The sequence below is a fragment of the Gymnogyps californianus genome, chromosome 4 (assembly GCF_018139145.2).
Source record: "Gymnogyps californianus isolate 813 chromosome 4, ASM1813914v2, whole genome shotgun sequence".
In the NCBI taxonomy this organism is placed as follows: domain Eukaryota; kingdom Metazoa; phylum Chordata; class Aves; order Accipitriformes; family Cathartidae; genus Gymnogyps; species Gymnogyps californianus.
Window position 1 is genome coordinate 73,860,746 of NC_059474.1, and position 72,089 is coordinate 73,932,834.

Consider the following 72,089-nt stretch of genomic DNA (forward strand, 5'->3'; position numbering starts at 1 on the left):
TAGATAAGCAATATTTATTCACACTCATATATAAATTTTAGATAAACTGAAATAAACGTCCCATGTCAATTACAGATACTGCACTTCTTTCTTTTTTAAGATGAATTTTGGCAAATCATGCAGTATGAGAACACAAAATCATGCATATAGAGAAACTAGTAGCAGAAAATACCTGTAGCATAATTAATTTCAGCCCATTTCATAAAAGCCAGAAAGTAAAGATAAAGTAAGTTCATTTATTCTTATGACTACAATGTTACTGCTGGCATCAGACTATCAGACAATCAGAAAGTCAGATCCTGATAATATACCCAAAAAACCCATGGCATACTAATAATGGGTAGTAGTAAACAGATTTTTACACTCTATGACTTTCACAGTTATTTATTGTTTTTGCTTGACAATAATTCCTTGATTTGGGCAAGCATAAGACTAGAATACAACCAAGAAACATAAGGAGCAAGTACCCAGACTTTGGCTCAGGTTTAGGATACTGTGGTAGATAATGATGGTTCAAATGTCATGAAAGACTAGAATAATTAATTATACCACCAGAAAACAGACTCGTGAATTTACCATCTGGAAGCGTTATTACATTGCATGTCTAAATTATTCCCCTATGCTTAGCACAAATCTTCAAAGAGTGGCAATTTAATTACACAGAGGGTAAAAATTAAATTCCACAAACAATTGGAATGCCTCCTCTCCAGTACTGTATTGAAGAATCTTAGTAAGAAGATGGTATTTGATGAGACTATTTCTTATGCCATGAAGACGAAAGCAAGCGATTGCCCCTAAGCAGGTTCTACTATGCTGCTTACCTGTAAAAGGGAAAGCCTCTGATACGTTTCTCAATCAGTGTATATCTAGTTTTGCACGCTGTTAACAATCAGCCTGTGCCAGGTGTAACTGTACACATCTTCAGCTGCCACAGCTAAAGATGATGACTTAATAAGTCTTTCCAAAGCTACAAATTATGACTGTGCAGCCAGGCCATTAGCAAGAATACATTACTACATACGTGTACTGACTCTAAGTTTATACTGGAGCTTGACATTAGTCAGGTTATAGGCCTTTTCTTCAGAGTTTTATAAAGGAGTTTCTGGAGTTTATTCTTTCAACTTCTAAAACAAATACCCCTGAACACAAGAGGCAAGCTTATGTACAGTTGCCAGAGATAATATCTGAGTGTGTAATACACATCTGATATTGCAAGTCTCCAGCCTTCCTTTAGGGGTCAGAGAGAAGGCAGACTGTGTGGCAACAAATTGTCTTCACAGGCGGGAAAAAAGAATGGAGGAAAACAAATAATACACACACACACACTTAGCATTAGGGAATATCTACTTCAAATTTTACGTTTACTACAGGAACTTCCCACACTTCCTCAAGAGAAAGCTGCAGGTACAGCTGTACCTGTGAATGTGAACAGAGAGCACCAACGCAGACCTTGGGGCAGGCAGCTCCCTTTATGCCTGGAATAAGGATCTCCGCAAATGCTTGGAGATGCTGGCTAGACATCAGTTTCCCAATGCTCCTAATATATTCATGACCTGTTTGTGTAAATGAAGGTTAAAATCTACTGAGTGAATTAATATTTCTACCATAGTACTTCTGAAAGTGCAATGATGCTGAGTGAGGTTGGAGGGGGTAAGGAAGAAGTACATGGCAAAAACTGCTGCTTCACAATTTTCACGCCCGCCCTACAGAAGACTTACGAAAGTCAGTCTACTCTCCACAGTACAAAATGGATGAATGGGCACCTCAAAAATAAAAGCCAGCTCAGACTACTGCCAAACTTCAAAACAGCTCCGAACTTGCTTGGTGTTTGGGGTGCTGCTGTTCCCGTTTCGGGTTGTTTTTTTTTTTTTTGGCTTGTTTTTTTGCTTTTCAACATGTTTGTGTCTTTGCACTTTCTGTGAGAAGTCAAAAGGAGAAGCAGAAATAACACAATAATGTGAGAAAGGTCAGTCTGTTGACAGTTCCAACCTGATTTTCAGATCAGAGAAGCCAGGGAGGGATAAGCATTGGGTAAGTACCGGAGTGTGTGGATGTTTCAGACCTTTTCAGGTTTGCTTATCAGAATCTGCAAAATGGAAGAAACCAAAGACTAAAACTATTATAAAAACGTGAACATTCACATGCACGCACGTGTTACTCCTGTAGAGGGACTGTGATTTGGGTCTTGTTTTCACATATGAGTCTCATTTCACAGGTGATGACTTAAGCAACAAACAAAAAACCACCACCACAAAATCTTGGTCCCAAATGGCATTCTCCAACACGCGGCATTCTTCAGACATGAATTTGTCTCATTAGGATGGAGTTACAGGTGGCACCTGAAGCCCATCCTGTCTTTTCTCTTTAATAGAGGGTACATTTGTTTACTAGAGAACAATGGGGAAACTTTACTTGGTTTAATTGTACTCTTGCTTGCAAATATACTTGACTGTATCCCTGTATTATTTATTGTTTCTAAAGATTCTGAAGAACTAATTAAGTGCTATAAATCACTCAGGAGTAAGGAGGGAATTTCACCTGTAACATAAAATTTGAAATATTTTAGACTTAAAGTTAGGTTTTGCAGGTCTACATCTTCTTTTATGCATATTATTAGTCACTTCTGAATAAGCGTAAAGTGAGGAATATTTTAGTCAATGAAAACGTATTGCACTACTTGACCTGAAAATCAACCCATCAGTTAACTTAAATACATAATAAATAATTTAATTGTATGAGCCACAAACATTTGTTTTGCTGAAAACTTTTCAGATTTCATGTAACCAAGCTGAGTGTCAAGTGACCATGCTCCAGAAGTAAAGGTATTGCCTTCATAAAAGTGGGATTTTTAGCTTGATTCCCTAAATAATTCCAGTCCGAGGAGTTATTTAGAAAACCATCTACAATAAAAAAGTGTTGAGTGAAGAAACCTACACTGAAAAACCAGTGTATGGGAGAGTGCAGGAGAGCAGTGTGTATGGAGACAGATAATTGTTAGCCTCCCTACACTTTACTGAACAGATTTTACTAACCTAAAAATGTCCGATTTAATTCATGGTGCACAAAAGCAGAACAAAACAAGAAAGACCCTGTTTCACAGACGTGATTTTGTATATTTGCACCTTGTAATGGCTCCCCCGCAACTGCCCCTTGGAGTTTGTTTTGTTTGTTTACGTTTGCTGGTTGTTTTTTAGAAAGAGCAGTAAAAGACATAATCACAGCAGCGACACTAACCAATGCTATTAACTGTGCTTTTGTACACTGTTGCTGTAGCTCTGACACTCAGTCTTACTAACTACATAGTAGAATTTAAGCTGGATCATTTAAATAATGATAAAGCTGTCAAGACTCTGATGTGATTTTCTTCTTGAGCAATTCACCTTCTATTACAGGTTTTATTGTACTTTATAGTGGGCATCTGTAAATCTGTGGATCAGCTTAGCTCCCTAATTTACACCCATTGCACGTACTACATGGTTTTAACTGACTTACTTTAGAAGGATTCACAGTAGTTGCTAGGAAACCTTTCTGTGTTCTTTTCACTTCTTATATAGCATTAGCTTTTCAATTGATAAGGCTGTACCTTTAGGTACAGAGGGATTTAAGCAGAATCAAACAATGACGGTAGGACTGCAGCATAGATAAGCAAAAAAAAAAAGGGGGGGGCCCGTGCAAATCCTTGTTCTTTGTACAGGTAATACAGAGGATTAGAGAAAAAGAAAGGACATAGCACATTTTCCATGAATATTTTTAAAATATATTCTGCATCATATTAAGAAAAGCAGCAAAACAAGACTTCTTACTATAGCTTAAAGTTTATAAATTTGTAAATGATTGTAGCAGAGAAGCCATTTCATTGTGCTACTTCTGTTACATGGCATGTCTTCCCAGGGATAATTTCCAATGGCAATATTGTAAAGCATTTTTCTGTATGAGGGAAGGATAACTCCCATACAGCTTTAAGGAAGTAAATGTTCTCGCCAAAAGTATCTCTATTGCAAACGCATTCCCACCAAGATCACGCAGTTGAGTCATACTTTTTTCCTGCTGAAACATAGTCTGATTGATGTCCTCAGGTTAGCAGACACACAGCCTACCTGAGAGCAACATAGAGCCATGTAGAGAGTGGGGAGAGAAAAGAAAACTTTACCCTTATCTACTGTAAACTACATTGTCTTACTGCTTCTCGTCTCTACTGGGATAAAATAGTCTCATCTTGCATTAGGAAGCAACCTTTTCCCAACCAATTCAAGTATACAAATGTGTACCTGATGCACAGCAGTAATTATATTACTTTCAGAAGAAGATTTTCTACTATGCCATTTTTCTCGTCCCCAAAGAATCCAGTCTCTTTTCAAAAGTTTCAGATCTTATTTGAGCAGGCAAACTGTGAAGAGCCCACCGACGCTCCTCCATCTGCAAATCTTCCTGTTCCCGCCGCAGCCAGGTGCTTCACTGTCCTCAAAGCCCGATGGTGGCTGTTCAGCCAAGATTGTAGTACACTCTTGGCATTGCAACTCATTACTTGAACAGCACCACAGCTATCTTTTAATAGGCCTTAGAGTAAATTTATGGATAGTGGAAGATAATTTTTTTCCTTTACAATTGAAAGAGGAAAGATAATTAGAATTGTCTTTTCTATGTCTTTTTAAGCTGGGACAGCTATAAAACTGTAAGTGTAGGTGGTCCTGCAGGTATTTGCTTTTTTCAAAGTTCCTGAAAGCCAAACCCAACAAAATTTTTTTTCTTGTTTTTTTTCTATACTGTCCTGCAGAGATTAGAGCGTCTCATAACATGACAGGCTCACTTCAGAAAAGAATCTAACTCATTTCTTCCAATAGCCTTACTCAAATCTCTTGGGTTAACAAATCTGGGTTTGCATTAGCACTGTCTTGGGTAGAGTGAGATTTTTTTAAACACCTACTTTCTACCAGTCAATAGGAAAAAAGGAGAGAAAAGTATTCCCCGGCATCTTGCTTTCAAACCAGCCAAATCAGACAACATAAAAGCATGTGAATGTACAGAAATAAGAAGGCTATCATACCTTCATTCCTAATATAGCCTGGCAAAATAAATATTTCAAATAATATGACAAAACCACAAATAATAATTCATGAGTCAGTTTAAAGTTCATGAAGTTTAAAGGCAAACAGACCACCGAAAGCAATAGTGACTGGCTACACTCTGTAGATCATTAACTTCAACCAGTAACCCTTGTGCCAAATCCGTATCAACCCTTCTTGGAAGGTGTGTTTGTCTAAGGCAAATCATCTCAGATGGATTTGAAAACATCCTGAGATAAAAGTGAATCTGCCACCTCCAGTCATAAAGAATACCTTTTCCATTAAAAACATTTGTCAAATTCTAATCGTAGGTTGTTTGGTTTAATCTTTTAGCACTTCTCTTATTACCCCTTTTTCCACTACTGTTAAAGAGCCTTTAGTACTCAATATTGTCTTAGCATCAAAACATTCATTTATATACTGCAACTAAGTCATCTCTCAATCTTTTTGATAAGTTAAACAGATTGACTTGTTTAAATCTTTTATTGAAAGGCACTTAATCCAGTCTTTCCTTTTTTTGTAACTATTTTCTACGGTCTTTTAACAACCTTTACAATAGGGACAATAGTCTTCTGCGCAAAATGGTAATACCAGTCTCTCGGTGATGCATGCAAGGTAAAGCCCCCCCTCATTCCCAAGAAAAACTCCCCAATTATGCATCAGTCTTGCATAAGCTCCTTTAGCCACAAGATCAGACAGAAACCTTCATATTGTTATTGTGAAAGGAAGGCTAAGTTTTAAAAGAACTTGTAGAAGTAGAGTTGTGTAAGACATCTTTCGTTATTGTACAGCCAAGTATTCAAAAGCTTCGATCAGTGTTACACTGGCTACTACTTCTCTTTGAGGTGTATCTTTCTCCTTGATGACATCCGTTGAAACAGTAGAAGCAACTGAAGAGATACCAAAGTAACAAAAGAACCTCCAAACCAACCAAACAACAACAATACAACCCCCCGATCTTAAAAAACAAAAGAGCAACTCTCCATGCAGGATATGCTCTTATTAACTCTCTTAAGGGTCATTCTGAAAGTGGCAGAAGAAACATTACAGCACACAGGCTGAACTTCTCCCGTATCATCACAACTGACTTGGCATTGTATGCTTTCTGTTATTCTTCTGTGTACTTCCTAAAATGCCATATGAATTAAGTTACACACCATAGATTTATGTTTCTAACAATAAAAGAAAAAGGAGGAGGAAGAGGAGGAGCAGGGACTTAAACATATTTCAAAAAGACTCAAAATAACTCTTCACTTGAAAAGGAATTCTTAACACCAACAGATGGAAATTTAGAAAAGAAAAATCCCAAGAATAACTACTAAAAGATACTTTCATCTTTTGGTTAAATAATTTGGATCACATTGACCTGAAGAGATCATAATGAAATATATAGATGAATCTACATTTGAAATACTGCAGAGAGCCAGTAAAAAAACACTAACGTAAAGCAAAACAGAAAATTCAAATTATAACAAAAGGAGTTTTGCATTGGGAAGTACAAGCTAATATCCCTACACAAAAATTAGACTGTTTCTCTTTCTAAAACACACAAAAATCATATTAGCTAAAAGTATACAGAAAAGGCTGCTTTCACTCAGAACTGTGTTTGCAAAGGCACTCTGAGAAAACATACAGAACTAGACTAGATTAGCTCTCATCTACTTGATTCCCATCTTCCTTAGAAGGAGATATACGAGGCTATGAACTACCGTACTCTTCCAAGAGGAAATGCCTGAGGAATGTTGCTGCACATCTCAAACCAGCAACGATAGACAAAGTACTAAGATTTTGTATGGAACTAGCTTATATTATGCAGGTCAATACAAGAAAAATCCAGCATCCTTTCTATACAACTGACTTTGTTATTTGGTCTACTAGTCAAGTGTAAGTTAGGGCTAAAATATGAGTGATGAAGAACGAGTCTTCTATTTAACTTTTGCTTACCAAAACTAAATCATGCATTCCATACTAGGTTATTTTTTTAAAAGAATGTTGTGTAGAAAAGAATAGCTTAATTCAGTTTTAAAATTGCACTCGAGGAGAATATGATTACTAGACTATTCTCGGTTCCAAGTTCTCTACTTCACCTAGCACAGTGTTACACACCAAACAATGAAAACAATACATAAATTGTACACTTACGTATGATGGCAGCTCTCACTTTGAGATGCAACTAAAAGCTCTCATTCAGCCAGTCACACTATTTCTATCAATACGAACACATATTAGTGCATTAACTCTGCATGATATATATCTGACATGCCCAGAGATTAGCAATCCCTCCATCATTACAACCTATTTACTAGCTGAGTTCACTAACTCATCAGCAGGATCAGTTTGCTTCCAAATACCTGTCTGGTCTCCTAGAAGCACAAATTATGATTTTTTTTTAATTATGATTAATTCTGATTTTTTAAATGACAGATAATTGGGGAAGATCATAACTTTGTGTATCGTAACTCTTAATTTTTCCTGTTGTAGTTTTTAAATATCTAGCAGTTAGTCAGCAGATATCTCATCTTTCACAACTTCTGTTGCACCACCAAAGAATTAATAGACCTGGCTTCTTTTGTATACTGCTAGAGTCTTGACAGGTAATACTGCTTTCCCCACAGTTCAAGTCTGTCAGATATTAAGAAGTATCCTCACCCTTTAGAGAAATGTTAGTTGCGCACAACAACAACAACAAAAAATAGAGAGAAAGGCTTCCTTAACAACTAGAGGTTAAGAGCACATAGAAACAGATTGTTGGCGTATGTAGATTATGCTTACGCCGCAAAGGCAGTGGTCCTCGTATGTCTCAGTTCCCTCCATTGCTGTCTCACCAATGCTGCTACACTTTACTGCCCATTTGTCAGCTCGTAAGTATCTCCACCTCCAGTCACCTCCCAAGTATGATACGACTCCTTGTATTTAACTACGGTTCCAAATCAAGACCAGACGAAGTCCTTCTCGTCTTGAGAGGGCTGAGAGAATCAGACACATACACTGAAAAAAGAGATACAATTCTCATATCCTAACTCCTGTTTATGATCAAATTGCCCTTCAGCTTGTGAGTATTTCTTAACAGTCCCTTCAACATAGCAATATTCTCATTGTCAAGTGATACTAATGACCTCATGAGTTTTTTCTTCATCTTCCAACTACTGTTCCCTCATCCATCATACTTTCATGCTGTCTGTGTAACTATACCCGAGCTGAAGGTTTTCTCATCCTCAATAGAGTAACAAGTCAAAAGACAGTTTCTATGCTGTTTGGGTTTTTGTAACTAAAAGAGGATTCCAAAACTAAACCTAAATGCTCTTCCTTGTCTTCTGTCCTCCTCCTTTTCTCCTCTCCTCCCTTCAATGATCAGCATGCTCGAGTGCTTCTTTCCAAAAAGCCCTTATAGCCTGTCTTCCACTCTTCAACACCGGGAGGGCTGGCAAACCACATCCTCTGAAGCGAGTCAGAAGGAATCAACCAGCACTGTTCTATAAATTAAAAACCTGTATGGCTTTTACTTTTATAACAGCTGCAAAGATACAGTTGTAAAGGTGCCGCTGGCTCTTTCCTCTTTTGACTGCTGAGCAAGTCAGCGTACCTGTGGAAGTGCTTGTGTACTCAGAAAGGTAGCTTCTAAATACACGTGGGATTTTTGAGGGGAAAAAAAAATCCTACAAAATCTGTTGATGCACTTCCCCAAATAGTATCGCTGTCATGAATCTCAAACATTATAACAGAATGTAGTGACATATATGGTAAGCATTTGAAAACTGATGATTAAACAAGTTTGTTTTCCTATGCCAAATGTAGACTTCAGAAGGAAACAGCTTACATGGGTAATAATGTTTGTTTTGGATCGATATGCAGTAGATTGCTCAGTGCTGATTATTTTGAACAAATGCACAGCTCTACCTCATGTAATAAAAATCTGGCTGCCCTTTGTTACTCATGAAACTTATAAAGGTTAAACCTTTAGCCTGAAGGAAAAAAACATCCTTTTCATCCAATGAAAATTAATAGGACTGAGCATCCCTCCCCTTGCAGGCAGCTCTAATTTTTCAGCTAAGAGGCATAGAGGTTTAAGAAGAATTGATGATGGAAAGTTTTTGTCACCACCATAAACACATTTTAAAAGCGGCTAGTAGTAGGCTCACACTGAGAATTGTACGTCTGAGGCGATGCCAGTGGTACTTAGCACAGCTGCTCATGGCTGTGTGCCTAATTGAATGTTGTTTGTCTCAAGATTTTCCAGTGGACCATTTCAAGTGGCAGCACACAGCTGATACACCATATAACCCGCATTAACACCTCACCTGCAAAATACATAATTACATTCAAATCTGCTGATCAGATGCAAAATACAAACCCATGCCAGTGGTTGCATTTCAGAAGTACCCATGCCCATCCACACTGAAGAAAACGAGTGGATTGTTATCTAGAAGTAGTGCCGCATCCTGTCTCTCCAAAAAAGATTATTGGTAGCATGTGTAGGAATTAAAATTTCATATGATCATTTTTTGATGATAGCTCTTTAAGGCTAGGTAAATCTAATTCCGTTTGTTTCCCACACATTTATTTTGCATCTTAACTCTTATGTAAAGGTTTGTAAAACATATTTCTGTGATGCTAAAAAAGGAAATCTTCTGATAACTTCTTATATAGAGAGAATGAGCTGTCAAATTGCGTGACTGATAAAATTAGAGGATGTTAATCTAATATCTCTTAATATAACTGCTACTCTCATGTCAATCTTTTTTACTGGAGTATGTTTGTTGCAGATTTTTTTTTTTTTTAATAACTAGTGTTCACTTTGCAGTGAAGTTTATGTTTGTATTAAACTAATTTACATCCATTTGAAAATGCTGAATCCAAGCCATTTCCTTTTTCCACTGGGAATGCAGTCAAGCACAGTTGCTGCCAAGTAACTATTTGGAAAATATGTTTTTATTATTGTTGTGTCTTCAGATGATTACACGCGGTGGCTGATCTGGGAGGTCATCACAGTCATTGTGAATGCGGTGGACTAAGCTTTGTTCTACCAGAGCAGGTAAGAGCTAAAAAACTCCAAACAGAATCTAAGTCTTGAATTTAGGAATAATTTCTTAAGACTTACCTAAAATAATATATTTATGTAGCATAATCAATTAAATTCACATCCACAATGAGACATGAAACATGGTTTGGGTTTTTTTACCTTAGAAAATACAAGTAGATAGTCTAGCAATATGTAGTCTTGCTAAATTCCATGTGTTTTGAGGTTATCTTCACTAAAATAATGAATTCTTACATAAAAAAAAATAATTATCATTGTTTCAGATATGCTACCCCAAAAAAGAAACAACCTTGGAAACCCATGTTATATTAAAATGATACCTAGTGGACAAAACCAATCTCTTGAAAGAGATTTATGACAAAGGAAAAGCTTAGGGAAGCAGGCTTATAATGAAGGTGAGAACTTAAGTCTGTCCCTTTGTGTCTTCAGACTTTGTGCACTTTGTGAAGAAGGGTCCCTCTGAGGAAAGTGGTGATCTGAATATCTAATGAAAGTCTGTATGCGTTCTATAAAATGGTAAGAATGATGCTTGCATAGACAATCATAAAGCTGATGTTTCCCAATTTTACAGGCTACACAATCTATTTCTAATCTAGTCTTCACATAGAATCCTGAGCATGAGATTCTTGCTAGAGAGAAAGGTAGAAATAGGTTTTGTTACCTATATACATCCCATAATGAATCAGCTGAAGCGTTTGAAACTTTTTCCTTCAGTTACTGTAAAACCAGCTGCTGCTACTGGGATTCCCTGGCTAGCAGTACTCAGGGAACACACTGCTGCTGGCAAGACCTCAAAGGAGTTGGGGGAAGAAGCTTCTACTACCCTGCTTCTCCATCAGTGTCATCCCTGAGCTGAGGCTACAGGCTTTGGAGCTGGCCCTGTGTCCTGCAGGTGGGATGCTGCTAAAGGCCATCAAAGCAGTTTTGAGACAGGCGAGATTTGGAAATAAAAGCCAGCTCATTCCTCTGCTTTTTCTCTTGCACACTTCCTACCCCAAAGCTGTAATAACTTCTTGGCGTCCCCACTACAACGAGTATGCTGCCATCAGTACTTTCTCTGAGGTATGTTCTTTACTCCATGGGCATGGGCTTATTCACTCCCTTTTTAATTTTTACAACATTAATGGATCTCTTAGAGGTTTTCCACATTTAAATTTCTTACTTTGTCAAACTAATTAGTGTTGTTTTAATCACTTTCATATCTCAGAGCATCCAAATCGTGATAGGTGCTTAAGAGAGAAGAATAAAGGAACGGCTCCTTCCCTGAAGAGCTTGAAGTCATTCTCATTGAAATAGTTCAAGAAAGCAGCTACTCTTAAAACAGACTTTACAAACTATACTTTAGGAACTTGTAAATGACATATATTGAATTGTTAACCCTTACCTTGCACCCATCATGATTTTTAGATCAAATCTTTCTTTGATAAACTGATCAACAATTCCTTTTTAATAAATTCTCTTCTTGAGAGTGTCTCTTACCTTAATCAAATAATTGATGTGTTTTAAGGGGCACAGCTCTTTTACACAATTTGTATATTTTCACGAAGTATTGTATCACAAGGAAAAAGAGATTGACTTAGAGCAACTCTGGCAAACTACCAAGAGAAACAACTGCTCCAAGGAACTGACTTTACAAACAACAGCCTTTTGTATAGACACCAGATTTCACCAAAATTAAAGTGCAGTGAGGCAATATGATACACACTGATAGTGTGCGGTGTTAAAGCCTTAGAGAACAAATGATTGGGGGTTACTGTAATAAGATGCAATTAGAGGGGCATTTTAAATTTCTTATTACTAGAAGTGAATTTTAAGAGAGAATCTGACCAAGAATTATGACTCAGACCTGTGAGAGAGAACTGTATTTAATCTCCTTATGAATGAATTTGAAATCTTGATTTATTCTCTGTCACCCAAATTCTGTTAACAAAGTAAATAAACTAGATATTTTTAAAAATCTCATCTATTATTCTCAACTCTCATATGTCTTTTTAATTTTAAAATTAAATATTCTGGATATTAAGTTGCAAAATACTGTCTTTAAAAACTCATTTCAATGTATTAATAAGATAAGCTACTGATTACACTAGTCCAGGTGTTCAGAACTGCTTAGACATCTCTATGGAGCACGGCACTGTGCCATATCATCATATTCTATCTTTTGTCTGGCTCATTTTGTCAGCAGAACATTTCCATAATGTACAAAAAAAAAAAGCTTCTCTGTTTCACTTTATTTCATTCATTGCTGTTCTTATCCACACCAGAATTACAGTTTTTATTTGAAGGTGTTACGTGGGAGGTGATGAAGAGCCCAGTGACCCTTCTTTATTCCCTTTCTTCCCACTTGTGGTAACAGGTCATATTGGGGTTTAGCTAGAAGAAGAATTTGAGTGGCCTGGCTTTAACAGAATAATTACGGTGCCATAGCTACGCTGATATAACTCCCCCATGTGGATACTCTGTTCCAAGGATAAAAAATATTTTCTTCTAGAATAATTACTCTGCTTTTTAATTCTATCTGAACAAAGTTACTTTCTCTCCGAAGGGAGGGATCACATGGGAAGCATATCAAGATATCTACGAAGTTTCATTTCTTCTTGCAGTCCAACCCTCTCAGGGGATCCTGAGATGCTGGAACGGCAGCAACTCCGACTCACCAAGTCTCCTCTGTACTTCAGTCAAGGGAAGAGCGTGATTTGCCATCTAGTCTACTCAAAGAGCCCTCTCCGCAGAGAAGAAGGGGACTGCAAATGGGATATCATGAGATATCTAACAATACCAGGTAAGTAGCTAATATATAGGTTAATATCAGCCTGAACTGAAAGGATGAATTTTCACTTGGTTAAATGTTTAGACTAAAACTAAAATGTTCATTTCTTAGGGTTTTTTTCTGATGGACAGTTAAAAATTATGCTTGTCTTTGACAAAAATAGCTTGATAGGAAAAGCCTAGGCAGTCCCAATTACAGACTTAACTAAACTGAATAACATTTAGTTTAGGCACAGAAGTAAGGTTACTAGCATCATAGAAACTATTCACTTTTTAACATATATGAATGCTTTTCAAGTTCTTTTCCACAACGGATCTAAGAGGCTGCATACAGACACAGATAGAAGATCTGTCTGTACAAGTTTCCCAGTGTAGAATGTTTTCTAGACTTGCAGACAATTTCCATGCTTTCACTTCATGTATCAAAAAGACTTCATGCATTAACAATGCCAAAATAGGTTATTTAATATAAGTGAAAAGAAATAGGTATGATGTTCTATTATTTACTCCAGCCCTTCTTTTCTCTCTTAGAAAGAGTGAAGCTCCTCAGTGGTGTTAGATAAAAAAATCAGACTCTAGCTGATCTAGAAATAGAATAAAAGGTTTTCTATTGCTGCCATGATACATAGTGTGGATTATCTAGAGCCGCCTGATCACAAGTAGCTTCAAGAACACATTTCGCATCATCAGCATGGAAAGAAATTCTCATTGTTACTAGCAGAACCCCTGCCACAGCCTGAATACAAACAGTTAAGTTCACAGCATCTGAACTTTCAAAATCACCAAGACAGAACTATTTTTAGCTATAAAGCTATTGTGTAGCATTTGATTTTTCTTAAGAGTGCGATTTTGAAAAAGAAAGTGCCTTGGTTACTGCTTTGCAGCTTTACACTTCAGTTAGTAAAGTGTCACAGGTTTTAAAGACCATCTGAACTTCCCCTTGAAAAGTATGAAAATACTCCTGGATGGCTTCTAAACAATAGACTTAAGGGCAGACACTTCGCTTGTGTAAATCAGTATCACTCCATTTAAGATAATGGAACTATGCCAAGATACCAACTTTCATCTGACATGGTCTATTTTTTGCTTCCAACTATTCTTTCATGAAGTTAGAGAACAAAAGAGTTTCAGAAGAGATCTTTCTGGGTACAGACTGACCTCCTTGAGCCTGACCGATATCATAAAATGGAACTTCGGTTGATGAACCAAACCCTGCATCACATTTCCTCCACCACCAACAACCTGAAATAATGATCTACATGCGCTTACTGTTGCCAGCACTTTTTAAACGTTTCCCCTTGTGCCTCAACAGTTGAAAACCCAGGAAGTTAAATTAGCTTGCAAATTTCACTGAATCAACACCTGCTCATTCAAAACACATTTTAACTACAGGAAGGAATTCTTCACTCTCATTTGGAGCAGCAAAAACCGAAACATAGAAATCATGGCCAAACAATTTCAAGGCTCTGCAGGAATACAGAATTAAGCCATAGCATGTCCCTGCTGCTCCATCCTGTTTTCTACTAGTTCCAGTACACACGCAGACCTAGGCTAGAAGTATGTTTATCATTTGCCATGCTTCTGTTGAAAGATAGTCAAATATAGCCACACATCTTCTCTCAGGTGATGTGAAACTAATTGAGAAATGGGAATTAAAATCACAGTATCATTAATAGTTTCTGCTTTCCTTTGTTTTCTTATATGCCTATACATTGATACACATAATAATGTGATATACTGAATGCAAAACAGTGGGATATATAACATCCAAAACAACTAAGTTTCTTCTGATGCTATGAATTCTATCAAAACTGGTTTTAACCTGGCCTTGCAATCATAAAAAGATATAATTTTATATATTATATATCATATATGTTACAGCAGTATTAAAATTATTCCAGAGAGTTTAAGAATATTTCATTTTTATTTTATATTTATGTACCTGAAAATTTGTTGCTACTGAAATTGATAAGAAAATTTTTGAAGACATTTCAAGTGTACTTAACTTTTATTGTTAGTTTATTGCATCTTTGTAAAGGAAGGAAGGAATGTATGCAGTGTAATGTTAATGAATGTATTCCTTTGTTCAGAAGATCCAAAATTGAGATTGAAATCTTGGTGACTTAGGAACTCATGAAAAAAATGGAGAAATTCAGATCTACAAACCTGTTGTGAAGCTAGTGCTGTGGCTCTCTACATGTACTCAGCTGGGGTTGTTATATGAGAACGGCAGCTGATAAGCCACAAGACCATGGCTGGAATCAAGGAGAGAAGGAATTGGCACTATCGTCTCCTACGTACCTAGGAAGTGCCATAGCAAATGGGACTGTGGCAGGTTTAATATGAACCTCTCCCTCATGAACATGTTTTTTTAACTACGAACATTTAAAGAGGAGAAAAACTGAGTTCCCAACTAAAATGTCCAGGAAGCAGATTTCCTGTTTGCCAGACAGCCCTAGCTGACAAAGACTTCCTATTCAAGATGATACTTGAGCAGCTACATTTGAAATGCCAGAGTAAACCCCTGGAAAGAGGCCAAGTATGCAAAAAAATAGGTACAAGAGTTTTAAGTGTATTGCATATTCAGTTGTCATGCAGCGCTATTATACATCATGTGTGTTCTCATTCCTAACTTAGGAAATTGTATGGTATTCCTTTAAACCCACACTTAGATGTGGGCAGTGGTGCCCCGACATACGTGCGTTTGTTCTTTCACTGTTGAGTCTCATTATCACAGATTCCAGGAACACCTCCACCACCGGACCCTGATCCTCATAACAACCAACACGTACCTAACTGGATTCACAGAAGCACCTTATCTTGAAAACGGTCCCTTGATTTTCAAGTGATTCACTGTTGTGAACATTGCTATTAGTCTTTATCAGTGCATTACCATCTCTCAACTGGCAGCAGAGAGGTGACCCTCCCTAGAAATAAATGACAGGAAAGAATGAAACACTTGCACACAGAGAAACAGAAAAATAAAGAGAGGACATAAAAGGATAAAGGGATCTTAACTGAAGTTAACTTTTAGTTATTGATAATAAATATCTCAAGCTACTTTACTGAAGTTGTATCAAGGGAGTGACACATTCATAATTATGCTGCAAACATATTCTATGTATATGCATAGCTTATGCAATATTTTTTACTGGAAATTTCCCTGCTTCTTTAATTTTGTGCCAGCTCTTTATGGAGCCCTGTACTAACTATTGTCAAGGGAACTGTTTGTATTTAGTTCCCTGTAGAAGGGGGTGAGGATTACACTAAGACTTTAAGAAGAGGAGAGATAACAAAGAAAAAAGGCAATAAAGAATAGACATGGGAAAAAATAGAACATCCATAATCTTGTAGTTCTCAACCTTTTAAATCAGTCAAAGAAGGATGAGCAGTAATTTAATCTATTCTAAGACCGACAAGAAGTGAATTTTGGAAGGCTGCACCTTCCAAAGGAGTGAACAGCAACTGCTGGTCAAATATCATAACAGTAGTAGAAATAACGAGGGGGGAGCAGGTACCTTTACTTTTTCAGGCCACAACTGCAGCACAGAGTCACATTGTCCCATATTGCTAATTGCAGCATTACACAAGTATACCACAAACACTGAACCTCTCCATCATGAGTATCAGAAATAATGTTTATGCCAGTAACTAATGTTTAACCCCCCACAATGAAACATACTGCTTATGCCTGATAGGTTTTTGAAGACATGAAAACCTCAAAACACTTAAAAAACCCAAGTAATCCGTTGCCTAAGTCAAGAGCAGAGAACAGTGCAAATCTCTTCCTAGTCAGAGAGGCTGATCAGATGATCCCATGAAGGATCCCGTTGCCCGCAGAATGGATGGAAACACCTGGCCAGTGATGCATGCTGACTCAGATGATTCAGGGAGAGCACTTCACCTGCATGGGTTTCTTGGACAATAAAAGCTCGCTGGGTTTACTGTGCCTGCACAACACATTTAGTAAAGAGTTGCAGTGCCTCTGCCGCCAGTTTTCAGTCCCATAGTGCAACAACTTCCATTGAAACACAAGAAATTTGAAAGCTGTGGGAGACAAAAGATGTGCAGTGTAGGGATGCCAACCAGTGCCGGGGTGAGAGGGGTCTCCTGGAGACTCTTGGGACAAATGCAGAGGATCCAAGCTGGCATTAGACCTGCAGTGCTTGAGACAAAAGACTAAATCCTGAACAACAGTTCCAGTCATGGAAGTAGAAGAGGGAAGATGGAGTTAGACAGAGAAAAGTGACATGATGGAGTGACAGCTTGCCCTGGAAAGAGGGAAGAGAGTGTCAAAATTGACTTAGGAGTTGTAAGCCTGAATGACAGGGAAGATGCCGAAACCACTGACGGACATGTAAGAGGAGATGTCAGGAAAAAAGAGAGGTGCACCTGTGAAGAAGAGGTAGATCTAAGGCAGCATATTGAATGCAGCTAAAACAGAACAAGGGCAAGGGAAAGGTCAGACTGTATTAAGACCTAAGGCGAGAAGGCCTTCTCCAGGGACCAAGGAATCATGGGAGAGAAACAGAAATAGACTCAGAAGTAGGAGCAAAATTTTGATATCTATTCAGAGAAGTAAAGTGCTAAAAGCAGAAGTTGTATTTTTCTGTCCTGAATTGTTAAATCTATTATAGATAACTATTTGGTAAAGAATGTAGTTTTGTAATGTACTGAATTCTTGTCAAAATTATTCTTGGGACAGCCAGATATCATGTAACCCACATTGAAGTCCTATACAGAAATGTGCTTGACGCATCATAACGTATTAACACTGAGAAGCTGTCTAGGCGGCAATCTAGGGACATTGACCTTGGATGGCTTAGCTGATGTTCCAGAGGCATGGGTAGGTGAATCTGAGTTTGACCTTGGGAGGTCTAAACCCTACTATGGCGGACATCTGGAACAAAAAAGACAGGTGCTGAATCTGTATTATATTTTGAAAAGTGACTGAAATACAGATGGTAATAATGGAATTCTAGTAGCATGGGGTTCAGTGCCCATATCTCTCATTGCAAATACAAACCTTGGGGATAGAGAATTGCTCAGCTGTGGACTTAATGCTAGACAAACAATAGAAAAGGAGGAGGAATCCCAGGAAACATGAATCACAGCAGGGTTGAGATCACACCGGGGGAAGAAGCAGTTAATGAAAATTGTTGTTCCAATATAGGTACCTTTCAGTTGAAAATAAATTCCTTCCTAACTTGTATTCATTGCTTGCCTGCCATGTGTTTAGTTTTACTTTTTGCTTTGTTCTTTCTCGAGTGTTAAAAGGAAAAATAAGAGTACCTGAAGTCCAGTGAACATAAACTGTGATATGTATGCAAGTTTGAGGCCTTAATTTCAAAGACTAGCTACGTAGAAGACAGATACGGGTTATCTGGAAAAGTGTTAAAGGAGTAAGGTAAGTAGATGTTGTATATAGGAATAAAGGGAGGCTCATCAAAACCTATCTTAAAATTCAATAGGAAGTTTCTCCCTACTATCACTGAATGACTACTCCAGAATCTTGGACTGCTAGAAACCTCCTTTGAATCTCCACCCTAGAGTTCCTTAAGGCCTTTAAGATCTAAATTTCCTTTATAAAGTCTAACACAGATTAAACATTAACAGCTCTCACTCAATCCCTACAGTTGCTAACCTCCATGATGTGGCTGTCTTTGCCTGTTAGCCTATCTTTCCCTTTCAGATATTACTCTTACAGTCTCTTTTAAGTTATTATTTATCTATGAAGCCTGAGGGTCATCCTAATAGCTTTTCTGCTTACATAGAAATAATTTCTAGATATGCAAGCAATCAGTATTTTCAGTTTACTTCACCAACTGGTTTCCTAAATATATATTTTTTTTTTTTTGCATGTCTTTAAAGTGAACCAATGGATTCATTTCTTAACCTCCCATTTAACTGAATTCTTAATCAGGCCATCAAAGTTGTTTGACAGTTCTTTGTGTTTTGCATTTTTAACGACTGATCTTCTACAACATGCTCATTACTTTCACAAACTTTATCAGTAAGGAAACCTATGCAAAAGTATGTCTGGGTCCCACCATTACTTGTAGTATTTTTCTTCCCATCAACATCTGGAAATTACATAATAACATAACTCCTGGGAACATTTATTCTTGTAGTAACATCATAGAGACTTTATATATCCAAGTCTGATACTTGCCATATGGTGGCTGGAAAGGTGAAATGAGATTTTTTTTTTTTTTATAAGGATGACAAGAGACCACAATATATCTGAAGGGAAAAAAGGAAGAGAGGAAGAAAAGAGAAGGCAAGAGCAAAGCAAGGAAGATGTCAGAACAGTTGCTGAGAAAAACAGGCAGAGAAATCAGAGAGAAAGAAACCAAACAAACATGATAAAAAAACCACACTGAGCAAGATTTCTACCTGGTCTCTGTTTCAGGGCTGGAAGGGAGGTGGTTTCTCCTGTAATTCTCTGTAGTTCAAAGGCTGTCAGAATCGATATACAGGGAAAGAGAAGATACCTCAGATGGTACAATACTTAGACAAAGTATTCTACAAAGTCTTGGCCCATTTTACAAACACATACTAAGGCACTGTCTTTAGGCAACCCTAAAAGTCAGGCTTACTCTGTAGTGCTGGCCCAAGAAGATGACAGTCCTGTAGGTTGGAAGAACACAGCTCTGCCTGAGTGGCCACTACTAGATATCCCATCTGCTCTTGAGGAGACTGCAGATAATCTAGACCTAGAGGGTTTAGGCACCACTTGCTACGAGGAAAGCAAAGATTTCTAGGCAGTGTGTGACTACTAAATACAGGGACACTTGCATCCTACCAGCCATATGGATACGTGGATCCAGACTGTGATGAGCTTTGGCTTTAGCCCATTACCTGGCTTAGCCATCAGTATAAACATAATCTTAGAGTGGAAGGTAAGAAAATCAAATGAGAGAAGATCTTATGTAGATAAATTAGAGGTTGTAAAAGTATGACAAAAGATGGAGCTCAATAGACAGGGCGATGCAAGACAAAATAAGCTGATTATTAAAGAAGAGAAATTTGCAGCTAGTAGACCATGAAGAAAAGAAGGGTCAGTTAAGTCCCACATCAAGAAGAGACAATGACCAAGACTGTAAGTGAGGGAACTGATCCAGAACTACAAATAAAAATGGTCATGTCAATGAAAAGGAGCAAGATGAGGCAAGGTGCAAAGCTAAGTAACAAAAAGTGAAGGGAAATGGCGAAGAAGAGAGAGCTCAAAGAGTCAAAGTCATTGAAGAAAAAAGAAAGAAAAAGACAGCTGAAACTACAATAGGACCCTGAAACGTAAGAGAGCCATCATTAGTTATCAGTGTGTGAGAAGGGATAGAAAAAGAAATGAAAATGATGTCTGACCTACTATGAAAAATAGAGACAGTATTAATTTTAAAAGAAAGGAATTATCTGGCTGTAGATATCCAGTGTACTAATAGGACTGGTACCATTCATCTTATATACCCATTACTATGACTAGTATCTAAACACAGGTACTATTGTATCTGTTTAGTACATATTACCAGGCAACTAATTTAACCATATATTTTAGGGTGAATATTCTAGGAGAATCTCAGATTCTCTAGAAGAAAAACCAAATTGAGTTCACAATACTCTGGTTTATATATCTGTTCCTAGAGACACCATTTAATCAGATTTGTCTCAAATATTAATTTCTATACAAATGAGTTTCATAAAAATACAGTTAATTGAAATATACTTGAGATAGATATGGATGATTCCTCCTTCTCCATCAGAAGGTAAAGTAATTCCAGTTTTAGAAAAGATTTTAAAAAAATCTACTCCAAATATTGGCATGTGAAAGTAAAATAGACTATAATTGACTATTTCCATTTTTAAATGAGAAAATTAGTGGTAGTTATAGCAAAAATAGCAGCATAACATTTTTCTTTACTTTTTCAGTTTAAATAATGTAATTTGTTAGTTCCAACACAGTCTAAGTAAAAGATACTTACATTAAAAGTATGAGGCTAAATTGCTAGTATAGACAGATACAAGTCCCACAAAGTCATGTAAAAACATCTTTGCATACTCACTACGGTGGAACTAGCCGATCATTTCAACTGGATGGCGCCTCTTTAAATCAAAACACTGTGCACAGAGCACAGATGGATGTTCAGTCACTGGAACTTCTCACCACAGCTGGGAAAGCTAGATTTTTTACTACATTCTTTCATTATTTTTATTAGCCCTTTCTTCTCCTAAGCTGGATTGAAAGACCTACACCTATCTCTGTATGTGAATAAAACATAGGACAAATTAAGAAAGCTCAGTTGTGAGACTGACCCTCTCTCTCCCAAGCCTGGTAGTTCAGACCGCACACTTGTGTTTCTACTGTGCTACCACCAGACAATAAGATGGGTGAAAGTGTGAATCTGAGTGTCACTGAACACTATGAAATGACTAGCCTTCACAGGTTTTCATTTCTTACTTCTAAAGCACAGAACATCCATTACATGATATAGACCAAGCTTCAAGTCAAATTAAAATTTATATATATTTTACCCTTTGTCTTTGCACAGAACTCTTCATGTCACCTACTCTGTACATGTACGACTCATTCTTATGACCTGCAAAATATATGCATAACATGTATATTGCTATGACTCATATCACAGTAGTCTAAGAGCTACACAGGTACTTAAAAAAATAATTAATTTTGACTAAGAGGTAATATATATTTCAGAGTATCCATGGCAGACTTGTATGCAGAATTCAGGTGCAAAACTGTACTCCCTTTGCTCCAGGTCTTGTCATAGAGATGTATTTTATCTGCCTATTCTGTGGTGCAGCAGAATGAGAATTCTTCATGTGGCTTTAACAGCCCCAAGGAGTTACAAACACAGCCATGGTCAGAATGAGGTCAGGTTATTCCACATCCCTTTTCTCTGGTACAGCAGCAGCAGGAAAAACATATGGTATAACAGACATTAAGTCATATTGCTCGTTCTAAACTTAGTCTTCTATTTCTGCCACATGTGGAAAATTCCATGTGTAATAAATTCAAGAGCCCTTGCATTACCCCACATTTCTGAAAATTCTTCCACTTGTTCAGGCAGCTGAATCAGGAGGGACACAGACTAAAGCCTGTGCACTCTGACACAAAAGCACCCAAAGACTTGTATTTTTCTTCAGGCTGCAAAGAAATGAATTTACTCACTACAGCATTCCAGAGAAGAGAACTATAATCAGATGTGAAATGTCCCCAGTTTTTTATTGACACCATTGATCACATACCCATAATAAGCTAAGATGACCGCGTTTGGGCTCCTTTTCTCTTTGCACATTATGAACTAACCCTGAAGTCATCCTGAAGATCACACTTGGTGCCAACAGAGACAGGAAGCGTTCAAAGGCAGGCTGAGGTGTAGTCGGTATTTCTACGTCGTCCCCTGCACAGCCCTCCCGAGCACTGCCAGGCACAGCCAGGTAACCTCACCACAAGCTGTGGACTTTTGTTCACAAGCTATACGGAGGGGAAGCAGGCAGCTGGTAGATTTTTCAGTATGCAGAGATCCTTTGGACATACATGAAGAGACACAGCTTGGAAGTAAATTATGGCAGACACTATACGGATTAGTAAGAGATCGGGTGCGAGAATCTTCTCCAGCATTCAAGTACTGAACTTAGAGGGAATGCTTCAACTTGGACTAAAAACTGCTTATAGAGAGCTAGGATCACAAGCCCATTTATCATTATACTGGCAAGTGCTCCCTCTGCATTCAAAAGGAATGGGGGAGTCTCACCAGAAAATGTGCTGTGCCTTCTGCAATGTCCTCTGGGACAGCACGGCCCTTCACTCTTACTCAGAAAAATGCCTTAAAACCCTTTCACATTATATACGCTTCACTGGGAGTGTTACATAGTCATTCAGGAGGAAAGAAAAAAAAAGGATAATTAAAAGGATATTCATATATCGCTTTAAAAAATGTTTATATGTATGCATACATCTTCAGAGTATTTTTATTGGAAATATCATTAATAAAATCAAGACCTACTGATGTAACTCCACCCTAAGGTGAAATTGTCATTGACTTCAATGGGATATTTGCCTGAGTAAGGCCAAAGGAATTAGATTCAACACAATTAAAGCTATAAAATATTCCCTCACCAAAATAAGACTGTAAAAAAGCTGCTACCGCTACCATAACACTGTATTATTCCAAGTGTGTGCTACTGGACTGTTATTATGCCTGCATATAGTTGCAGGGAAACAGTGCTCTACGTTCCCTTCTACCAAAGCAGATCTCTGCAGGTAATTTTAATGGGGCTGTTAATAACCTGGCAACCGTCCCAGCCAGATGTAGCACATTTAAACATTGTCCTTACAGCTTTGTCAGAACTGTTGACATTGCATGTCAGTAATGGAAAATTGCCGCTGCACCAACCAACCATCTTCATTATATGGAATCACATTGTTAATCTACAGCCAAATGCAACTTGAGGCGGAAAGAGGGTTTAGATTGCACCCATCTGTATACTATCACTCCAGGTGGCAGGTCGTTCTTCAGGATTAGAGATTGAATCAGTCTTTCCATCATCAATAAGCCCTCCTCCACAACGAGTGCCTGTCAATCCAATATTTTACTTTCAGCACCGTGAGGACCGCACAGCATGGTAATGAAATTTCTCTGTAAGTAGACCACGGGGATCTATACCAGAGAGATACATCTCTTTAAAAAGCTCAGGGAAATCAGACAGCGTGCTGCACAATCTGGACAGTAACTCTGTTTCAAGCACCACCCTAACTGTTTTATCTGTTTAGGGACGAGATCTACCAGATAAAACAGCATTTTAATGCTGGGTTATTTCATTTTTTGTAGTAATTAGTATTGGGTGATTATTTCCCATTTGGAAAGGTTTGACGGCCTCAGAAAAGATATCCATTTCTGAAACAAAACAAGCTTGTTGGTATAAAGCTTCTACATTTAACATTTCTCATCACATATTACAAGTATGACCTTGGCTAAAAAAACTATTTTAAATTGCCCATTATTAAAACTTATTGGATATTATTTATTATTATCTTTTCAAGATGCAACTTAGCCTCTTCCAGCAGCAACTGGAATTTCTTCAAAGCCCACTTGCTACATGCAGTAGGCATTTTGTCACATTGAGAAGTCTTCTGCCTCCTTAAATTACCTGTCTTGCTCTTATGTATTTATACTATGACTCTAAGCATGGTACCTAGTCACCATAGAATCATAGAATGGCTTGGGTTGGAAGGGACCTTAAAGATCATCTAGTTCCAATGCCCCTGCCATGGGCAGGGACACCTTCCACTAGACCAGGTCGCTCAAAGCCCCATCCAACCTGGCCTTGAACACTTCCAGGGAGGGGGCATCCACAGCCTCTCTGGGCAACCTGTTCCAGTGCCTCACCACCCTCACAGTAAAGAATTTCTTCCTTACATCTAATCTAAATCTACCCTCTTTCAGTTTAAAGCCATTGCCCCTTGTCCTATCACTACATGTCCTTGTAAAAAGTCTCTCTCCAGCTTTCTTGTAGGCCCCCTGTAGGTACTGGAAGGCTGCTATAAGGTCTCCCCAGAGCCTCCTCTTCTCCAGGCTAAACAACCTCAACTCTCTCAGCCTGTCCTCATAGGGGAGGTGCTCCAGCCCCCTGATCATTTTCGTGGCCCTCCTCTGGACTCGCTCCAACAGGTCCATGTCCTTCTTATGCTGGGGGCCCCAGAGCTGAACGCAGTACTCCAGGTGGGGTCTCACAACAGTGGAGTAGAGGGGGAGAATCGCCTCTCTTGACCTGCTGGTCACGCTTCTTTTGATGCAGCCCAGGATATGGTTGGCTTTCTGGGCTGCAAACACACCAGGTCATGTTGAGCTTCTCATCAACCAACACCCCCAAGTCCTTCTCCTCAGGGCTGCTCTCAATCCACTCATCACCCAGCCTGCATTTGTGCTTGGGATTGCCCCGACCCATGTGCAGGACCTTGCACTTGGCCTTGTTGAACTTCATGAGGTTCGCACAGGCCCAAGTCTCAAGCGTGTCAAGGTCCCTCTGGATGGCATCCCTTCCCTCCAGCGTGTTGACCGCACCACACAGCTTGGTGTTGTCGGTAAACTTGCTGAGAGCGCACTCAATCCCACTGTCCATGTCACCAACAAAGATGTTAAACAGGACATCTGTCCATCACCAGGTCTTTCCTGAATCAGTTAGAATGACTATTTCAATACTTTAGGCATTGTGACTTTCTGATGATAGGTTTATTATAAAAATATATACTATAAAAATGTATACATGCATGCTAGCTGCAACTCATGTACTTCAATTACTACAAATGAAACTACTTTTGTAACAAAAATATCATGAGTGCAAAATTCTCATATTGTAACAGGCATCTAGCTTTTAAAAAGTGTATTATATGTATTGCATTCATTCCCACTTGGTTATATTATGGATATTAAATTCAGCTCCCCCCTCTTTTTTTATTAAGTGTTCATGTTTTAACTGAAAATGGTTAGTTACAGCACATTTTTTCAAAGCATACGGAAGTAAGAATAAATGCATTGTTCAGTTTTTCACAATCCATTGTTAATTTTGGTAGGTTATACATTTGTTAAACACCTAACAAGCTCAAGCTAACAATTATGATCATTTAACAGAAATGACTATGTGACATCGTCACAGAAACTGCTGAAAATAGGAAAGCAAATGAAACAGAAGACATTTCAACTATGGAGGAACAGAAAAAAAGACAGACTCTAAAAACAGAATTTCTGGAGCAGTAGGACTGGTAGAAATACATCCTAGAATATGTCTTTTACCTCAGTACATCATTTGGGTTTGGTTTATCGCATCTGCAAATACAGGAAATGTATTTGTTTACAAATATAGTTCCTTAGGAGACAGATAATTTGATTATCAATCTATTACTATTGTATTGTCCAGGAGGACAAAAGAAACAATGTTAGTATTTTTTTCTGACAAATCTCCTTTTTATTGTACTGACAGCGGGTCTGATTGATGATGCTATTTCCTTTCCGACTACACGGACTATAGTCCAGTACCTAGGGAGGAGGCTCTGCCCATACGACTACAGTGGAGTAAGTTAGAAATCCCTGCTTCAGCTAGACTGTAGCTCATGGAATTGAATATTAGTAAATGCCCCACCAGTGGCACCTGTTAAGCCCATCCTGCACTGAGAGGAATAGAATGATTCATTTCTGCATTCTGTGATCTTTTTATCAGAAATACCAGATTCAGTAAATTATCAGTATGGGCTTGAATTTTATCTGAAGGATAAAGTCCAAAATATGGAACTTTTCTCCCATCTTCCTCAGTCATTTTATCATTTATAAAATAATAAGGCCATATCCTTTGGTATATCCTCTTTTTTTTTTTTTTTTGGAGGTAAACTAAACTGATGCCATGAAAGGAAACAACACATGAAAAGAAACAACTCTAACTCAGAAAAAGAAGAGGTTTTGTGGCTGGAACTCAGAAACTCCTCTATCTATTGTCAGCCCCAAAACAGACCTTTTTGATGACCTTGGCCTTGCTTGGTAGCACTTACAAGAAGATAAAGGCTACATCTACACTACGAAACACATTCTCTGGCTTCAGATCACCTGGTACAGTAAGCTTGCATCTACATTTCCTTGGGGTTCAACTCCATCAGTAAAGGATTAACTATGTCCAAAGTGTACTGCAGCCCACACTGTGCTGTGCTTGGCCTTAATCCCTCTGGCCCCATTTGCTGCTTCAGTATCCACACCGAAAAAAGGGGTTTGGTTTTGCTGTTCAAAACACATAAAATAATGACCTTAATGCCACCTGCCAGACACGTATTTTTTTAACACGGTGACAAGAGTCTATATTGTGTGCCCTGGGTATAGCATGTGACATATGAAGATGTTTTAGGGTGCAAGGTTTGCCAAGACAATGTGGGAAGACCACGTAAACAAAGATCCCAAGGTCTTACATACATTTGAAAATGAGCTGTCCCTGGAGTGAGCTACCCACAAAACCACATCCAGGTTTTATTTTAAAAGGAACCGGCTGGTGTACTCCAAAAGAAAGCCTGCAAGTAAACTACCAGGTATGCACTGTGGATGATCAGTAAACAGGGTCCCAAGGGCCACTGAGAGAGGGGATTTAACTAAGAGTGACACTTCTTGCCTTTACATTGCAAGTGGTCAACCTACTTAGTCTTTGGGAAGAGTCAGGATCCCAGATGGAAACATGTCCCTCCTTCAAGGTCTGAGTAAGGAGGCTGCAATCAATGAGGATTCCCCTTGTCTCCCTTCCAGAGCATTTTTCACTACTAGCGTCTCCTTGCGTGACCTTCTTACATGACTGTAGATACAGCTGGAAAAATTTAGGACACCACTTTTCCCCAACTGCTTGTTACCACTTCCTTGCCCCAAGAGCCAAACGGGATTTGTGAGAGCACCACTGCTACTTTGCTGCCGCAGCCGTCGGCTGAGTGGGGAGCATGCTGAGGCTGGGGTGGACTGTTCGCAGAGTAGTAATAGCAAGGAGGAGCGCAGACCATGCTAAGTGGTCACAGCTGTCCTTTCGCTGAACACCTCTGCTTGACTTGTCTCCCCCTTCGCAGTGATAATTTCACAACGATAGCCAAAGATTAGGGCTGCAGCACCAACATTCCTCTTGTATCCCTTTTTGGTCTGTGAAAAGGCAGTATTACAGCACATCCCATCAGTATGTGGTAAAATATAATTGATCAATGTTTGAAGCACCTTTTTTATGTCCATCTTTTGGATGGACATTAATTTTAATACTATTCTTTGTGCAAATGGACCTTCCAATGCAGACAAAGAAACAGCAGAAGGAATGAAACTTAAAGGATATGAAATTGAAATAAACAGGCCATATGTCATACCCCAAGGGTTGTTGGCTCAGTGCTATAAGCATCTTCCAAGATTAAACGCCAAGCATTAAATCTGGCCTCCCACTCTGCCACCCTCAAATCCAGTATGAATTTTGCTACTGAGTTCCAGCGCGGGGGAAATTTACTACCAAACTTGCTGAATCACCTTTGTATTCCTTGTATTTTCAGGTTGCCTGGGAACTTGTTGAACTCCTGGCATCAATTAGAGAAAGCTTAAAGCTACTCTAATTCATATGCTGGCTGCGAGAGTCCCTTACAAGTCATCCACCTCTCCAGAAGAGCCAGATAATTGGCCATTCTGGGCCTGCCTGTAACCCCAGAACACCTCCAAAGTGGGGAGTGTTTCCAAAGGCTGTTTTACCCTTTTATGACCTCTTTATATTGCCAAAGTGATGTAATTTGGATGAGTCCAATGGAGAGTCAACTCTTCCATGTGCATATGATACTGTTGAACGCAGAAATGCACCACGCCGTGGTCCGTGACAGATTTACCAGTCACTCAGGCCTGATGAATGACTCCTCTCATTAAGTGGCATCACAGCAAAATTTTCTAGCTATATAACTAAAACCAGACTTTACAATGTATGATGCCTGGTTACAGTAATTTAGTGAACATACCTGTTTAAAAGGAAGATAGAGGAAAGGTGGGCAATTTGTACAGAAAGGAGCAACATCTAAGAAATCATTTTAAAAGGATGATTACAGCCATGATATGTGTAGAGGTGGAAAGAGGCATAATGAAAGAAATTGACTTACATGGCCAGTTATAGTATATTTCACATAATGGAGAAAAAGCTGAGTCAATGAACAATTTTGTATCACCGTTACTGTGAAATGATTACAGTCCCCTTTATCACAGCTGTACAATATGCTGACTGAACAGGAAAACATGCAGTACACACAGTGTAGTGATTTCTACCACTGTATAAGTAAATGTCAGACTTGTTCCATGTATTCAGTGATTTTCTTAATGAAAATGTCAGCATAACACTGGCATTTTCCTCCTTTCATTTAATTCTTGCACTCCCCTTTCATCCACTAGCTGACCTTTGCATGCACTTGGTAGCTTGCCCAAGGTGCTGTCACACCTTCATTGCTCCTCTCTAATGACGGTCTTTTGCTGCCAGATTCAAACAGGATACTTGGGAAGGAATTGCAGGGCCCTGTTCCCAGTACACTACAGTGATGAAAATTGGAACACTTCACTACTTTACATGACTTTTCACTTCTTCTCTGAAAAGAATAATCAACAATTCTTTGCCAGAATTAACCTGTTCAAATACTATCCTGTTATAGTATTCTAGGACTCAAAAGGAGGAGTCACTAAAGGAAAAACTATTGCACCAGCATCACAGAAACACTGAGAACTAGTAACTGTTGAATGAGTCGGACAGTTAATGGAGTATGTCTTCTCAGGACAAAAGGAAAGGGATGACACACAATTAGAATGAGAGGAGTTTTACACGAGACAATGACAAATAGAAGTAACTTGCGTTTATAAAATAGGAACAATTATATAAAATCAGGCCACGTTTATAGCACTATGTTGCACAGAAAAGACTTAATAATACTGTTGACCCAGTAGTTACACTGAAAGATCAACACTTCATCTGGTTATATATTATTTCTAGTATAAATACAAATAAATCGTGATCCAAGTTGCTGAAATAGAAAGAAAGATGGAAATCTTTTTTTAATACAAACCCTGGTTGTGCACCATTTTTACTGCTGGTCAGAGGAGACTGGTCTCCATTGTACTGTGTTTAACAGCCTCTTGCATACGTTAGCCAACCACTGACCCCACAGCAGAGTCAGCAGGCAAGGGCAAGGTGTACAATAAATTCTGGAGTGACTTGAAGAGGGAAGTAGTAAAAGCTGAGAGAATACACAGTAGCAGATGGTTCAAAAGGAGACTAAGTCCAAGGCTTCCTTCCTGAGCGATGCCATTTTGAGGGTTTGTTCTCTCTTTCCAGGGTCTCTACACTCTCAAAGACTAACTTTCCGCCACAGAAGCTCCTGTTCCTGCCTTCTGAGCCTCTGGGAACAGATGCAATTACCTTTTCTACATCACCCTCCCATTGCTTTATGTTACTCTTTTACTTTGCCTGTGGGTTAAAAAAGGAATGGGCTAACTGCAAGAACAAATAGTTCTTGGCTAGTGGCTTTCACAAGGTTCAACAAAAGCCAGACCCATCCAGGCTACACAAGTTCAGTTAGCTTTGCTGATACTATGCTATGTCAATATGTTGATTTATCCATAACAAACATCATTTACCGCATACAGAAACATACAGAATTCCTGTCTCAGGCATAAAGCAGTTAAATTATAACTGCTAGCAACAGTTAACTCTAAAAGAAAGGTGACCTATTTGGGGAAAGGAATGATCAGTTATTTAAATCCTTTTCTACATAGCGTAACAAAACATATCTCATAAAAACAACTAGGTTACGAATTTGACAGGTTTTCTGCTATGCCACAAGTCTCTTACTGTTAGTCAGGTCTCTACCTGTAATACCTATAATCAGTTTTTCTCATGAAAACGTGGATCAAAAGAAGCTGAAATGAGGCATACAGCAAGGTGTTGAACATAATAAGTAGGCTAAAGTAATTAAAGCTTTAGCTAAATATTTTTCACTTTTATCAGTACACTGCATGCTGAGAAAAATAACTTACAAAAGAAGGAAAAGTATTTCACATGCCATAGGGGAATGCTCATAGCCTGAAAAATGAGAAAGCAAAAGGATCAGAAGTCTGCAAACGAATGCGGCGGGCTCCTCTGCCACGAGCATTGGCTCTCAGGCACCTCAGCACCGGATCAGCATCTCTGAAGTTTGGAACACCGACAACTTCTTTAACCAACTTTAGACACTTGTGATTGAGATTTTTGGCCATGCGCTCTATACAAAAGCATAATTGAATGACAAAGTTCTGCTGTAATAAATGACTCTTTGTAATGGTGAGTGCTAGAGAGCAGATTGCTTATTTCTAGGAGTGAAACATAGAGTACTCTTTCAAGGATAATCTGATAATAGATCACAAGGATTTTCGATGCCACAAAAGACTAAGCAGAGCCTTGGGATTTCACGGAGAAGAGGGACGTAACTAATCTAACATAATCTACTGATGAAGAATTAGAGGTTCACTGCAAGCTGATATACTCAGTTATACAACCTTCTCTTGTCTCACCACATCTTAACGAACTGCAACATTTTCCATAATGGGCCATAAAGCCTGTGTTTTCCCCTCCAGCAAAAGCCAACAGGTTTTACTTTGTAGGAAAGAAATCTGCACAAGCACTCTCAGACTACGAAAACAAACCACTTCTGTCAACTAAACAAAATCAGTGCACTAATACAATTTTCCTATGTTCTACACAGGAAAACATTCCTTATAAAACTCTGCAATAACGAGCGTACGACCTGGAAAAGATGATCTGGTTGTAACACACCCTGCCAAACTATCAGTTTTACACTAACTGCTATTTTGTTAGATAGCGTTTGTTTGTTTGCTTGTTTGGAGGGGCAGGCTGGGCTGTTGTGGTAGTGAATTTCACAGAGTGGAAACTTTTTATATGAAATATTGCCTCTCTTTATGTTGGCAAAACTGAGTTAATGGTTGATGGATTTGGGTCAATGATACTAGTTGTACCAGACACGTTGAACTTTCTCTCTGGAGTGCTTAGCAGTGTATGAGAAACATATTCCACGACTTTCTTGTTTTCTTACACACATTGGCAAACAAGATAACACTTGACTAAATAATATATGAGGAAAGGCAAAATGTGCAAGTCCTAGAATCACTGGAAAAAAAGAATTTGAGCCAGGTTTCTGGATGCTCCAGAACAGGAAAATGTATGAACAGTTGATTTCAAATAAGAGAACAAAAAAGGAGAATAAAATCCTACTAGATATAGAGAAAAGCTGAGTTCTTTTTACAAGTGCTATATCCATAGGATGTTCTCAAAGGAAAAAAAGCATAAAGAGTTGAACACACGCTTTTTTTGTCCTTTCCCTGCACAGTCTGGGAACATCGTTCCATAATGAGCAATGGAAAAGCAGAAAGCTCAAGTTATTATAAAACTATGAGTATCACCATACAGGCCTGGATGGCCTCCTTTGTTCGTCAGAACATGTGTTGTCATTAGATTAAATCTATGTCCCATTTCGTTGAAGACAAGCAAGTTTGCTTCATACTTTCAGCAAATTTTTTTCATTTGCACGTTTACCAGAGTCTATAACCTTAGATTGATGGATGAGCTTTTTAAAACTACGTACTTGGCATTGTCACCCATGTAAAGCATAACTGACAGAGTTTTTCAAGATCTAGCTGAGTATTATCAAACTTTTGTACAGGCAGACGGAAAGTTTTTAGTGGGATGTTACCCAGGAGGCTTCTGTAATAGCAACTCCCTCCTCTGCACTGAAGAGTAGATAACTACTGCGATTATATTTTTAATTCAAACTTGCTTCTTCCCATCTGTTTCTTATCCCGTGACATAGTTAATCAAGACTAGCTGTATGTGTTTTGCTATGGGAAATGGAAAAAATAATTTTATCTATTTTTTTTTTTCTTTTTCATCCAGTTCAAGCTACAAATAGTTCAGTTTTACATTCTTCCCCTCCTCTTCTCTTCCCTGATCCTGTATAACTTTACATGGTTTTATAGGCTAAGAGACAGGGTAGAATTCAAAGAGTTTTAATGACTGAGAAATTGTTGAAATAGCTGTTTCTACTGCAACACATTAATGAAGTTTGCCTAACTATGATATTTTTTCACTACACTAATTGTTAATCTGACTAACAGCTTGCTTGTTAATTTAAATAGCTCATTCTGTTTTGTAATGCTTAGAGCCCCAAATTCTCTTTTAAGATGTTCTTCTAGAATTACCTACCAGCAATCCTGTAAAGTTTCAAACATAAAGCTCATTACCATTTAAAGTAGATAACCTTAGGTAGTTAGAAGAAGTGATTTACGACATAAGTCAAGTAATTTTAGCAAAGATTAAGGAAAGAGAATTTTTGAAGTACTGTAATTTTCATGAAAATTCCCCGTGTTTGAAGGAGATATTGTACATGACTGAGATCTACTCTTCATACAATCATCTCCACTTGCTTAAGAGGTTGCGCTTTATTCATTTATGATAATAGGCCACTTTATATAAAGAGTCTTATTATTCTGAGTGAGTAATTTTGAAGGAGAGCATTTCCAATGACCTAGCAAACCATGAGTTCAGAATTTGAGAATTAGAGAGGAAAATTTATTTGAAAATATTTCTTAACCCAAAGAAAAGTCTCAAGTACTACTTTTAGAACTTTCTTGATTACTAAGTTCTCAGCTTCATGGCTAACTCTAAGCCCAAACAGTCTGACTGACAACTCATATGCTTAATGTTAAAATAGCACTGAAGTGCTTTAAACCAGGATCTAAATATTTCATACAGATATGATCAGAAGCATGTATTCATCTTGGACAGGGAATCACATTACATTTACATACCTCCTTGTATTTGAGTATGTGGTCTGAAGTTCAGAGCCTTAAAAATACCACATTGATTTCAAAGGGCGCTGGATCTGGCATTAATTAATAACTCTAGCTGCAATAACATGCTATTTGAAAATATTTAATTGAGCTCTGAAAACTCCATGGGATACCAAAGCAATTTTTAGTCCAGTTTGACTAAATCCAATGGCAAAACTTTGTAGCAGTGATGGAACAAGCCCTAAAAGAGCTGAAACTAGAAGACTTGATGGCATAACTCTTACTGCAAGAAAACTAAGCACCAGGGTGTACCCACATTGCCTCTGCAGAGACAATACTTTCATTCCAGTCCTACGACTTATCCTGAACGCAGTCAATGAATTTGCTGCCTTGGAAGCAAATAATGGCAATAAGCAACACTGGCATACTACTGCAAGTTTTCAAAGCTAATTGAATCAGCATATAAAAATGTTTTCCCTCTGTAATAAATCTCATTAAAATCAACCTCTCTATGGCAGACACTTCCCTATGATATGCAAATTTCAATTATTTATTTAGGATATATTTAGCATTTCCATGTGACTCCATTTTCTATTTAAAAAATTTGAGAGTTGCATTAAACGCCCAGCTCTCCTTTGCAAGCTGTTATTAGCAACAATGTATGCCAACATAATAATGGAGCTTTTCAAATATTCGGACTACAAATATAATTTAGAAAAGGCGAAGAAAGGGTTTCACTCAAACTTCATTTTAGGAGCTTCTTGGTCCAATCTATTGTGCTGACTTCTTTACAATATGGAACATGGAAAGAGATCAAGGTTTTTACAGATATCCTACCTATTTTTCCCCAAAATGAGAGAATAAACTTCACAACATAACCATCATATATTTCCATATTAAAGTTCAGTTCGGTCTCAATGAACTCATGCTGGATTTCCAAGTGTAAAAAAAAAAAATCTTACAGCAACATCTGTTGATGGAGAAATACAGACCACAGACAAAAATGTTCTAGTGATCCACTGATGCTATGAAACTCTGTCTCAACCAGTGTTGTTAAACATTCTGGAGAATAGCTAGATGTGGTTTGGCATTTGTGAAATCCTAGCACACTCAAAAAATGACCTTATTCAAGAAAAAAAAATTTAAAAAGTCCTTTGCTTAAGAAAGTACTAAAATAATGACCTGAGTAGGGAAAACCCAAGCAGGCAGCATCTCTTGAAATTCCTAAGTCTCCTGGCCTAAACATATCCCATCATTCTGCTCTGCTAGGGGCAAGGAGAAGGGGAAGCATCAGAAAACAGATATTGTCTAGCGGAACCCTTTCACAGTGTACTGAGTTTCTTCTTGTTTCTTCTAAGACATGAAGAACATGGCAAAGAAGTCATATATAAACAACACACTGAGATTAAAAGTTAAAGAGATGTGGAGTTGTTTTTATTCCCTGAGTAGCAAAAGCTTCCCCTACATCATAGTTAGTGTGAATATAGAACAATAAGATGAGACCAAAACTTGTCCAGTGGATAATTACTATTTGAATTTGTATTAAGCATCTCCTCTGTTGTGATTCTAACCACGTAATCTGCCATAAGCACTAGGAACTAAAGCACTGTCATGATGATGGCTATCTCTCAGGATGGCAAAACCCAACCTGTGAATTTCTGTTCTTCTTCCTTTTCATTGTTTTTGCAGAAAATTGTATAGAATAATACATTACTTCAACACAGACTAGACTGTCACTAACAATGATTTCCAAAGAAGCATTAACATTTAATAAATATTTCATGCTTGTTAGTTTTTTGGGATTCACACAGAAAAGTTAAATTCATATGAAAGAAATAACTGAAATATACGTATCACAGGGTCAAAGAACTGATCAGTAAAACATACAATATTGTCAGCAGGAAAACAAGGATTCATAATTAAAGTATATTAAATCGTATGTCTCATCAAAATGAGGCAGTTATCAGAGGGGTCAGGAATTAAAAAAAACTTATACACAAAGCATGTATATATCATCTGTTGGATAAAGTATCTCCAGGTATCAGAGGAAGTTTTCATCATAGACACTTAAATGATGAATCCTGAACTGTGATAGAAGGATACATCACAAAAAGATACTTGAAAGTCCCTAAATAAACCCTGGCTAAGAATTGTTTGATGCTAGATTCTAATATCAGCATGTGAATGAACTAAGGTTTCACCCACCCCAGGTGAATTCCCATACCAGATATTTCTCCTCTTTTTTCTTTCTGCCCCCCTGAATATTTGATTACTCTAGGCAAAACAGAACAAATTCAAAGGAAGAGGTAGAGGCAATGTAATTGCAGAAAACCCATAGGACAAATACAGCAGATACATGGAGGATATAGATTTAAATCTCCCCTGATCCCATCTCTCTGGCTATGCTTCATGTGACAAGCGTAGGTTAAATACATAATTGCAGAAAAGGAAAGAGCCTGGTAAGAATATAAAACAGCTTCTGAAGTTACTTACGTATATTCTTATCTTCAGCATTTCCTGTTAACTGGATGTAGTTGCTCTGTGTTCTCTGGATCCCATTCTGATGCACCTAACTCTTCCTTGTATAAGGGAACAAAGAAGAGTTGTAGATTTTTGACATACTGATTGGTTTTGAGCATAGTTACTACCATGTTTAATGTCATGCTGCTTAAATGCCTTTTGGATACGGGCCTGTGTGTGCCCCTTGGCAATACACACACTATCAAACAGGAACTGCACTTCAGCGGCAATTATTATGATGCTGAAACTCTTCTCTAGCTCTAACAAACTATTTCCAGGAAAACAAAAATGCTTAAATGTAACCGCTATGCTCTGTAAGAGTGGTAATTGGTATGTACTATTAGCAGGTATGTCTTTCTTAATGAATGGAAGCTAAGAGGAATTTCTGATTGTTACTAAAAACACATTCGGGAAACGCTGGCTGGGCTCTTAACTACTGTGAAAAGTCTCATAAACTATTTCTGAATACAATCCCTATATTCAATTTGGCAAAGACAACAACACACTCAGGATTCTAGTTTAGGCTTGTAATATCTCTTTCCCTGCAGACGAAAGTGTTGTCTGTGATTTTTGCCTTTGTAGAGTATGGAAAGTGGTAGGTTATGTCTTACTGTGTGGCTTTGAGGTCTGCCTGCTCCCTTTCCAAACTAATAAAATAAAATGAAAAGTGCTCTGGAAAGCATGACTCCTAAGAGAGAGACATACTCTGACTTCAAGAGAGAAAAAATGTCTGCATTAGGATGATAAACGACTGACTATAATTAATTAATCAATTAATTGTTTTTACAATAAAACCCAGTATTGGAAGTAGAGGCCTTAAATGCACCATGACCTGCAGTTTTATCTGATAAATTACGCTCCATCAAAATCCACAGTCAGCAGTTATTTATTGCGTAAAGTTCCAAATTGGATCTTCTACTTTGGAATTAATTTGGATCCTAAGTATTTTGCATTTGTATTGCCACCCAAAGGGTTCTTGTAAAAATCATGTTTAAAAAAGGGATGTACAATATTTACAGTAGGAACATGCTTGACTTTCTATGATATTAAAAAAGCTTAGCAAAAGGGAACAATGCTCATCACCTAAATGTCTGGTCTAGAAAAATTACTCCTGGGGTAATTTTAGGATGCTGCTCTCCCTGGATTCAATTTATGTTCTGCATCTACAATAAAGGGCAAATGTCTCTGCAGTTCCCTGCTGAAATCAGTGTTGGGCTTGTACTGACTTCTCAGTCTCACAGCTTGGAAGAAGGCCATTACAAAGAAGCACGGAAAAGGGAAATGAGCCACCGCAGAGAAAGTCAAGAGTGAAGATATACTTCAAATCAATTTTGGCAGGAAGTTGAGCTCTTGTTATGTCTGGTAGGAATGGATTTTAACAGATAGGAGAGAATAAGCTTTGGGCTACTATTCTCTGAATCACACAGATCTTTTTTCTTTTTTACTTTGCTGAAAAGACCAAACTGTTATAGATTTTTAAAAAAATATTTATTTTAAGGGTGCCAAATGTCTAATAAAATCACAGAAAAGCAGTTCTGTCTTGGAAAAAGACGTTATTTGCCCTATGAAACACGTTAAACAGATTTTTAAAGTGGGACTTTGTTATTCTAACTGTTATGTTGTCACGTTCTTATGTAAGCGCTTTCCCAAAGATGATGGAGAAAGACAAAAGAAGTGTCAGTCTGATGAAGTATCAGAAAGAACTTTGAGATGGTATTTGACAACATATCAGATAAAGGGCACAATTCAATAAGGGATCACAATTCAAACATTCAGTAGTATTTAAAAGACTACACAATTTTAAAACCCACTAAAATATGTATTTATAAGTGCTATCCTAATGCATAGAACACAAATTGAGGAATAAGATTTCAGAATAGCCGAAAGATCATGAGGACTGCTCATAACCACTCAAGGCTTTTCCACAACTAACTGAAATATAGGTCATAAGTCTCACAAAAATCCAGTTTCAAATACTTACCATAAACCTATCACTACAGTTACACACATCAGCATCTTTGAGTTCAGCTTGTAGCAGCAAACAGTTAGAGTTAGGTATAGTTGGGAACAAGAGAAAACGATGTTTGTTGCTAGAAATTCTTGGATTATTGCTCAACTATCCTGGTCTATAGTGCGGTTTAGAGCAACTCCGCGGTCAGTTATGTAGTTGGGGTCTGTTATCATTTGGGTAAGCATGACCAGAGAAGATCTTAACTACTATATTCCAAACATACACAAGTTCGTTTACACTGCGTATGGTGCTGTATTTATTCCTCTCTCTTTTCTGGGTTATTTCACTAGCAAAATGGTCCCAACAAATGTACACAAAGCCAATAAGCCTACAGACATTCAGACATTAACACCACCATGACCTCCAAAAAAAAAGTCTTTATATAACTGAAAATTGTGTGTGGTTGGTTGCAGCTTAGGTACATTGCCAAAAGAGTTTTCATCGAATTGCCACTTATTCACATTGCAACTTTCTCAAATTCACTTCATCTATTTTTAGAGGCAGATAATAAACATTTATGTGATCAAAATAAATAATATAGGACCACTGAAACATCTCAAAGGCTTTGCTATTCAGAATGACATCAGCTCCTGCCAAGGAAGCACACTCAGCACTAGCCACACTTCAGCTTTCAGCCATTTATTTTTGACATGATGAAAATGCCTTCCCTCTGAGTACATGGCCTCCCTTCCTCTCTTACGTCAGAGTCTACAAGCCATAGAGGGTGAAAGATGTATGAGCCTGTTCAGATTGAGAGAGCCAGCAACTTAGTATATTTCTTTTTTGAGGATTTAATATCTTTCCTGACTGTGGTGGATTTAGTGCTCTTGAAAGTTAACAATGGAATATTTGGACTACCACTGTGTGAGGGACAGTGACCGTTGAGACAGGACAGAGAGTCAGAATTTTTGCTTGTCCTACTTTTAAACATATTGTTAAAGAGATAGGGTAAATATTTTTTTAAAGAACTCCACACATCAGGCAGTGCCACTGTGAATCATACATTGCTGCTTACTAGACATGTCTCTGTAACCGCAGCTGCTCACATTCTTTTGTGTATGCTTACAGCTTGCAGACTGAAAGTCCTAAAATGAAGAGGAAAGGGAAAAAAATAAAAAAAAAGGATTACAGATGATCTGACTGGATTCAGCCTGAAGAATCTGAGGCGGCAACTGCTTAAAGCTTCTGTAGGGGTTATCTAACTAAACCTGAGGGATTAATACATGACTCTATTCCTAGATAACCTATCACCAAAGGCATTAACTAGGAGTCTGTAACACAAGTAAAAGCATTCACCACTTCAGCAGCCTTTAAAATTGCAGCCAAGCACCATTAGAGTGCATACTGACATCAGATCAGTCCTTTCTAAAGATCTATACAGAACTGCATTGTTTCCTGCAAATCAGCGGTTTTAGGCCAAATTCTATGAATCCCAGTGACCTTGTCTTTCATCAAATAAAATGTGAAGCACTGGTGAATTGAATGGAAACTTTAACCAAGCTGAATAATAGTTTAAGCATTCCATGCTGGGATATGCAAAAGAACAGCCTATTCTGTAAAAGTACAAGCAGCCATGTAGTAGATTAGATTGTCTGTACCAGCATCTCTGAAATTCAATCCTTTCTTATGTCATTTCAAAGGCAGATGGACAATGTTTTGCCAAGTCTGCAATTTGGTGGTGATGGAATTGCCTCATGAATGTGATGGAAGTTAGATGACTACTTAGAATTTCATATATTTGTGAGAGAACAGAGGAAGAATTATCTGAGGTCTTCTAAACTGCAAGAAAAGAGAGGAAATTGGCTACATGCTGAAGCATCGGCAAAAGGACAAGCTGAATCTGTTTATAAGAATGCTGGCAAAAGATTAAGTGCCTTACAATTTCAAATCAAAGGCCTGCTGGTGGAGAAAAGCTGGAGAGGAAAAAGAGAAATCTGCAAATACAGTTATACTTTGCTTCTGATACGAGATAGGAAATAGGAACAGAGAAATTAAGAGAGGGAGAGGAATGTAAGGAATTTTTATACAGGTAAGTATTTCTGAGCTCAAACTTGAGAAAAGGTAGGAGATACTGGGGAAAAAATAATAAATATGGTAAATACGTCTGAAAGAATCACCTCACAGATAAAGAAATTGTACAGACTATTTAGTTTTGTATGATAGCAAGGATATTTAAATACTTAGTGGTTATATTCTGTTTTGACGTGTTTGTTAGAATACATGCAGTAGAAGCTGTGCAAACTGCTCGTAGTTCACTTTGCCATAGTACACTTCAGTTGTTTTCTGTGTTATATTTAAAAGGGAGGTTTTATAACTCATTTCCCTACACTTGGTTTTCCTTTGTGTAGAGCATATGTATGCAAAATATGGCAATAGTGGTAGATAATAACATACAGCCAAAATGTACTCCTATCTATATAGCAATACAAAAACATTGTTACTCATGATATGCTATACCAGGTACTTTTCTACAATGGAGACAGAAAAGGAAAGACATCCCCAGGAATCTCCTTGTTTGGAACGTCAACATCCCTACAGTTACTAAACATTAATAAGAGAACACAATAATGGCAGATCTATTCTGAAGTAAGGGATGGAAAGAAAAGCCTAAAGACCGTCCGTAAAAGGACTCCAACTTCTAAAATAGGCATGACTTTAGATATCTGACTTCAGCTATGTGATCCAAATAGCTTCTGTTCATTGTCTCCCTGAACACAAAGGCTTTGCAAACACTGAATGTCTGGTTTTGATCTGAAACTTTGTTTCTACATTTACTTGTCCTAGTTTTGCCCTGTTTAAGCCCCAGCAGAATAAAGAAAATGGACAGGACAGTGTTTAGGTCCTTAGGTTCTCATTCCAGTGTGTGTTCAGGGCATGTTCATACACCTGTTCATGACATGCTTAACCCACTGATAATTCTCTTTAAAAGGCAGTCTTAGTGGTTTAGTTGACACTCATCTTGTATAATAGCCTCATGCTATGTTCAGATCCACCTGAGCCTAATTATAAGGAATTCAAGCCCTAGCTTCCCTCTACAATGCCTTAGCCAGAAAACAAGGCAGTCTGGATCAGAGCGGTATAGATGAGCATGGGAAAGCCATGATTTAGTCTGTCCTGCAATATCTGGACCTGACTACTTTCATCATCCTCAGTAGGCAGAAAGATCGCCGTCTTGTGATTCAAGAAAGATCCGTGACATTTTTTCAGTCCTCTCCATTTGCTTTCATCACAAACTTTTGTCTTTCCTCCCTGCTACTTACTTTCATTTTCCCTATCACAAAACTGGAACAATAACTTCAGATTTTTCTAGTGTCTGTTCTTATTCCCTCTTTTAATCTTTGCCTTACTCTCACATCCTCTCACGTCACAGCACAAACATGCTTGCCCCACCCCCCTTGCCTCTTTAACTACCATTTCTCCTCTCTTTAATCTCGTTACACTCAGAAACAGCACTCCGTATCCTGCCTTGAACTGTCAGCTCCCTTCAATACAACTAAGTTCCTCTTGAAATCAGTCTCCTTTTGGCTTCTCTGACTGTGCCCTATGATATTGTTTTCACTGTGTTTCTTCCACAGAACCCTCCAGATTTTATTGCAGTTCTTGGTGGGAACTCCAAAATACTTCGTATTTTGTCTCCTCCTCTCCTGCCTTTAAATTATCTCAGAGTACTCTTATCTGCAAATTTAAATTTAACAACTATCTTAAAGCAACTCACAGCCCTACCTCACCATCCCAGGCCCATCACCTCCTCGTCTCTTTGACATCTTCTTATCAGTGATTAGCTATCATCTTTTCAAGTTCAACAAAATTAAAACAGGCATCTTGATATTCACCTGCAACATTTTTCCATTATTTTCTTAATCACTCGGCATAACTTTCTCATTCTATCACTCAAGCAACAATCCAAAGATGCAGTTTTTTTTACTTGTAACTTTCAGTAGCCTCTCTCAATCTGGGAGCCAGTTTTGCAAATTCTTCTACTTGGTACCTCCTAGGTATACTCCTCCTCTTCATCCTCACAACAAAACCTCATTTTTCTAGCTCTAAACAACCAGCATTTCACTATCATATATATTTAGAAATACAAGACATATTCATTCTCCCCTCACTTATTCAAAATGGTGCTGCAAAGACTGCTCTTCTACTACAAAGTTTTGTCCATGTCACCCCTCTCTTTTCATTCTTCTAGTACTAGGTCATTTTTTATATGAAATACAATGTATTTGTCTTTATTTTTAATGCTCAACACATCATAGCCCCATCTTAGTAAGTTCCAGTAATTCAAGAGCAGGAACTACAAATGACTCCTCAGTTCAGTCTCCATATTTTAACTGCTCTACCTCTCACATGACAGAGTGAAAGTATCTCCCCATCTTTCTCCCCCCCATTTATAAAAATTTTCCCTTATTACGAAGCCTCAGAAAACTTTAAGATAGTGATGCTTGTAAAGCTCTATGACTACAGTATACCATGACTGTGCTTTTCTTGTGCTCTGTGCTTTTTTGCACCTGGTATCTCATTTTACTCTTAGATCAGCTGGGCAGGGATCTTCTTTGGTGCACTGATACAGTGCACAGCTAACTGCATAACCAGTACTATGGCCACATTTATAATGCTGTTTAGGGATGTTCTCATGTGGGCCACCTAGTTGTAACTCCTTGTTCATAACTAACTACAAGCCCTTGAGAGCGTGTCCAAGACCCAAGGCTGGTGCCAAGACGTTTCATGGGAAGGAGAGGGGGAAATAGTTGCAAAAGAGATAGAGGCCTTCACAAAGAATATAGAGTCTGAAGAACTGACACAAGCTGTACAGGACAAAAATAGAAAAGCCAAGTGAAAAATCTTTTCCTTTTGCCAAGAGAAAAACTGACCTCACAGAAGGGCTTCTAGCAAGAAGTCACTTTGCTTCTTCCTTTTGCTCTTCTCCCTGTCCCAGCCTTGCAAACGTGAGTCGTTCTGAAACCAGAGGTCACATTCATGCTCACAGGTTGAAAATGATGAAGAACCTTCTATAGTACAGAATGAGTTCTCCGTTATAAGCAGACAGCAAGGAGAGAGACGAGGAGCTAACAAACCTGTTTCTATTCTACACATATGTAGGTACATAAATTAGTTTATTTTAATGGTTTTATTCTAAACTGATGCTCCTATCAATACCGTTACTGATACTGCAAGCAATTACAGAATCTGTCCAGTTTTCTTCAGTGTAGATTTCTATGATTCTTTTCAGCTGGATTTACAAGATCAGTATTACCTCTTGGGTTGCTGTCCATTTTGAACTAAAAGCTTAAGGTATTTTTAAATATTTTTCATGAAACACTATTTGCAGTAAAATGGTACATGGAAAAATAGTAGGAATATCTCATGTAGAAAGCAAGCATGTTTATACTGAATTACCTGATTTCTGTCTTTTGCAATTCTGCATATTTAGCATCATTTTGTTTAGGATTAGAGACCAGCAGAAATGACTGATAAAGACTTATAAGTATAGATAATCCTATTTTATACTAAAGTCTTTATTGAATTATGTATTTTAAGTTACACTCATGAGAAGTGCAGAGAAAAGCACACTGAACTGGTCTTATATAGCAGTTAAAAGCCTTCTTCAAATGCTAATCATTTATAATTAGTCTACTTCAATTAGTAACCAAACCCCAGATTGCCCTCTCCAAGAAAAGAGAATATATTCCATGTGCTGATTAAAAGGGAACAGTGATCTTCAAATTGTGAAGCAAAACTCTCTCACAATTTTGTTCTTTTAACTCTTTGATGAACTGATCAACAAAGGCAAGTTTCCCAAAGGTCTCAAAAGCATTATTACCAATTCACGTAAAGAAAAGCACATCTGTGTTCATACGTTCACACTTTAAATACATCCTTATTTCAGTGTTATTTTATGCCATTTACTAAGCAGGTGTTATCTTCCCTCTTTTTCTCTCTGGGAATCAGATCTTAATTGGCTACTTTCTAACATGCAATAAAATCAAAAAGCAACTGACTGGTTGGCAACTGGTTGTTAGGCGGTAGTCCCAAAAAAGCTTTGGGCAGGAAAAAAGGCGTCCTGTTGATTCAGTACAACCTCAATCACTAAAGATTACACAATTTATGAGAAAATACCTAAGCTGAATTTTGATACAAGACTTCTTCCACTTTTGTCAGTATTCTAAATTGCCAAGAAGAGCATTTACTGGAAGAGTGGTTTTGCTCAATCATAATGTATGTGTTCTCCAGGCAATAGCATACTTTGTGCTTAAGCATATGCAAATAAACAGTATTGAATCAGCTATAATGAAATGGGGCAGGGACAAGGGAAGGAAAATTAGATAATTAATTCAGAAAGTAAGTTTCTGCTTTCTGCTGATATCCCAACCGGTGGATTACAGAAAATCAATGTTCTGTTGTTAGATATTCTGTTTTCAGATGTTTGGAGGGATCTTGTATAACTGGGGTTTTGTTTGTTGGTTTTGGTGACATTTTTATTTTGTCAGGAGCATGTGTGGGATATTAAGTGAAAATATACAGGACAATGTATCTGTTACATTTAAAAAAGTAGAGAAAATCCTCATCACTGTTATGAGTGTGTAGGCGACTGCTGTAGGAGTTGTAAGGAATATATTAACAAAAAGATTGCAAACAGAAAAATGCAGACTTGACAAAATGAGATAAAATTTCTTCAACGACAAATCTGTCTCAGCAACAGCAGCTGACCTAGCAGAGTCTTCCTCTAATAAAATTAATGGAATTTAACAGAGATTTCCAGTAGTTCATTTTAGCTTTACACTTCTTTCACAAAATAAAGTCTGCATGTAATTCTTCCCGTAAGGACCCTCGGCATGGTCTCTGAAGGAGGAGGTGGTATCTCCTTCCAGGCATCCTCCATGGGCATTGATTGCCCTTCATTTGGGGAGGCAGATGAAGGCATAGAAGCATAGCTTGGAAGCTGATATAAACTGTAAATCATTCCAATATTACAACATCATTTGAAAAAATGTAGACATGTATATAATTGTAATCACTCCCCTCTATATGTAAATAGGGAAATGGACATCTTCTTACATTACATAAATATACAGCTATAGCACTGATTAATTTCCTGATTAAATCTATAGATAACTTCATAAAATAATTAGCAATAGCTTCATAAATCATTTACCAAGTATCTAGAATTCAGACAGTAAACCATGGTTTCTCTAAGAAAACGGTTAGTTCCCCTGTTATTCTGTTCCTTCCCTGACTATCAACTACATTAGTAATATTATGGTGAGCTCAGAGCAATTCCATAAATGTTCTATCAGATCTGAAGAATGATCATTATCCCATAAAACATCAGTGTAAGTATTTCTTTGATTTCACACACTTAACCCTTTGTCTCAGTTCAGTTGACAACCTGCTGGCTCTGGAAAAGTTATTTATTGTGCATAAGAACGACAAAAATTTTTTTGAAGGATTTGTGGTTTGATTGCAAATGATCTCACGACCCTGTTAGGATGTTTGGGTCAGTATGATCAGAACCAAGTGGTATTTTTCTTTCTTTCTTTCAAGGTTTCCAGACACACTGCAACAATAAAATGTCCATAAAACATTGTGCACAACACAGGTAAACTAGCTATATTGTAACTTACCCATTTGTACTTTTTATACAGCATACTTTACAGAATCACTGTTTATTAAGGGATTATTCAGGAGATTAGTTAGGGATAGCCTTTGGGTCAAGTGCCTTCATTTTCTCACACAGAGTTAGTTTTAACTTCTACCCTAGAAATTATATCTGACTTTTCCGAAGGAGGAAGTTTAGGAATTGATGCTATTAGGAAAATATGACAGTATGTGTTACTGTGTTACCTCCTCCACTTTTTGAAACATGACAATGAAGTGAGGAACTGAAGATATAATCTATTGAAAGAGAAAATCTATACTGTTCTAAGACTTGCCTTCTCTCTGGCCTCATGATGTAGATAGTGTTTTGTTTGACAGAAAATATAGTATTATCATCAGACTATTGATGGACTTTCAGAGTCATCAATATTACTAATTCTGCAGAAATGAAAAATAATTTCCCAGGAGTCATTCAATTTACCACTTATAACGCACAAAGGACTCTGAAGAGAAACAGGAAAAATCACTTTGCAAAATAGGTTTATCATAAAAATTAAATATTGTGTTTAATGAAGGGGCTTTTCATATAATAAAAGCTCTCACAGCACCAGCTTCAGAATCCACATCTTGTTTCATGAAAAAATACACAGAAAATGAACTGTGCATATATGAAATACTTAGCAGACATTAGCTTTGTATGTTCTGTGAACACCAGTCAGGAAAGAGACATAATCCAAAGAATTAGTGAAAATATATGGGTAAAATAGCAATCTGGTTGCCTGGGAACTCAATGAGAAACTCTGAATAGCTTTATAGCTGATCAAGGTTATATTCAGTAAGCGATGGATACAAGGTGCTGCTCTAGCAAGAAATGAAGATGTATTTCAACCATATATAACATAATCAGTTGTTTAGGCATTCCATAAGGATTTTCCCTGACGTTGGGAACATCCTTATGGAAAACTTTATGGATTCTTTTTGTGGCAAAACATCACAGAATACCATAATGCAGTTGAAAAATTTGTCTTCATATCTGAACCACAGAGAAGTAGACACCTAAGGAAATCATAAGAATGCAACACAATGCTGGATTTTTGTAGAGGGCAGAATGCATAACTGGAAAGACAATTATTATTTAATTGGGAATGATACCCTAGAAGTACAGCTAAGAGTAGCAGAGTGAAAAGAAAGTGAAAACAGAGAAGAAATCTTCTCTGATAATGAGTTCTTGGTTATGGAAAAATCCTTGATGGAAGTCACAACTCTTGGAATTTAGACAAAGCACTATAAAATGCAATATAGGAAATACTGATGGATTGGCAGAACAGGAGCTGGATGAGCTGTTAGGATTTCTCCTCCTCTTTCGTAACTCTCTACTCTTACCATTGACAGCATTAAGTATTTCTAATATTTTTGTCACCATTCCTATAGTAGTAAAAAGTTAATTACACATTTTAAGTGAAGGAACTCTCAATTTCTATGGGAACATCTTGCAATGAGCTAACAGATATAAAAAAGGTGAGAACTATCACTATTTAGTTAAACATCTATATAAGAGCTATCTATACAGTGTCCCTTTATACACAGTAGAGATAAGCATTCCTAGAGCACACATCATTTTATATTGCCAACAGCTTATTTATGAGCTAGCTCCTAAGAGGTCAATAGAACAGCTTGCAGACAAAGATGATAAACATGAAGTAAAAGTTGCACAAGCAAGTGTACAAATGATAAGGTTATTAGGATGCAATTAGACATTAGGATGTAATGAAGTTAAATGGACATCAAACACGTAGTTCCCAGGGTGCGGGGGCAGGATGTTATGGGTTTTTTGGAGTAGGGTGAATGGATGAAGCAGAACATAGTGGCCAACTCTCCTGAACTGAGAACCTGGCAGGATCCTTCTGCCTTCACGCAAATGCGTGCCATCTTTAGCAGCAACACAGATGTCCAGAGAAGTTCAGAGACTAGCGAGCTCCTTTCAAAAGACGCAGGAGCTTTCTTAAAGAACCGTGCTTCTCAGAAGAATGCACTTTGTACCTCCTATTCTCTTGTTAATAGCCTGTGATTTGGAGCATATTTCTGCTTGGATATTTCCAGTTACTTCAAGAATCAAACTTCCTAATTGGTCTCCTACTTGTTCTTCAGCTATACCCAGCTGTGTAACAGACTAGCAAGCAGACTCCACCATGAAGGAACTGTCTGTTCTTTGCATAAACTGGGATTGATGATTCCTAATAAACCTGTGTTTTGAGTTGTACACATTCAGATTCAAAAATGTATAGCCAAGACTGCTGACTGTGATCCCATCACGCAACAGTACACTTGTGTTCTGCTACTATGACATTTTATGTAGTTATGTCTTCTTGTCACAAGAAAAACTGAAAATGTAAAGTAAGCAAATATAAGACACAGAGGTTTTACTCATTTTTTTGCAGCACTCAAAACTCAAATCACTCTGATTATACAGCAGTGGATTTAGGTATATTACAGAACACATGAAGACAAATACGGCCTAAAGTCAATCTTTGCAACAGGTAGGGTCTTGATTTGCCCCTCAGACTTGAGGCTGCTGCAATCTATTCTGAAAGTTGTATATTCTTGGGATAGATTTTGTAGCTCCAGATTTGCAAAGAATCAAGCTCTATTTCCCAGAATACCTTTTCATCATATAAGGTAATTTTTCACCTGCTGTTTTTCTGGTTATTTAGATTATCAGGCATCAACAAAGGTCCTTTAAATAAAAAAATGAAGGTTTTTTTTTTTTAATATCTTTATGTGAATGTGTAATTTAAAAATGGGTTGTATATTTATTGAAAACAACAGCTAACTCCTCCCCAGTACATATTTTAAGTCAATATTATTAAACTTAAGATGCAAAAGAAAGTCTAAGTTTACCATTGCAAACTGAAGGATTTTCTCACTGAAAAAGCTAAACTCATGGGCACTGTTCCAGATTGTCTAGGATCTCAAAATGAGTCTTACATCATACCATCTCTTAGCCACCAACATAAGGAATGAGGCCAAGCGAAATAAGATGGACACTCCCAAATCTGGATGACTTGTAACTCTCAGAAGAGAGGTCCAGGGCTAGAGGCAATCAGACACAACTTAGGGTAGACTTCACGCAGCTCTAATTTCAGCTAGCAGTAAGGATCTGTCTGGACCCTGGCCAGCATCAGGCTTGAGGCAGTGAAAAGCTCTTTTTGTTCTCAGTCCCTTTTGTTTTTCTGCCAAATAAAGCTTGCACACACTACCAGACCTGCTTTTCTATTTATATCCCTGTTTAGACATATATCGGTAACTTTGCAGACCTTTCAGAGAACACATACTTCATGGCAGACACTTTGCCAATGCACAGACTGCAGGGAAGCAAAGCTCGTCAGCACTCCCCACAGCCCTGCTCCCTCAAACACGCACAGCACAGGCCTTCCAGGTTAAGCAGCTGTCTTTCATTCCCATGAAAATTGAGCTGGAGAATGGATAAGGGGAAGTGACGCATTTCCATCCTAAATTTTGGTCTCTTTCAGTCTAGAGGCTGCGTGCAGTGGAGTACATACTCAGCCCTGTAAAGCAGGAATTGCTCGCGTGCTGCTGTTTAGACGTAGCATCAGAGATCCTGCTTTGTAAAGTTACATGCACTATGAACACTTTTCACCTTTGAAACACTACAGTTTACAGGGTTAGAAATAACAAAATAATAGCAAGCCCAGCAGAAAGAACAGAGCTCGTCTTTAAAGTACGACTTTTCCTCTTCTAATGGGTAGATATTTATAATTTACTAACCCTGCAATGATAATGAGGATAACCTGACAAAGCAAAGTAAGCTCTGACTTTCCAGCTTAATCTTCTGTTTGCTCAGGTAAGTGAGCTGGTTTTCATTTGAAGTGAATATGTAACTCTATTCATAGGCTGTTCAGCACAAGAGGTTTGGTCTCTGGGAGTTTCTCAGAGGCCAGTGTGTCAAGAGGGTCTCAAGGAGACTCATCCGCACAGCCCAGAGATAACTGGGGCCTGGGGCACACGCGGAGAATGGAAAGCAGCTGCAGAGTGTTGGGGGACAGAGAGGCCCCTGCCAGGCCACTGGCAGCACCCCCGGGTATGCGGGTCACGCCGCGCAGGCAGGCTGCAGGGGGCTCTTGGCTCCTCCACCTTTTTGCTCATCTCTCTGTTGCGTGGTGTCACTGACAGCACCAAATCCCCCAACAGCTTTGAGAGCTGATATGCTGGCAAGGCACAGTACTGCTTAAGGTGCTAAATGCTGTCTGGTCAGTCTGGCATTGCCTGGTCACCCAGGCTAAGAACAATAGTTCGCTTTCTCAAGCTCTGCAACATATTAATCCAGCCATACTGCATCCTTTTCTTAAAGCTGACTTGGTCTCTGGCAGCTTGGAGACATCTGAACATGGCTTCAGTGCCTACAGTTGTAACTATTTATCTTTGATGCTCTCAGTGGAAAAGACCTGCATCTCTTTCCTCTCCAAATCCACCAGATTTTTACGTAAGAAATAGCCACAAAATGCAACACTTAAAGACTAAAGGGTGGTGATTTTTTGGTTGTGGGTTGGTTTTTTTGGGGGGGTGGGGGTGGAGTGTCAGGGGGACATGACACACATGACACAGACACAATTTTATCCTACGCCTGTATGCTATTATACAGGATAATCTGGCTTTTCGCAGATATATTAGAATCACTCTAAAAAAATAAAATCACTGAATGTCTTGGTATGCATACTATTTACCCTGTATTTTAAAAAGAAAATAAGCCTCTAGTCTTATCTAGACAATACTTCTAAGATTTCCTTCTCACCATGTCCAAACAATCAATGTTCCTGTAATAATTAGTGCCTTGATATTAACTAAATCTCTAAGGTATCTTTTCATGGAGTTTTCATAGCATGGGCTGATTTATTTAATTGATGAATAGCTTTGTATGTGCTTATTTTTAATCCTACTCATTTATCTTATGAATAATTGCTATGTTTGTAATTATTCCAAAGAAATAATACCAATATTTTTAATGATAATAATGAATGACATGGCTTTAGCAAGCTTTTTTAATGTTTGTAAAACAATACTCTGATTAGTCAGAATGAAATATTTGCTCAGTTAATACATAAGAGCTTGATTTTTTTACTTGATCTCACGTCAATACAATGAATCCAACAGGCTGAGTTTCTCTTTGAAATCCATGATCAGATTTTTTTTTTAAATCACACTCTCATACTTTAAAATCTGCAGTATACTCTTGAAGATCTGTATGTTACTAGTTAAAGAATATGAAATGCTACCAAAAAGAACTCCTATAGCATTTTACCTGCTCTCTCATCTTCTGTATCCAACTGTTGTGTCATGTTGAGAATTTAAATTGGAAGGTCTTTGTGCCAGGGGAGGGTTTTTTTTTTGATCTGGCAGAACAGCTTCATTGTCCATTGCTAAAGTTCCTCGTGCTAATGCACTACAAAGAATGGTTATTATTTAATGAATACCTGTCGTCTCCAGGATGGTTCACTGAGATTATCATTGTCAGTTACATTTTCTAAGCTTATATTAAATATTACAGGAATAACTATCCCCTTGTTCACTAAAGAGAACAGAAGGTTTTACCACTTAAGCAAAGAACGTGCATAAATACCGTCCGTAGTTGCAGTCTCAAGAGTTCTTAAAAATAGCAGAGAATCCATCTCTGGATGCCTGGCCCTGAATCTTGGCCTGTGATCCAAAATTCATTTTTAGAACCTTAAATAGGCAGAGGAGTTTATAAAAGCCCTCATTATCTAGTCACGTCACACAAGTCACTGGCTGCCAGTGGAATCCATCAGCCCCATGTCACTGGAGACGAGTCATTTCTCTTTTGCCAAGTTCACAGACTACAGAGGCTATTATTTTGATAATAGGCCTTCAGGTGTTTCTATTTTGACATCTGAAGCTTTTCAGAAGACTTTCAGGAAATATTCAAACCATTCAATCTTAAATATGAAGAGAGGCCCACCTATTGCCTGCCATTCTCCCCATCTTTTCTCTTTTCTTTTGATTCTTACAGAAAAATTTAGAATGAGATTTGCATTTTCAAATTTTTTTACAAGTAACTTATTGATTTGAGACTGTAAAGCACGATTTTAATCTGTTATTTTTTGAGCAGTCTAATTTGTTAATATTTACAGTATTTTGGCTTATGAAATGAAACTTTTTTTACATTCATTGCTTCTCAGAAAATACCAAGAAAAAAAGTTTATGAATTTCAAACAACTTTTTCAAAACTTTTCCAAGTTTTTAATTCATCTGCTTCACTATCCACATCCTCCTTCCCAGATCACTGTAAACAGTTTGTTGACCATTAAGGAAATCGTTAACCCTGCAGTTGATATCTCTTTCATTAATCTCGTAACAGAGGCTTTTCTGAACAAGCAATACACTTTATATCAGTTTTGCTTAAAAAAGTAAACAAGGACAGAGCATATTTATTGTTAGAATTTTATCTCTCTGTTGCATGCATGCGATGTACAACAAACTGAGCAAGAACTGAGGTCTTCTGAATATCACTGTGTACTGAAAACTCATAAAACCAATATGAAAGTTCTTTCAGCCTATGGAAAAGCATTAAGCAAATACTCCATTGTGAAAAAGCACTGTAAATTTTGCCTCAAATTTTCAAAGACCTTTCATATTTGGGAGCTTTGCTTCCTTGGTTTCTGTTGTCTTGCTTTTCTTGTGTACATATACATAAGCAGAGAACACAAAGTGTGTTTGGCTTAAACAGAATGGCAACTTTAAGTTATTTCAGCTTAAACATGATAAGATTTCAGATTATCGTGTCTATTAAATTAAATCCCACCTAAGTTTTGTTTACTCTAAGCTTTGTATCTAACTGCACCTTCCCATAAAAGTTCTCAGGTGGAAATACAAATACGTTATTTTCTAGGTTATAAGAACTTCTTCCTGCCTCTCGTATTAAAAGAGAAAAAGACTGAAAAGCCATAACTGTTCATCAAATTGTGCTGATAATCCCCTAAATTCCAATTTCAGTGTAGTTTTTATTGGTTGAAAAAAATTACTTAAGCTCTACTCATGAATTATGTATTTAAGAACCAAGGACAGACAGTATCTTATGATCCATAATTGCAAATCAAGTCTTATAGATGATTCTCTTCCCGTATCATTCTGGTATTCTCTCAGCAATGTAGTTTTGCACAAGTTTTGTATCTCTAATATTAGTTTCTTCTTTCCTTGGGGACTGCATATCGTTAATCAAAAATAATTCACAATATTCTCACAACAAACTCACATTGACACTGCTGTGGCACCATCCCCATAGATACACTGCCATGGCTTCATTAGGCTAATGAGTGTCCTTATAATTGTTACAATAAAGGCTATATCCTCAACCTCGAGTGTTTGCACAAATTTCTAACATGGCAGGTCTACAAAATTTAATATTGCACCTAGACACAGCACCCTGTACTCACAAGCAACAGGTGGTAAAAAGGTGGAGAAAAGGAACAGTCCTGCAGCCCTACAGCCTACGTAGCACTGGAATTGCTGGAAGAATAATTTTCTGAACATAACTCAACTTAGCCACTTAGTCAAGTATGAAGTTGGACTCGCTATGCTCTTTAGTCAGTCGGTCACAAGAGATTCCTGTTCTGAATTATCCCCTGGGGGACCATCCCAGTCTCTGCAGGCTACACAAAAAGCCTGAAAAAGACAAACTTCCTAATATAGGTGTTTAAGCTCAAACCTAGAATAAGTTACTGTAAGTGCTCTGACAAAATGGGAAAATGGAAAGCTCCAGAATCTTACAGTGTTAGAGCTCTACATGCTGGACATCTCAACAGGTAAGAAGTAGTTCAGAAGAAATCAGCTAAAAGGTCAGATGATGGAGGCATCTTCTTCAAAACCGTCAGATTTCACACAACAGTCTGTACTGCTAAGAGTTAGTCTGCCTCCTTTCTCCAGGGAGTTTAAAAATATTATAGCTCTGCAGAAATCTAGATGCCCAACTCTTGTACTATTGAAACAAGGAGTAAACATAGCAGTCCCTGCTCAAAATCAATTACAGTAGCTTGATGATTAACTAAAAAAACTGAATTCATATTTCCATTATTTTTATATACGATTTATTTTAGAATCCTAGAGCCTTTGGATATGTGGAGAGAAAATGAATGCAAGTTTGATGTTATTTTTATATTCTTATTTTATCATAATGATTGAAGGCATTTATGACTGCTTCAAACTAGAAAGCACATCTGAAACTTCCAAATCTATGAAAAGCAACTAAAATGTGTCTGATTGAATGTTAGATACAAATCTATGACTTTTTAAAAAAAGCCTTGAATATTAATGAACACTTTCTAAAAAAATTGTTTAAAACCTTATGAAATGGTAACTCTAATCACAACATTAACAAATTTGTTTGAGTTCCCCATAATGATAAGAAAGTAGTAGTTCTACCAAAGGATTTAGGATACTTTTAAGAGAGAAGAAACAGAAACACTCTTCTATCCCGAAAGTAAAGCTACTCTGATGCCACTCAGGATCAACGTATTCTTAGATAACAAAATACCAGCCAAGCATGAGATTTGCATCTTCACTTCAGATTTCTCACACATGAACTTCTCTCCACATTATCAATGCAGCTACCAAAAGGCTTAGCAAACACAGCCAGAGCGGAGTCTCTCACTGTAGTTCTGACTGAAAACTTAATTGTTCGTGTCCATGTCTAGCAGCAAGTCATGCCTGCAAACTTGTGATAAATTTAACTGCAGAACAGGAAAAAACTAGGGGACATATGCAAATAAAATATTAACCTACATCTGTAAGAGTTAATGTGCCAAATTATATTACATGTATTATGCACATAACTTAATTTCATTTATACTTTAAATCAAATGGCCTGATCAGAAGGAAGAATACTCTACCTGCACTTCAAGCAATATGGGTCAGTTTAAACATGCTTAATGTTACCGTGTCCTTAGCAAATTTATTTCTGTCATTTAGATCAAAGGCATGTATTTGCAGCATTTTCCACGCCTGCCCTATAGATACAGATACGTTACTTTCATAAGAACCTGGTACTAATGCTATTGTAATTGTTCAGAAAATACTAAAATCACAGAATTTAATTCTGTGAAAGATACTCTTTAATAAAATATTGCTGTCTTTCTTATGACTATGTCATTATTTATTCTTTTCATGCAGTCCGTTTCAGAAGTTTCAAAGTGTTTGACAATGACAAAAAAAAAAATCAATTAAAAGCCCAAAGACAACACTGCAGTAACATGAAAAGAAATATAATAAAATTAAATGCAAAGTTCTAAATTATTCAAATTAAAAGTTTTTATAGGTGTCTACAGTAATAAAAAATAATAAAAAGCCTTCAAAGGAAGAAAAAAGGCAACAGAGGGTTTGAAGACTGATATTTATTTTAATATCTGTAATTAGTTTAATAATTTGGCAATACTTTTGCCTCACAGGATAATGGCAGTTGTCTATAGAAATTACATATGCACTTGCTCAAAACTCCATTTTTTCTTTTAACTATCTGTGCACTGTTTTACAGATCCTTCATGCTATATCTACTGAACACAGAAATATTTTGTGCTTTTATGATGCCTTTGATCTGTAAATCTCAAAGTAACTTGAACAATCGCAACATTCTGCAAAACGAAAATTATTTTTATTTTATAACTGAGGAAACTGAAGCACAAGGTTCGCACCTTCAGACATTTCACATGTTCCTGAATAAAAATTACAGCGACCAAAAAGGCAGAGGTGACAAGCATCCATAGTTTGCAGTGATGTATGTATGAGTTACAAAGCCTCCCTGTGTCAGCAGCATCGGTCCAGCTGCACTTACTGAGGTTCCAAGGTATGAACCTGAAGTTCTTTGCTTTTGGTGCCTGAGTGTATAAATGTCGGACTGCATGAGTTATTCCCTGATTACATATTATGGCACAGTATCTAGAAACCCATGTTATAGAGAATCCTTCTACCTCATTTGACGGCCTTTATCGTAATACAAGCCGAGAATCTCACAGATGGTGTATTTGCCATCATTACCTCTCGTGACAGCATCCCAGTTTTACGGACTGAGGACCCAAGAATAATGGAACTAAGGGCTGAATGTAGGACTTATCTAAATTCACCTGGAGCAAGATGATGCACTACCCCAGAAATAATGGAGGAATTAGCATAATGAGGCAAACAAATGCTTCAGAGTCATAACATCCCCTCCAATGCCTCTTGCAACGCTTCCTTTGCTCTGTTGAGTACTAAAACCATCTCAGGGCTGCTGACAAGCGGGTGATAAAGGAAAAGAATAAAATGCTGTCACAAATGTTGCCCATTCCCTTTACGCTCTCCACACACATGATCCAGGGTACAGAAAAATAGAAACTGCCATCCTGGGTTAGACTGAAATGTCTAAATCCTGCCTCCAACTGCAGCCAGTAGTTGATGCTTAGGGGACATGGGAGAAACAAGGTAAGGACAGACTGATCCTTCTCAACAAACACCACTGCTTCTGGCAGTCAGAAGGTTAAGGATTTCCTGAACTGCCTATCCACCATGAAGTATCCATTCATGTGGCACCAAGTTCCACAATTTAATTATTAATTTTATGAAAAAATACTTCCTTTTGCTTGTTTTAGATCTGCTCCTTGAAAACAGACACATGGGTTCTCTTCTTTCCCAAGTAAATTGTTGTTCACGGACACCTTTGTAATGACATGTTTTTATTGGTTTCTCTGTGATCCCTCTATTTCTTGTATCCTTTGTGTCCTCTGTTTCTCGGAACAGGCACATCCTCATCTATTTGGTAACATCTACCTATAAGTAAAAACTCCTGCTATTCATAAACCTCTACCTCACCTTTAATCCAGTCATTAATCACCACAACTGATAATTACTATGATTAAGAAACAGTGACACTTGAGTAAAAACATTTCCTCTCATTTCGTAATAGCTTTAGCTTCCTAAAGGATCTTTCAACGAGGGACAGAAATCCTAGTTCACCAGTGCTATAGCTATTCCAGTAAACTGAGGTGCCAAAGAACATCCCCACTCAAGAGAATTTCTCTCTCTGCAGTTTATTAAACCATTACAGTCACCCTTGCCACACCTTTGGCGCAGGCGAGCTGGCACTCTCTGGACAGTACCACCTGCGATGCAGTGCGTTAGCTTAAGACTGTTGCCCACAGGCAGTTTGGATGCAGCCCTCCACCTTTGGATGCTGAGTGTTTAATATTACGGCCAGATGCTGCCTGGTGGCCCTGGGGCCGGTGAACACGCCCTGGCACTGCTCGGTGCGCTAGCATAGAAAAAGCCCAAATCAACGAGGTTATCCAAACCAGAGCACAAGGCATGATTTACCTTTCATGTCCACTCCCACTTATTATTAGTGGTTATATATGATTGGCATATCCCCACACAAACAAAACCCCAGATTTTGTATGTTCTTGAAGGTATGGGGGCTCCTACATCCTTCTGTGGCCATCTAGGCCAACCAAGGACGTGTATTCATAAGCGTTTAACATAAAGAGAGTGAACCACAGAGTAAGAGCAGTATTCCTGCATCTCAGTCCACTGCCAGAATCATAATTTCCTCTGTTTTGTCCTTAAGGCACCGTACAAATTTTAAGTCACAGGTTTTTTGTTTTTTTTTAATTAAAACAATTAAACTATTTAATCATGGTTTAGAAGCTCTACTGGTAAGATGCTTATTCCTGTAACAAACCGTAGCTTATTTTATTTTAAATTATTATAAAATAATTTCTTAATTTGCATCTTTTGTTCCAGGAAAGAGGTCATCAGAGATAAGCTATTTCTTCTACTTTGAACATTAAAACCCAAAAAACCACCCCCCTTTCGTACGTGTTATCTTTCCAGGCAACCCTTCATTAAAGACGTTTTGGCATGGCATACTTCCTGACTCTTCCTTGCTTAGTTAAGACTGCCTAACTGATTATCCAGGTTTTCAGTTGTTTCCTTAAAGTCACACAGCGTCTCATGCAGTTGAATTGAGCTGAGAGCTTACTGAATAATGAACTCTTATCTGACATTGTGACTCTTCTGATCAAACATAATTATAACTTTGCCAGGTTCCATTTAGGAAACCTAATCACCTTCTTATTGCAACACAGGCTTTTATGCAATTTTTACATATTAGTGTGAACTTTACTCCTACTACATGTTCACACCTCCCTTTGTGTTTCTTCCATGCCCGTTGTTTTTTGCAGTTCAAAAAGCACTAATTCTGCTAAGCTCTGCAGAAAAATGACTTGTTCAATTTAACTTCAGGCGAGATTCATCTCACTAACTTCGGATAGCTACAACATAGTCATTTGAGTCTGCATTACTAGGTCCCTGCTACAGTCAGTGGAGAGAAAAAGACATTTCATAGGACAATATACTTCAGTCTAGTGAAATCACAAGAACCAGCTGAGATCCAGTCTTTTAAACTGTAGCCATCTAAAATTAGCTGAGATAATTCTGTTTCACTTACATATGCTTTTTTAATACCACCTTCCTCATAACTACATGAGGAGAGCTAATTCTTTGGTTGTCCTGAGAAACAATGGAGGAACAGCACTTAAGAGAACAATGTGTTGTATTTTCCCAAGTGATTAGCAGTCAAAGAGTGCCAACCTGCAAGCGCGAATCATATTCAATTACCATTAATCTAGAGCAGAAAATAAGGGCACGATTGTTCACAGAGGTTTAGTGTGTAATTCTGTCTTTTTCAATGATTTCTCCAGAACATACTATACACCCAATGAAAACCTTCCAGGGACGTAATTCATAGCATGGGCTACAGCATAAAATTGTCCTCTCTGATGAGTTATGATCAAATACATTGTCAGCCTAAGACAGAGCGGATTTGAACCAGCAGTGTGTTTCCTTGAGCAATGAAGGAATAGGTAATAAGATAGCGAGGTTTGTTATGTGCTCTGGTTCACTATGTTCACATCCAACAAATCATTTCCCTGTTCTGTGACTCAATTTACCCTTGTGTAGACCGAGTATTCATATTTTCTGAAAAAGCAGCTGTGAAGTTTTACAGCTCAGAATTACACTTTGCTTTCAAATACACATGAACTTCTGTTTGTTTCACATCTGGAACTGAAATCAGAGTCCAGCCCTTGAGGTCCATGTAAATAATTTTGAGACTCTCAGCTGAAAAGGGCTAGGAAAGTGTGCATTAATATTTAAACCTGCTTGGCATGGCATTTTCTGGGACATGTTTTCTAATCATTGACATTATCCAAACATGCCACATTTCCTCTTTAGCAAGGTTTTACTGTGGGATTATCTTGATTGATGTGGATAACAGCATTGCTGTAAAGAGCAGTCTTTTATGCATGCACTCCAGTTCCTGTTAACAACTGTAAAGATTAGGGGTTTATACAACAGGTATTAACAGACTTTTCCTGTTATTAACCATTTAGGTCAGTATTTTGCTTTATATTTTGTGCATGAAGGCTTTATGATTAAGTATTCGAAGCGATTCTGCTTTCTTTTTCGTGTTTGATTTATTGTTGGACAAGCTTACTTAAGTCTTTTCTCACCTTTTCATATTTGAGGAATTCAAAAAGTCTACAGGCTCAAGGAGGGTGAATACATTACATCATACATTAAGGATGAATGTAAAATGCATTTCCACATTATTTTGTATGACTAAAAACCTTATCAGTAAAGTCATCACCTTTATTGAAATCACTTGTAAAATGACAAATGCCACACCTTGGACATAACCCTTATCAGGGCACAATAAGACATTCACAGCTGAATGTACTGTTCTCTGTTCAATGCTGTGAACAGTATTGTGTGAGAGAAGGAAAGGTAAGAGCCACTCAAATAAATGATTACATATAATTCAAAGATTTAAATAATTTTCTACCTTGAGACCCAGCATATAACATTCCTCTCTTGCCCATCTTCTCTCAAAAACCTCTGTTAAGGTTTTAATTTTTATTTTTGTCAACGGGCTCAGAAACCTTTTACATACTTGTCTTGAGGAAAATCTATGCCGCATCTATTCCCTACTATCTACGCATTTGAAAGTTAAATGTATGCAGATATTTTTCTTCATGATGATAGAAATATCAGAGGGTTAAAATGAAAAACATTAGAGCAATAATATTAGGCTGAAATATGTGTATTCACTTCACTTCGAAGCCTGTAGCTTCCAAAAAACTTAGTGTTTGCATGATAAAAGGAATGAATGTTCAAATGAGAAATTTTACATATAAATAGGTTTCTTACAAATCACATATGTATATAGCTTAAAAAGCACCCCAGAATCTTTATGGTTGTAAAATGTTTAGTTGTTGACCTCACTTCATTCTTCCTAAGGAGAAACAGATGGCTGTAATTGAAATTATATGTGATTTTAAAGTTGTGCCTAATTTATGGATTTTGATACAGCTCTTCATTATTACACAATAAAAGCAGATTTCTTTCTTCCCTTCTTTCTTTTCGTTTTTTATTTTGAGTTGTATATTTATTTTTTAAGTCTGGTCAATGCTATAGGCAAGGGCATAATTTTGGCACAAATCTTTGCTCTGGGATATGTCTACGCTGTATGTTTGGCCCAAATACAGGCTGATGACATCATCCACTATCTGGACAACTAACGAACCCCAAAATCTACACTACACTCCCCTCTCTCGTTTTTGAGGACTGCAACCCGGTAAAGATCTCTGTCTCTCTCTGCCCAGTGCCAGCCAGCGTGGGCAAGCTCGAGCTCTGCTGTGAGCCGGGTTCGGGCCAAGCCACTCAGTGACTTTGGCAAAAGCCCAGCAAGAGCTGGTACCGCTGTCATCCAGCTCTCAGCCCCCCTCCTCTCCTGCACCCCTTGTCTGAGGGAAGCTGAATTTCTTGTCCTTCACCCAAGGACGCAAGGGGGAAGGGAACCCTTGCACAGTAGGGCACCACGCTCATGTTCACGAACGCAAGAATATTTAAAAACAACTAGAAATCACTGATGATTCAATGCAGTGAAGAGACAGTCCCAAAAGATACGAAGTAATAAACAACATGAACAGAAGGCAACTAGCAGCTCCTCTAAGAAAATATGTATTCAAGAGCTAGGGTGCAAAATCTGAAGAAGCAGCAGCAAGAGTTCTGTGAGGCAAGATCAGTGGCATTTTTATTTTTTTTCATTTTTATAAAATAAAAGATACAGCATCAGAAGCTAGTACTGTTTGATGGCATCACACCATGGCATCAAGGGGAGTAAGATCTGGCTGAATTCAGCTGCTACAACTGTCTTACTATCTTATTTGAAAGTACTGGGGGGGAGGGTTCCCCTAATACTTCTGTAATTCTGGTTAGCATATTATTTCAGAAACATGTTTCCTTTACATAAGAACAGGGAAATGCTCTCTGCTGACGCAGAACCATTACAACGTGCCCAGTTTTAAGCAATGTAAATAATTTGATTTTGTTTGGCAATTAATTGGAAATACAGTTTTCTTTCACAATTTAAAGAACAATTAAATAAAATACGATCAGCACAATTCTTTTTAGATTCAGGTGATAAAATTCCTTTTAATGCCATGTGACAAAAACACTTTCCCAGAGGGTTCAATCTCCCTTGTCCCATTAACATTGACCTAAGCTGTATAGGATAAGTAATCTCAACAGCAAAGCCCTGCTTGGCAGTATTATACAATCTTTTCTGGAACCCTTCCCTGTATCCTACTGAGCTAACACCATGGCAAGTCTCAGGATCTACTTTATAAGATGAAGTTAAACCTTCAGAAATCTTAATTAGTCTACTGAGCATTTGCAAATAGGTACATACACAAAGACCAAAAAAAAGAAGGCCTACCAAGTATGGGAGGAAATATAGTTAGTGGAATAAAGTAACAACATATATTTGAACATTTAAGGTAATTTTTAGATAACCCTATTCATAGTGGGGAATCACTGACATTTTGCATGACTGAGACAGACAGTATGCTTTAAAACTTATTGTATTTACAAAAAGCCAACCAGCTTTCTTCTACCTTCCTGCTCAGAGAATGACAAAAAATTAACCCATGTGTTTCTAAACACACATTATTGAGGTACAGTCAAGAGCTGCCTGAAGTGCTGCTCTCAAATGAATTCCTAAGCTCCTCCTCCCTCTGATCCTTCCGTAAAGGAGGAAAAGGAGTCGGGACCAACAGGGCCAAACCAACTCAAAGAGGAAGCCCTTAAAGTCTTCAAACTGTTTTGAGCCATTTTTCACCTGGTGCAAGCAGAAAGAACCATTCCAGGGCACCATGCAAAAAACTAAAGCCTGGCACCACAGCCTCAGACAATGAAGCACTACCTCTGTCGTGAGGAGCTGAACATTCACAATGACGCTTTTCTCAACACCACTGCCTTTCAAGGCCAAATATTGGTTACGCAACTTCCGAAAAAATGCAACCAGATAAATCACTCGGGATGTTATCATTAGATTTCTTCAGCAAGTGTAAGCAAGTGGCTTGTGGCTTCAGGTGAGAGGCCACCCACCTGAAAAGGCTGGGAAAATTATGCTAGAACAGAAGCACAAGATTTAAGTTAACTGTCATACAAAGGAAAACTGTCCAAACTGAGTGAAATGTCTATGTTAAACAGCACAGTTCAGAAGCTATTTAAAAAAGTAAAATTGATCTTATTTTCAGGAATTTAAGAATTTAGTTTTAAAATCACTACTTTTTAGTATTGAGTTTAAGCACCTTCCTGCACTCATGTTTTTAAACATATCCTACATTGAATACTGCATTCAAACTGAAAATGATATAGCGAACTGATAAAAATTTTCCAGCGGCCGCTTTGGAGGACCAAATAGCATGGTTTTCCTTCGAGTTCCTTCTGCCACTGATAAAATGACAGCCTCTCCTTTTGAGAATCCTTCTCACAATTTTTCAGGCACTCCTCATATCTGGCATGGTAAATACCTGCCTTACTGAAACCATGATAGTTTGTCCATTGACTTCAACGCACTGCATCAGACCACTTGCTAGGTAACATTTTGCACTGACTTACCTCAGCAAAGGAATGTGCAAAAGATTAATGCGTCTGTACGACCAATGATATCATTGTCTTCAGTTATCAAGTTTAGTTTCAAGAATATTTTCAGGAGCTAATTCTCACAAATTTTTACAAGAGTATTACTTTAAGAGATGTAGTGTGTCCACTTACTGCATTTAAAAGGGAAAATAGCTTCTGGATACATAAGTGTGGTACAGAATTCTGCAAAAATTAAAATTTCAGCATGCTAAACTTACAATAATGCAGAATATCATCGTTTTCATGACCAAAAAAAGTTTCACCATACATTTCAAATATATTAAACTCTAGACTGGAAGCTACATTTATTTTCCTTTCTAAACTCAAGGAAAAGGAAAATCAAGGCAAGTCCACAAAAAGTTTTACATTTTTGGTCAAACAGCAATGCTATTCACATACATCGCCTAATTAATGGAGACCTATAGGCTTTCTCTTCTAAAATGCAGCAGGTTTATAGTACCACACTACATGCTGCAAATAGCAGTAAGCATCTGAGATTGTGAGATACAGAATAATTGATAATGTATGATGACACTCATATGACAGCAGAAGTAAACGTGTTTCATTTATAACAGGGTGGCTGAATCATACGATGTGATATTTTCCCGAGCTCCGATCATTTCCTCTGAGTTGCCTTAATGCTTGAGCAGATTTCTCTCAGAATTACAGAAAGAAATGCCAAGCATCCACTGGTTCTGGCTATGACCCTTTTCTTTTTTGCCAGGTTTTGATGTCCCTTCTGCAAGGATCCTAACTACATCATACTCCCCACTGTAGGGCACACAGAAATAAGGTGAAATATGACAGGAAAGACACCTACATCTTCACCCATGTGAAGTGATGCTCTCACTTCAGCCTGGTAAGAACTCTCCTGCTTGACTGCACACTTATGTCTTTGTACACTAGATTTTGGAATAAAAGGTAAAACCTATCTTCTAGGTTTGGATTAATTACTTTAAAAGTAAATACTTCTTCCTCCGAAAATAGTTGTGGAGCAGTCACACTGAATAACTTCCACCAAATAATAAAAAAGAAACAAAAGCCCCAATCATGCCAATGATTAGTTCATAGAATCATAGAATCGTTTACGTCAGAAAAGACCTTTAAGCTCATCGAGTCCAACCATAAACCTAACACTGCCAAGTCCTCCACTAAACCGTGTCCTAAGTGCCACATCTACACGTCTTTTGAATACCTCTACGGATGGTGACTCAACCACTTCCCTGGGCAGCCTGTTCCAATGCTTGACAACCCTGTCAGTGAAGAAATTTGTCCTAATATCCAATCTAAACCTCCCCTGGCACAACTTGAGGCAGTTTGCTCTTGTCCTATTGCTTGTTACTTGGGAGAAGGGACTGACACCCACCTCGCTACAACCTCCTTTCAGGTAGCTGTAGAGAGCAATTTACTAATTTCAAAGTGGCTACTACTTAATTTGTTACAATATTTTTACAATTCTTAGTTTCACAATATTTTGCATGAAAAGGAGCTTTCTCTCCTTGTAGCCCAGCAGTCAGAATGGGCTGTCAGAGGCTCAGATTCAAATCTAATGTCCCTCTGAAACAAAACAAGCATTTAGGAAAATACCTTACACACAAAGTAATAAAGTATTGTGGGCTGGGGCCCCCGCCGTCTCTCATTTTTTCTATTAAGTACTTAAATATTCATTAAAACAGGAACCTGGGCATCCCCGGAGAATGTTCTAAGCAGCAGGCTATAGAGTTACTTTTTGTATTGCTGACCAAAATAGATGCTTAAGCATTTTATACATAGTGGAGCTGTTCCAACAGAAAAGCATGACATTCTGCAATAGCATATAGCTCCACAGTTAGGACATTTTCTTCCATGTTGAGGGGGGGAAGTACATCTCCTTAAAATCAGTAGAGATTTGAACTGTTTCTGATCCAACATACATAAGAAAACTGCAGCACCTGTTTTTTGATAGCAGCTATATCCTCCTGTAAATCTAGCTTTTGCTTTTATCTAAAATGCCTGCAAATGCATTTTTGGTCGAATAAAGCATGTTGCTTTGATTAGCTGGAAAAAAGGGGGGAGGAGCAAAGAGAGATCTGTTTCTTGTCAACTGGAACCATTTTAATTTATTTATTTTTAAGTCAGTCACTGAACTGACAAATCAATTTATTGTGTAACCAAGTGCAGATCGCCTGCCCTGAAGTCAAAGCAAGCTGCACATATGTAGGCAAAATTTGGCCTTTGCTTTTTGAGCGCACCCCTCTGAGCTGTGGAGTACGGTTCCTACTGCAGGCTCTGCAGGTTCCATGTCAGCAAATGCCAACGGGTAAACTAAAAGACAGAAGCTTTATAGAGATTAAGAGATTACAGTCTCTCTGCAAGATATAATTAAAAAAGAAGGAAGTTTAATTTCTCTAATTCCTAAAATGGAATAAGTCAGAGTAAAATATCTTTTACTTTTTATTTTCATAGAAGTATTAATGTGTTTCACAAAGCATTGTACCACTACACATGTATTCCAACAGCAACAAAGCAGATGTATCCATTAACAAACACCTGCTGAGATAAGCACTTTGCACTATGCTAATTCATACTGATATCTATTATATATTGCTTTTTATAATTCCATCTAACTTCTTAATTCAGTAATTGTACAACAATTACAAGAGCAAGCTATATAATAAAGAAGTAGAATTGTGGCAATTTTCTGCAACCTAAAGCAAAACATAAATACCTGGAGCAGATTTACTACTTTGCCATTTACTGTGACCAGTCTGCACCTACAAAGAATTACTGCTAGGTACTTCCTGATCATAAGTAGGAAGAATTTTCTGCTTGCTATTTAAACCCCGTATCAGTAACTGGCCAAAATTGGAATTCTTGTTTCTGGGGAGCACATGGATGGTTTCTGGATCAAGCTTCTCTGAACACATCAAAAAGGAAGGAAGAGAAGGAGCACCAGGAATGCAAAGAAGCCCCTATCCATAGGGATACCACGAGGAGGTGGCATATACTCTGGCAGATCGGTCCAGATCTCTGGAAGGTTTTTGGAAAATCATCGATACGCATTCTTGGAAAGCGTCACTTGATATTGCCCCTGAAGCAACACAGCACATACAAGTTAAAAATCTACCCTTGGCTATGCAGGCAGTTTACCTTGCAGCTGATGCATGGTGCCACAGACAGCAATGCCTGCACCAGAGGGGAAGTGCTCCGAGCTTTTCACCTTCCCACAGCTGAGGAAGCCTCGGGAGGAGCGTAAGGGCAGCCTCTGCCTCCACTCTGGCCCGGAGCACTTGATTTAGGGACCCGGTGGCCTAATTTAATTGTTACAACTGACTTGGAAATCTGTTGCAGAGTGTGCCTTCAACAAGTAAAAAGACAGAAAGTACAAATACGTTCATCTAGCCTGACCTCAAGTCTGTAAAATTCCCCTAAATTCTGAGAATTTCTGTATCAAACCAAAATATTCTGATTTAATTGCTATTTCTTTTAGGAGGATATCCAGGTACAATTTAGGGTTCCAATGACAAGTAACCACCACATTTCAAGACATATTGTTTCAATAATGAATTAAGCTCATTTAAAAATACGTATCTTGTTTTTATCTGAATTTGTTCTCCCAAATGTGAAATTTACCCATTTCATTCACAATGCATTTGAATACAACCTATTCTCCCATTTGAATGAAAAGACAAATTATACAGAAATAAACAGAATAAATCAAAACATCACCAGTTGTTCTCTTTGGAACTGGCCGAGTACTTCACCATTCCTCATCTGTTTTTAAATGTGAACTTTGTTATCAGTTAATCTGGCATTAGAAAAGTTATTCTTTCTGCATCCCTAGAGTGGAAGAATTGTAAATTATCAGGAAGAAAACTATCAGGAATCCTCAGCAAGAAAGCCAAATATGATCCAACCACAGAGTCTGAAATCTGCATCTAGGTGTAGGTTTGATTTCTCAGAAACTGGGGAGGTATGAACACGACTTTCTATTTTAGATCCACTGCATAGATACAGAGGGAGTTTTAAGAGTTCCCTGGCAGAAAAGAAAGAAAACAGGAACCATCTAGACTATCCTTTATCTCCCTGACCCTGCACTTTCTTGCAAAGAACAGGACCTGCGGGATATTTCCCTCCCACTGCCCCAAAGCCATTTGTCCTGTGTGTTTAGGTAATAAAAATATTTGGGAGACTCTAGTCTCTGCAAACAAAGAAACTCTCCCCAGGAAGAGGAAACAAACTGAAACCTAGCAGTGGTGCTGCAACTAAGTCTGCTTTCTAAGGTTTTCCCCCGGGCCATTTTTCCATTTGGCAACCCACCCAACACCGGCACCCCCACTCTCACTCCTACCCATCACGCTCCTCCTGCACCATCCTCCAGTTCTCCCTCCTCCTCTACTCACTGTGCCCTTTCCCTTTACAGTCTCTCTTCTTGCCTCTTGACCACTGAAAAAATCCTCCCCTAGAAATCCCATGAAAATATTTTTAAAACTCAAACCTCTGTAAGCCCTGAAAAAGACCTCTCCCTTGATAAAAAGAAGAAAAAAAGAAGCTACAGAAAACAAAGTCCAAGTGTACTGGTATACCACCTTCAATCACTGTATCATTCTTTTTTGTTCCATCCCCTTCTTCATACTCTGCTTACACTGTTTAGTTGGATACTGTTACTTTGTCTTCATATACTATGTGGGCAGTTCTTGCTCCCTACATAACTGTAAAACATAACAACTATATTGATTAAATATATTAGCAAGCATATTATATAAAAAACATCTTTTGACTTTTATCTCCACCCCTGTGTTAACGCCCATCCTGTACATATCCTTATACTAAAAAATATTTTGAAAAAATTCAAGAAGATGCAAGACTGAATGGATGCCTCCACAAAGGATATAAATCAATTTATGTAATTCAAATGCAGGGTTTAATTTTATGGTAAATTTAAATTCTATAATAAAGAATGTTAAACGCTATACTTCTTTTTTTGCCTCATGCTTCTATCAGTAATAAAAATCTGTTTTTCATAACAAGTAATTACAAACAGAGCATATTGATAGTAGACTTGTTCTATCTACAGTGAAAAATACTGTTGTTTACAAACACCCCCCCCATCACATTTAGGAAAAACCCAAAGCAACCAAGGTCCTTGCATGACATTCCTATACTTAGGTTAGGACATCTTCATTAAGTTACAGCAATCTTCTATGTTGCTATAACAGCAAAATCCAAATAACTAAATAAGCACACTTAGAGAATACTCTGGTATACATATGTAAAAGTGAAAGAACAGACCAAAAAATTCCTTTCGTCTGAAGTCTGGCTGGTACCAGACAGTCTCAGAGGATCCCTTCAACACTGCAGGCTAATGGACTAGCTCAGGCTGGAGCACCTGGCCTCCCACCAGACGGTACGGAGCCCATGGACGGTGCTCCAGTGCTCAGTGCGGCTAATGCTAGAGCTCTAGCAATCGAGTAAAATCAGCAGGAAACCTATCAGATGGGCAGTTCGTAGTAAAAACCCATAGACAGTTGCAATGAAGTAAAAGCGGCAGGGGATGAGAGCAAACAAAAGATGCTAAAACTGCAAACAACCAGGAAAAAAGTGGCAACAGGCAAGAGCAGTTTAAGAAACAAACCTAAAACTTAAGCAGACAGCACATTATTAGCAACACAAAGCACAGACGGCTTCCCGCACCCTAAAAGGCAGGCAGGAGTTAGCAATGGATTTCAAACACTTGGTTACAAAATAAAATTAATTCAGCAAATACAAATTTTCTTTTGGAAGGACACTTTCTTCCTTTAATCATCTGCTTTATATTTGTCCTAGTACTATCAGATAGAGATTGAAAATTTTCAAAGTCATTCTCTCTAAGATGACATGACAGAACGACAACCAAGCTGGTGAGCAGATCTGGCCTGTTCAACAAAAAAATCATTAGAGTTTACTAATAAGAAACATCCAGGACAGAAGCGTGAGTTCACAAAAAACTGTCTTAACCAAGAGGTGACTAATGTTACCTCTTTCAAAATAAAAGAAAGGTGGTCCTTGTTTTTTGAATTACAGCCACAGGATGAGGTACCTCTTATTTGCCAGCATGAAAGAATTAACAAATAGTCAGAGCACTCTTCCAGGCTGCTTGAATTACTTCCTATGCTAGGAGAATTCAACCCCATATTCCTATCTGTCTGTTAAAAGGCAGGTTACCATACCCATCAGGGTATTCCTCATTCTCCCCATGGAGGCTATGAAATTATAGAAGACAATGCTAAACTGGAAAGTTCTGCACCATAGCAGCCACCTTAGCCAGAAAGGGAACTTCAAATCCCTGTGCCAAAAGCTGACATTAGAACTGAAGCTGTCCTTAGCATGGAAACTGGAGCCCTCAGGTGAATACAAACCATTAAACCTCATGCTCACTTGTATTTTCTCTCTGGCCCACTGAATCATAAATTATTTTCTGCCTAAAATAACTGAGACATATGAGGTTAAGGAAACTCCTTGTACGTGAGAAGAGATTCTGAATCAGTTCAGATCTCAGGTAGTGTAGCTGAATGCTTTAACTGTAAAGCAAGTATATACACAGAGAGACTTTTATATCAGCAGCCCTTCAGCTCACTGCCTTAAATGCAAGAAACTATTGCTTTTTTAAAAATTGACCTCTATAGAGTATTCTTGAGACAAGCCAGTTAGGTGGAGCATGAGGAGAGGGCCTAGTGTTCTGTTTCTTCCCCATCCCTTTCCATCTCCTCCATGAGGTATGGTAGAGATGGCTATTTCATTCTGTACACACATAACAGCCAGGCTCACCCTCTCCTGCAAGCCATGAAGGAATAGAGAGACAGCCTGCTAATGCTGGCCTTTATCTTGGGACTTCGCATTTTCTCCCTCCCTGTCTGAACATATAAGTCTTTATGACAGCAGAGTCTGAACAAGTATCTGGGATCTGGAAGACATTCTTTCTATATGACAAAATTTGCCAGTTACCTTCTTACCTTTAACATAAAATTTAAAATTTTTACAGCATTTTGGTAGGTTCTACCGTCGTTAGCAAGCTAGGAAGGTTCAATAAGGAGGTCTCTAATCAGTTAAGCTGCCTGAATGCAAAACTTGATCACACTATTGCAAGTTCAGGGAGTACCTTAATCAGAATTTAGCTTCTTTCCTTGAATCTTTTCTGGCACCTATAGGATAACAGGAATTGGTTTAAGCTTCTGGGCTTTTCACTGGGCACAGCAGTATATTTGAGAACAGAGAGCAAATATCACTTCTGCATATTCCAGGACCATCAGTGCCCTGTGGGAATTCAGAGGGCGCCGCCGGGCAGCCTGGGCCGTGGTTCTCCTTTGAGGAAGAATGATTAAAAAAATTCCCGGATTCTGCATTTAACCATGTTGTGGTGACTGTTACACCTGATTCTTTCTGGGTGAACTGCAGCAGTTCACTATATACGCTACGCACCCTGCATTTCTTCATGTGCTTATGAAATACAGAGATTCCACTGGCTACTTCAAAAAATAACTTAATAGTGGCTATTCTCTAACAAACTGCCAAGAAATGTGATTAAAGAGAATTTCACTGTGGCATCAGCTCTCCTTTAAAAAAAGAAGAGGGCAGGGGGGAGGAGGGGAGGGGGAGAGAGAGAGAGATGCCATAAGTTCAGAAGCAAAACACTGTTATTATTCTGAAGCGGGAATGACATCCTTGCATTAACACAGTATGAAATCATGGTAGCAATTTTCATGCCATATTATTTTGTTTTTGTCAGGTCACTGATTTTCAATTTCATCAATACTATATAAAACTAAGGAAGATAATAGAATAAAAAGCATCCATTTGGAGTCCACTACTGAAGCAAGAGCATGTTGCTGCTTCTGTGAATTTAAACCAACCTATCCACCCACAGAAAATATGGGTTACTCTTGTCGTGGAATAACATAAATAAACCAAACTCAGAGGTTACAGAAAAGGCAATATACCAAAGTAAACCTGATACAATTCTGAGTAAGTGTATGTTACTATAGTTTACAAGTTGATCTTTACCTTCCTCTAACATGCAACAAAGTAACCAGAGAAGTACAAAGCGAAAAAGCTACAGTGGGCTTTGCTATGCTCATCCCACCCATGTTCTTACGCTTTTCCCAAACACTATTCATTTAGAGTGCAACTACCACACAAATTATCCCAGATTTAGCTTACCGATTCTCATCTTTCAGCCATCTTTCTATGTTTTGACTGTATCATTACGACTGATCTGAGGTCTCCTAAACCACAAGTTACAGGAAAATAGAGAACTAGGAGAGAGACACGCTATTTTCAAAGCACACCTGTCAAGTCACCACTTGTGAGGCTCCCAGTTCAAGAAGAAAAGCTCATAGAACTGCACCTGGGTAGCAGAGAAGCCCCTAGAGATCCACCTCTCCATTTGGATGGATTTATGAGGTTCTTTCCCTGGAGAAGGGAAGAAGGGAGAAAAACAGAAAGCAGCTATCGCTTACAAAAGATCCAAATGAGCTTGGAGTTGGGCAGCTTGACTGTGAAGTACATCAGTATCTGCTTCTCTAATTCGCAACTGCTCCACCAGGCTCTACACGCCTGAGCTCCTTATCTGAACCTCTGCATACATCCTCAGCCCAAGCAAGAGAACCTTTCCTATGAAGGAGTCACCAAAATTTCACATTTCCTCTCAGGCATACGCCTATGCAAGATCAGAGGTGACTTTCCAAGGAGAAATGTGCAACTTCTTTCTTCAGAGGTGACTGGAAGCCCCTACAAACTTTCCGCAGTGGAGGATAAGGGTGGCAGGGAGATGGACGCAGCCAGTCCTCCTCCCTTTATTCTCCATTTGCACCCATGGCAGGCATGTCCTCACTGACTCTGAGTCCACTAAGACGACTACCTGCTGCTCTCGTTCCCCAGTATTCTTGTTGATGTGTAGAAGAGACCCGAGTAGTTTGGCTGGAAGGGATCTAACGCTCAATGTGGCCAAGCCCTAACCTGGATGGGTGAGGAACAAGGCCATGCTGCACAGCACACCCACCCCATAGTTGACACAAGCTCTTGAGGGCAACTATATGTCTACTTTCTCTGTAAGAGTTTAAACACAGACAATTGCTGTGATTTTCTCCACTGTCCTACCAATATCAGCAGTCACACATCTCCCTACAAAAATCCTGTGGATTAAATCAGACATTCCATGATTTTTTTATAAAACTGGATCCTTCCCATCTCTATCTGAAAATAATTAGTCCTTCTCTAACACTGAATGATTAAAATGTAACTAACACCACACTTATTTTACATGATCAATGTTGGTACAATGAATAGCACATGAATTAATAATGTCTAGGCACTTTCTCTAATTGTTTCCTAATATTCTGTTATTATATATTCATTTGATATTCACTGTAATGCTAGTGATCACCATTTTTTCATTTGTTCCATAAAAATCACACATTTTGCCTTTGCTTTCTGCAAAAGAATTAAAAGACTGAAGTACAGTCACCTCATTTCTCTTTCATTCTCACATTTCAAAAAGTTGCACAGTCACTCTCATGGACATGGCGTTTGTTTAAAAAAACCCACACAACGCTGCACAGGGTCAATGCTCACTTGGGAAATCAGATCTCTTGAACAGGATGGTCAGTCACTGCCCAGAGGGCAGGAGTCGTCTCCATTTCAAGCCTCCTTGCAGCAGC

The 72,089-nt window shown here is 38.1% G+C and overlaps 1 long non-coding RNA gene across 1 annotated transcript; it reads right to left on the minus strand.

The window, feature by feature from the left end:
* Nucleotides 1-27,414: 27,414 nt before the first annotated feature.
* On the minus strand, nucleotides 27,415-42,712 carry LOC127016115 (uncharacterized). Its single transcript, XR_007766433.1, has 3 exons — nucleotides 42,648-42,712; nucleotides 35,739-35,824; nucleotides 27,415-27,542 (listed from the first exon to the last, which is right to left on the minus strand). It is a non-coding gene; the product is annotated as an uncharacterized LOC127016115 (long non-coding RNA).
* Between the last annotated feature and the right edge of the window lie 29,377 nt (nucleotides 42,713-72,089).